At 42.6% G+C, this 58,751-nt stretch overlaps 1 protein-coding gene across 2 annotated transcripts; it reads right to left on the reverse strand.

The window, feature by feature from the left end:
- Window positions 2,352-34,774, reverse strand: PLEK (pleckstrin). 2 transcript variants are annotated; one of them, XM_021087425.1, is made up of 11 exons: window positions 34,674-34,701; window positions 32,666-32,788; window positions 30,934-31,278; window positions 20,136-20,291; window positions 19,713-19,894; window positions 18,120-18,211; window positions 14,226-14,410; window positions 12,516-12,620; window positions 6,923-7,006; window positions 5,512-5,581; window positions 2,352-4,082 (listed from the first exon to the last, which is right to left on the reverse strand). In XM_021087425.1, exons 3-11 carry the CDS (start codon window positions 30,973-30,975, stop codon window positions 3,946-3,948), a joined length of 1,053 nt encoding a protein of 350 aa, XP_020943084.1. In that variant the 5' UTR covers window positions 30,976-31,278; window positions 32,666-32,788; window positions 34,674-34,701; the 3' UTR covers window positions 2,352-3,945. The 2 variants fall into 2 exon arrangements, with proteins under 2 accessions (XP_020943084.1, XP_013851548.1); XM_013996094.2 differs by having other exon boundaries at window positions 30,934-32,788; window positions 34,674-34,774.

Genomic DNA, 58,751 nt, shown 5'->3' on the forward strand with positions numbered 1-58,751 from the left:
CCATGCCCATATGTGCCAGGGGACATTATATTCTTTCACTGGGTTCTAATAACTGTCCTATGAAGGCAATGTTGTGATTCTCATTTTAAGGATAAAGAAGCTGATACTCAGATGTGTTGTAAACCCAGTAAGTCATAGTAAGTCATCTGGCTTTCAAACCCAGATCCCAGGCTCCAGGATAATTGCACTTCTCACTGTATCACACAACCTCCTCAGAAATATCCATGTGCATCTTTCCCCGAAATGCAATGCAGCTCAACCAAATCCATCAGCAAATGTGGCGTCTTAAACTCTTTCTTCTCATCCTCATTTCTCTCCTCCAGTGACATCTAAATTGTCCTTGCCTTGAAGCTGAGCCAGAATCACTGAGGGCCATCATTTCAAGTGGAGTTTATTTTCGTAACCAAGCTTCTTCCACCTTTCTGTTTCCTCCACCTGTTCCTCATCCTCTAATCCACCCTGTGTAGTTTTGTTTTGTTCATAGAAGTTTCAGAAGTAGAGCACTATAATTCAACATCTGTAGACATTAGAGTCATCACCACAGTCTAGTTGCCATTCATGACCAGAGCGTTGACCCCCTTCACCCATTTCTCCCATCCCCCATCCCTTCCCCCTCTAGTAACCACTAATCTGCTAATCCGATCCCCGTATATAAGTGTGTTTGTGTTTCATTCTGTTTGTTCGTTTGTGTGTGTGTGTTTTAGATTCCACATATGAATGAAATCATACAGTATTTGTCTATGCATAATTTCAATCAACATAATACCATTAATGTCTATCCATATTGTCATAAATGTCAAAATCTCACTCTTTTTATGATTGAGTAGTATTTCATTGTATATATGTATACTATAACACAGCTTCTTTATCCATTCATCCTTTGACAGGCACTTAGGTTGCTCCCATACCTAGTGTAAATAGGGCTGCAGTGAACATGGGGTTGACACCTGATGCAGTTCTGAAACCCCTGGTTCAGAACAGAACACAAAATGTACCCTGAAATCTTAAATAATTCCTTTACAGTTTTTTTTCACCCTAAGTGTAACATGGGGTGACAGCCGGGGGTGGGGGAGGGTTTGTTCATAGTAGGCTTCGCCTGAAATCCACAGGAAATGATGTGGATGCTCTATTTAGCTTTCTCTAATGTCTATCAACACATACTGGGAAACTCTTCTTTTAAAAGAAGCAAGTTCCTTATTCCGCTTTTGAAAATCATCCCTGTTGGTAGAAGCATAACCACTGTCTGTATGTGTGTCCATGTGTGTCCACAAAAGACACTTAACAGCTTTCCTCAAAGTAGTAGTGTTCTTTCTCCTCCTGTGTGTAAGATTCTCAGCTCACAAGACCCCTTCTGCTTTTTTTCCCCAAAAGAGGGTTAGATTTTTTCAGATTTCATGCTTTTTCTCACTTGCTGTCAATCGTATGATGCAAGAAGCCTTTCCCTCCTTTACATATACATTCCTAATTCTCCCATAAATAATTCTTTCACTGTTTATTTTTTTTCCTCACTCTTAATTGGATCCTGGTAAATGCCAAGTAGCTTCCCCCCCGCCCCCAGCTTCTAATGTTCTTTAAATGGAATTGACCATTTGTACGTTCTTTCATCCACCTCACGGAGGGCCATGTCTGTCACTCAGGGGCCCAGACCCAGGTAGGTTTGCTTATTACTATGCTGAAACCACCGGAGAATGATTTCTAAGCCAAAGAGGTTCAGACATACTATCTATACCTATACTTTAAGACCTGTTTTGGCAAGTGACACCTTTGTTCCACCAGGAAGAATCAATTGCCCCTGTTAGAAGCCACAATGATGCTTTGAATTCTATTCAGACCACAATGTACAAATGTGCAGACTGCGTAATGCAAATCCCAGGGAGTGCTGGTCACCTAGACTATGGTGTGAATAATGCCTCCTGGAGCTGAGCAGTGCACACCCTCCTCAACCATACTTAGCAGCCTTTCAGCGGGAGACTTATTTCCCCCTAATGTAAATCACTTTTTGCATTCTTAAGAGATAATGGCCACTTATGGACTTTTTGCTTGGCTAAACATCATAATCAGGGTCTCATAAATTTAAAAGATACCGTTAAAAGTTTAGGGACTAGGAAGATATGTTGTCCCTATATCTTCCTGTTCCATAAACCTGATCTTTATTTTCCCCAGATTTAATGTTCCAGATTCTTGCTCCCTGGAACACACTGACTTTGGTTTTAAAAAAAAAAAAAAAAAAACCATAAAGTCATTGGAATGACTTGAGAGAAGACAGATGGTGTTATCCTCAGAGAGTGAAAGTGGGAGTAGAGAAGGAGAGTCATGAAGAGCAGGGAAACATCAGAGTCACACACCAAAAAGACATCAACAAGGTAAATATTTATTTCAAAACTTAACAGTGATGCCACATGAATAAATACATTTAACACTGAATGTGGGAAAACTACGGTGCATGTTCTAAGATGATTTACTAAAGAATCAGAGAAAAGGTGGTCTTTTACCCCTTGAACCTCCTGGCCACTGAGAAAAGAATCTGGGGGTAGGAAGAGCCCGAAGGAGGTTGTGTGGAATTTGGGGGGAAAGGGAAGAGAGGAGCCGATACAATCAGGAAGAATTTTCTACTCCCCTTTCCTCACTACGGCCTTAAAATTAAACTTCTGAAGTTGGAAAATATACCTTCACCCACATACCTGGTTTCTTTCTCCATTTTGGTTTCAAATCACTAGTACGTGGGCAGGGATAAACATTGGAAGGTGGTACCTCCTTTGATTTGGTCAGATCCCCCTGGTTGATGATGGGTTTGTGAGGCCCTTCAGAGGTGAAGCAGGAGCTGCAACAGCACATGCTTAAAACTCAGGCTCAACCCCAATATCAGTGACTAAGGTACAGCACAGTGTGTTGGCCACCACCACACATTGTGTAGGTGCAAGTCAAATCCATCTTTGTACAAACCCATCATCCCATCAGCCGGCCTGGGGTCCAGCTCCTCCACCCGCTGGAGCTGGGGGAGGAGGGCATCAGCCAAGGAGTTGCCCAGCCCCCTCACCCACGGAGAGACCCCGTAGAGAAAACCCATCCAGCCACTTTTTTCTATAAACCCTCAAATGAAACAGAATCTTGCAGATTTGGAGTTCCTAGTCATAATTAGGGGGAAAAAAAGAGAAATGATCTGGAAGGGGTCAAACGTAGCCCCTTGCCAGACCAGCCTCCAGTGGGAGCAGGACACACCTGCTCTGGGCAGCTTCTGTGGGTGGAGAGGGCTTGGGCAACTCCTGACTTCCTCAGATGTTTTTCTCAGAACTTTTCAGACTGTAGCCACAAGGCTTCAAGCTAAAAGCCACCACTGGGGAGCTGGCTCTCAGGGAGTTTCTGGGTAGCGCAAGAAAGGAAGACGAGACTTGTCCTTGACACTGATGTGTGATCTCGTGGCCAATATCGAGGGAAGGAAACAGAGGGGAACCACAGAGGTTTGCTCCTTAGCACTCTTAAGACAGAGGGGCAATGGTTTCAAAGGGAAGAGTTGCTTCCAGTTCTGAAGGGCAAGGTCAAAACCTGAGCACCGAGGGACACCGGCTGCACTGCCATGGGTATGAGAATCGAGAGGCTTTGGGGTTTGAAGCAAGGGAGGACCTCAGGGCTCTCCTAGTTCAACGCTTTCATTTTCCAGAGGAGGAACCGGAGACTTGGAGCAGGTAAACAGTGTCCCAGGCCACACAGCTTGTCATGTCTGCCTGGGGGACACAGAGGATGGCAGAGAGGCTTGAGCGAGCCATGTGGTCAGTGCAGGCGAATATCACACACCACAGGGTTAGTTACCTCCAGGACCCCCTGCAGATGACAATGTCCCACCCCTGGGCCCTTTCTCGTGGGATCTGTCACAGAAGTAGCCTGGTCCTGGATTGAGCTTATCCATGTGGTTCCCTGGGAGGCAGGTGCCGAGCTGCAGGCATGTCCTCACTTCCCCGTCCGGGAGGCCACCTGGATGGCTTTGATCCACTCAGTGCGCTCCTTGGGGTTGGCCGCTTGCAAGAAGTAGTGCACTTCATCGGCCGTGATGATCTCAAAGAGGTTCTCTTCCTCACTCCTCCTGCCTGGTGAGAGAGGAAGTGAATGACAGCCCACAAGGGCCCCCGAAAGGACACCCAGCTCACCCTCCTTCTGCAAGCTGTGAAATCCCCATTTCTCAAGTGTTCTAAGAATTAAGTGCAGCATGATTTTCAAGCTTACCATCACTATATGATCATAAACATTCACTGTATGATTATATATATATAGTGCTTATATAAGCAGGTATGTAGCGGGAATGTAAAACCCGAAAGGAGAAAGATTTTTCTTTTATAGTTTATATGGAAACCAAATTTCTCGCTTTTGTACAAATAATGTTGAACAAAAATTCTGTAATAGTGTCTAGTGGGTAACTTTCCCCTGCTCATAAAATAAACCAAGAGCTGACCTTAATATATTAAAAAAAAAAAAGATGCAGGGTTCCCTTGTGGAGCAGTGGGTTAAGGATCTGACATTGTCACCGCTGGCCCGGGAACTTTCACATGCCATGAGCACCACCAAAAATTAAAACAAAACAAAACAAAACAAAACAAAAAACCACGAAGGCACCACCAGTATCTCCAGGACAGCCTGAACTGGTTTTTAGCAAATTAACAAGGGCTAAGTGAGAGTCTCTTTTGAAAGACTGGAAGGTAGCAAACTAGCCAATACTGTGACAAGACTTAAAACATCCATCTCACATCAAAAGGCAGCACACTCCCCATCCCAACACTAAAGAATGACTGTCCAGGGAGAGGGGAATGAGCCGATGCAGGAATAGTAAAAATCCAGGCTTTTACTCCTGCAGTGTTTTCCTGTCAGCCTCTATAACATCACAAACCCCAAATGACAGGAGAAACCAGGGCCTGGATGTCCAAACTGCATCTTCCCGCTGACACAGCTCATCCCTACACCCGAGAAGTCAGTCTACACTGACAGGATTATTCCGTCACCGAGTCTTGGGCTTACAATCAGGACCCAGGGGTCAGTTCCTGTGACTCCGCCATTCTCGAAGAGGAACTAAAACCCAGATTTGTTAGGCAACTCACCCACAGTTGTGCCACTAACTAACAAGCCAGGACCCATCTACAACCCAGGAGCACTTCTGGCACCTCACACTGCCCAGGGCACAAATGTTCCTTTTGTTGTGGGAGATTTCCAGATCTGCCAAGAGTCCTCTTTCAGGAATGCATGGCCATTCTCCCCATCTCAGCCATCTGAGGTGATAGATTTTTCTCAGCCTTGTGCTAGGATTTATTCGAGACTGCCACAAAACCACTCCAACCACCCAGAGCCCAGAAAGCCAGAGAAGCAGGTGGGAGAAAATAGCTCTGGGTCTCTCCAGAGTTTTCAGACAGTAAATTCATCTATGTCTGAGTGAGTGCGTGAGTGGGTGAGGGAGTGCTGTCAGGATGTCCAGATGCGGGAAGGGAGCCTGGGTCGACACAGCTCTTTCCCACAAAAATCCATTCTTACCATCTGTGTTGCTCTCCACTGAGGTCACCACACAGCCTCTCAAGTGAATCGCTCCCAGGGGATCTTCCCCCTAAAAGAGAGAGGAGTCCTTCTTTAAGTTTCCGAAGTACAATGTACAGATAGATCTTATCTCCTTGGTGCAAAAGCCACACAGACTCACTCTGGTGTAGATCAGGGCCCCCCAAGTAGATAAGAGCAGGAGATTAAAGGAACCCTTCTCCTTTTCACCTGCGGGGCAAGGGGGCTAGATGGGGAGACATGAGTCAATCCGAGCTTCTGCACCTCTGGAAGAAAGTGGCAGGAGAGGTGGTGAGGCTGAGCCATCACCCTTTTCTCTTCCATTTCCAGAGCCTTTGGGCTCCAGGCAACTGACACAGGAGAAAAACCTCGCAAGAGGGAATCACAGAGCCCAGCACTACTAGCAGAGGCAAAGGACCCAACTCAGGCAGACCTGGCTCTAATAATCAAGAATCCAAGGGAGTTCCCGTCGTGGCACAGTGGTTAACGAATCCGACTAGGAACCATGAGGTTGAGGGTTCGGTCCCTGACCTTGCTCAGTGGGTTAAGGATCCAGTGTTGCCATGAGCTGTGGTGTAGGTTGCAGACGCGGCTCGGATCCCGTGTTGCTGTGGCTCTGGTGTAGGCCTGTGGCTACAGCTCTGATTCGACCACTAGCCTGGGAACCTCCATATGCCACAGGAACGGCCCAAGAAATAGCAAAAAGACAAAAAAAAAAAGAAAAAAGAAAAAAAAAAAAAAGAACCCAAGAGTTCCCGTTGTGGTGCAGAAGAAACGAATCTGACTATGAGGTTGCGGGTTCGATCCCTGGCCTCGCTCAGTGGGTTAAGGATCTGGCATTGCCATGGCATAGGTAGCTCCACCTGTGTGGCATAGGTAGCTAGAGTTCCAGTTCTCTAGCCTGGGAACCACCATATGCTGCAGGTGCAGCCCTAAAAAGACAAAAAGACAAAAAAGAAAAAGAAAAAAAAGAAAAAAAAAGAAAACCCTCAAGAGCCCAAGTGTCTGGACTTAAACCATTCTCTCATCCAACTTGGCCAAGAAGAGGAATTACCACTTTTTTGTATCTTAAACCAAGAGCAAAGCCTTGGACTGGTTGAGTTCCTCTGAAAACATCAGACTGGAGCAAATTGAAAAAAAAAAATTACAGTGAGTTGACCAAATAAATGATCATAGAGTGGTATTTTCTTCCATTCCCAAGATTCTGCTGGCCTCGAAGCCTAAGCGCTTCGATCTTTGCAATAAGAAGGGGTAGGAAAAGATGGAGGAAGGAGGGAGGAAAAGAAGTGGGAGGGTGACGAGGAAAGGGGCTTCCACAGAGCCGACGGGAAGCCCAGTGCCCACGTGCGGTGAAGGCTTCTAGGGAATGGATCTATCAAGCACAACATCTCACCCCGGCAGGGTCATAGTAGTGCAGATACGCAGGGTCTTCTCTCAGAATGAACTTCCGCACTTTCCAGTTCTTCCTCCTGTGCCCCTGCATCCAGGATCAACAGAGAAAAAAGAAGGATGAGTCCTTAGCATCACTCTGTACACATGGTACCTTCAAGACAAGCCATGTTGAATTGAACAAAAGGAAGAAAGACAGATGAAATACTAACTTTAGGAGAAACCAGGTCATGGCCCAAGTCTTTGTCATAAGGACAGCACTGGAGTCCGTGAACACTTTGGATGCTATTAAATTATGGATTAAATTATTTCTAAAAGGGTGGGGGGGGAAATGTATACATGTAAGGATAACTTGATCCCCTTGCTGTACAGTGGGAAAAAAATAAATTAAAAAAAATAAAAATAAATAAATTATTTCTAAGATTGTCACACAGCTTTAGCATTATTTGAGACAGTTCTATGTACACAACCTATGTTAGCCAATGTGGGGACTATAAAGAGATTTAAGACATGGCCCTGCTCTTCAAAGAGTTTACAACTTTTATAAAAATATAAAATAGCAAATGTCCAAATCAAATAATTTGTATAGTTATGGATTTCAAGTGAGTTTTTTAAAATTTATTGTTTATTATTGGTGGGTTTTTTTTTTTTTTTTTTTTTTGGCTGCACCTGAGGCATGTAGAAGTTCCCAGGCCAGGGATCAAACCCACGCCACAAGGGCAACCTAAGCCACTGCAGTGACAATTCTGGATCCTTAACCTGCTGTGCCTCAGGAGAACTTTTTTGTTGTCGGTTTCGAGGTTTTTAAATTTTATATTGAAATATAGTTGATGTCCAGTGTTAGTTTCAGGTGTACAGCAAAGTGATTCAGTTATAAACATATATATATGCTTTTTAGATTCTTTTCTTTTTTCACTTTTTAAAGTTGTATTGAAGTATAGTTGACTTACAATGTTGTGATAATTTCTGCTGTACAGCAAAGTGATTCACTTATAAGTGTACACGCTTTCTGTTACAGGTTATTACATGATATTGATTATAGTTTCTTGTGTGCTATATAGTAGGTCCTACTTTCAAAGAATTTTTATTTATTGCTTTGTAGGGCCACACTTGAGGCATATGGAGGCTCCCGGGCTAGGGGTCTAATCGAAGCTACAGCTGCCAACCTACGCCAGAGCCACAGCAATGCCAGGTCCAAACCACATCTGCAACCTACACCACAGCTCACGGAAATGCCAGATCCTTAACCCACTGAGCGAGGCCAGGGATCAAACCTGCATCCTCATAGTTCCTAGTAGGATTCGTTTCCTCTGCGCCTAGTAGGATTTAAATGAAGGAGACATAACCAGGTTTGGGATGTCACAGAGAGCCCCATAAGACCTACACTTTTCCACGTGGGACACACAGAGTGAGCAAGAGGTGGGTGGGAAGACCAATGACAACCAAAGAGCAGTAGTGGGAGTGTCCAAGGCATTTTCAGACACTGCCTGAGTAAGACCAGTCTGGCTAGAAGGCAGGGTTCATGAGGAAGAGCAGAAGTAAGCTTGGAAAAGTGGAAGGAGACAGTAAAAACACAACATGGAGGTTGTGTGAGTTCCATTGCAGCTCAGCAGAAATGAATTTGACTAGTATCCATTAGGATGTGGGGTCGATTCCTGGCCTTGCTTAGTGGGTTAAGGATCCGGCGTCACCATGAGCTGTGGTGTAGGTCACAGACGTGGCTCGGATCCTGCATTGCTGTGGCTGTGGTGTAGGCTGGCAGCTGTAGCTCAGATTGGACCCTTAGCCTGGGAATTTCCCTATGCTGTGAGTGTGGCCCTAAAAAGAAAAAAACAAAAAAAACAAAAAAAACCATGGAGGTCGTTGTCACTGATGGCTTTTGAATCAGAGGCGAAAAGATTACAATGACATTTTAGGAAGGTTACTATGGTGAGAACATACAGGGTGGACCAGCTGGTTAGGTTAAAGATAAACCAGGGGAAAGACAATAAACTAAAAAGAAGGTCATTAAGAAATGATTGCAATAATCCCAGCATACAATGATTAGGGACCAGCAAGAAAGAGCAACTTTGGAAATAGAAAGCAACAGTTGCTGTGATTGACATGGTGAGAAAGAATGGGTCTTTCCCGATAGCATGAAACATTGACGTTGTCTAGACTGTTGGTCTTGAGGCAAGATTTGAGTCTTTTTCGTTTTTGTTACTCTGCTGCCCAACACACTTTATATCTGTTTGGAATTGCCTTGAATTACTCAGTTATTTCAATTAGCTTACAATAGTTGTTTAAATAGTTATGTTAAACCTGATTCTCTGATTTCCCACAGTAAATTCAACTCTGGAACCCCCCAAAAAATTATTTTAGAAAATATATAATTTCTAGCTTGCCAACATGAAGAATATTATTTATTTCTGAAGCTCCACATATTAAGAGGCACATAAACAAATTTTCCAAAAGTTTTCACCGTGCTTGTATAGAAAGAATGAAACGTTGTGATTTTAGCAAACAGGGCCTCCATTATAATGCCAGATCAGAGGAGTTTAGTGACAGCTTTCAAGAATGTGTCTAAGATATTTGGAAGGGCACTTGGTCAAAGCTCTCATCTCCAAGAACCTTTTCCTTGTCAGAAGGATGGAGCCAGGAACACTGTAGAGTCATATGGAAGAACAGAGGGTATTTCTATTTATAATACCCTATACAGAATAGCTTTTGTAAAGTATCAACTTCTAAAATCCTCATTATGAGTTCCTGCTCTTTGCCTTAGCTGATGTTGCCCAGAGGCTGAGGATGCTAAAGTTTTTGTCCCACACTATTTCCTCCTGATCTACAGATACACAAGTCACGTTCTCTTAACAATCACTGTATGACTGTCAAGGACTCTTGAGCCAATGGGAGAGGAAGGTACAGGAGGATGTGAAATCAGCCAACTCTGGCCAACCACATTATCCTTAAGCCCTCATTGGCATCACAGTGTAACACAAAGAAGAGTTATCTTCCACTGCATGAGCATTTTCCTGAGGCATTTTAAGGAATGCACGCATGCTTGGGGTTTCCAAGAACTCTTGCTGTTCTGTCAATGTCATCTATGCAATACGCCATTTTATAAAGGGAACTTGAGCATCTACAGATTTTGGTATCCATGGCGGGTCCTGGAATCAGTCCTCTGTGGATACTGAGGAACGGGTACACCTTATATTCAATTTAATTCACTGTAAAATTTATATTGCCTATTACAGATGAACAACTCTGCAGCAGATATGAGAAACACACATAACATGGCCCTCTTCATCAAATAATCTACATGTGGTTGAGAAACCCAGTCTTTTATTCATGGTTGAAACAGAACAAATTATATAAAAAAGATTATATTGAATAGAATCCAATGTCATTCATCCTCAAACTTGCTACAACCCTCAAGTAGAATTATTTCCTCAGGGATGAGGGTAGGAGGGAGGATTGGGGCTGGAGGAGACTGACCTCCAGTTGGATACAGCTACTTCTCACCTGTGAGGGGTGGAGCACAGGTGTCCTTTTTCAAGATAAGCCTCCTGTGCAGGTTAAGCTTGGCCAACTCCCAACAGTAGACACGGGGGGGGGGTAGTTTTATGGTATTTAAAGAGGAGATTTTTAAAAAATTTCTCAGATGATTCTGATATGAACCAGGATGATAAATCACTGACATAAGAGATTGGAAACATTAAAAGGGGCTGTCAATTCAAGTAGAAGAGGTTTTTAAAAAGTGAGAAGGGAAACTATTGAAAAAAGAACACAATTCTAGAATGAACAAAGATTTCGTGTCTTCTTAATGTTAAAAGGAGGTTTATAGGACTAGACAGTGTTAAATTAATTTTTAAGAAAATGGTTAGCTCTGTGACTCTTAACATTGACCACATATCAGAATCTCTTGGGGACCTGTAAAATCCAGGGACTCTGATTTGATTGGCCTGGGGAACAAATTTAACAGATCTGTGGCAAACTAAAACATGCACTTACTAGGTGATCTAAAGCTAAACTGTACCTATCAAAGGTCACATAAAGGAAGGGGAAGGAAAACTGGGAAGCAAGCCTACTTCTCGTTCCCATAATCTTCAACACATCCTCATGCCCATCCAGCCCACTCCACTGGGCCCTTTGCCCAGACATGACTCCAGTCCAGCCCAGACTTTGTCTACCCCTTTTCCACCTTCAGGTTCCATGTTCTCAAGATTCCACTCTAAACTAAGGCTTGTCAGATCAACTAACTCAAAAACTAAGTCATTCATGGCTGATAATTACGTAGAATGACAGAAGAGATAAACAAAATAAGAAAATAATGAAATTCCCTCCCAAGCTACTCCTGTCTTAACAGCCACCTTTCAGCACCTGGAATCAAAGAGTCAGGAATATGGGAATGTTTGTCCGAACCCATGAGGAAGGTAGTGATGGGTGAACTCTGCCTACAGGCCACTGACAGAGCCTTCCTTATGTAAGGCTGGCCCTGCTCCTATGCTTATTCTTTTATCTAGTCAGTGAGCAGCCTGTCATAAAAGTTATTAGAATAGTTTGTGAATTCTTTCTAAATCGTGGCTGTATTATTTCTTAGGACAGTGTTCTCTCAAAACCTGATGTTAAGGTAAGTTTTCCATACTGATGCCCCCACTCCCCTTAGTGAAACTCAAAATCCCTATCTATATTGAATCTCAGCCAGCCCAAAGTCCTCCTTTTGAAGTTTAAATATATGCTCAAATTTCATTCTTCCTTCTTCACTCTGGAAGGTCAGGTTCCTATTACGAGATTAGTCAAATCTCTCAGTCCCATGGCAACAGAAATATCCTTACAGCAACCAGATTCTCTCTGATATATACTGAGCAGTGCCTTTAAGACAGCTCACAGAATAGCCTCAAGGGCAAGACCTTGGCCTTATAATGCAGCTTTGGCTTCTATGACAACATATGCTAGTATCAGTTGTTTCACCCTGAATATGCCCATGTTTTCTTGTTACTTCTTCCACTACTAGGTGCTGGCTCTGGCTTCTTCACTCAGCCCCAGCCCTTGTGTTCTCTTATGTCTTGGCACCCTGTGCGTGGGCACCTGATAACTAACTAGACCTCTTCAGCTCACCCCAGCCCCTCTTCCCAGACTGACAGTGGCCGGTACCTGGTACACCTAATAATGACTGAGCCTATACCTTCTGACTGGATTTGACCTTTGTCTGCTGTTGCTCCTGCACAGTTGACCTGGGTATGGCCTTTTCCTATTTCCTGACTATTTTTCAGGGAAGAGGAATAGGCCAAAAAATGGAAGGACTTTCACTAGGAAGCATCTGGGTCTTTTGCATGGCATCTCTCAGCTGATCAATATCTTCCAGCCAATGAAAAGATCAACATTTTTCCTGAAACACTGATAAAAGAGGAATTCCCCTATTTCCAGGTGCATCTTCTGCCCCTCCTGCCTCTGTCCTCTCAGCCTCATGCCACTTTGATCAACTACCTAGATATTTGTCTATCTTTCACTCAGTCCATTTAATTTTCTAATTGCCTATTGGCCATACAAACAAAGTACCACTTGGTAATTCAGATATAAAGTACCTGGTAAGGGGGGCAAGAGTCATGGCCACTTACCTGCTTCAGCAAACATCCCTGCTTGATAATGACCCCTCTGAATTCTTCTTTCAGAATCACATCGTCATCACTGGAATTATCTTCACAGAAGAACCCACTGTCCGGCTATTGGGAGACCAAAGAGCAGGTGTCTTTTCCCCGTCTTAGGCAAATTGCTACTTATACCATATCCATCTCCCCCCACCCAGCCACTGGGGTAGGCACCTTCTCCTTCCCCTTATGGTTCATGTCCTAACCTGAACTTTAAAGGTTGTCCTTGATTAGCTCATTCCCCCTCCCACTATTCTTGTTTCTAGATGCTTATTTCTTCTTGCTAGATGCTCTCTTGTCTCCACTCAGGTACGATCTTGTCAATATCCTTCCATTTTCTTGAGTTCCCCAAGCTATATTCAAAGTCTAGCTCAGCACATTTCTTCATTCAAAGGCTTCCTTCTCTTGGGACCTCATGGTCACACCTCTGAAAGCAGAGTTGGCTCATTTATAAGACACTGTGCATGCAGCACAGTCTCTGTGATGACCTTGCCCTCAGTTCCTCTACTTTGAGAAGACCCAGAGCACATGTCCGGCACATCCTCTGAGGTCAGGAAGGAACAGGGACTTGCTCAGCTATAAGAGGGCGATGAATCACACAGAGGAAGAGAAGCCACTGTGCTGGGTATTTTTAGATCCTACATTTAAATGGCTATAAACAACCAGATCAAAATTCTGAAAAAAAATTCTAATGGGGGAACTTCCCCCAAAGTGAAATGAAACTCTCTCTGGGAAATTCACTTCATTTTTATAAGTGGCTTCCTTACTTTTTGCTCTGACCCTAAATAGAACCAAAACTGCCAAAATCCCCCCAGAAATCCACTATTTCCCGATTCCTCACATAACCCAAAGTCCATATTGTGTCATAGAGCATTTCCCAATCTGCGGTTAGCACCGGCCTCCGAGTACACAAGAGGCCTGAGGGAGGGAACGTGGATGAACGCATTTTATACTGAGTCACATATTTGAACGTATTTTTGGAAAAAAATACAACTTGCACATTGTGCTTTCACACATCTCCCTCGAGAAAGGGAGCTTCCAGAGGGCCATAATTTTTGCCTGTTATTTTTTTTCCACTACTGTATCTCCTTTGTCTAGGTGACTGCCTGGCATGTACTGAGGCCTAATAAGTTTTTTTGTTTTTTGGTGTTTTTTTTTTTTTTTTTTTGGTTCTTTTTACAGCCACACCTGAGGCACATGGGAGTTCCCAGGCTAGGTGTCAAATCAGAGCTGCCGGCATAGGCCTCGGCCACAGCAACATCAGATCAGAGCAGAATCTGTGACCTATGCTGCAGTTTGCAGCAACATCAGATCCTTAACCCACTGAGCAAGACCAGGGCTCAAACCCGCCTCCTCAGGGATACTAGTCAGGTTCTTAACCCATTGAGCCACCATGGGAACTCCTTATAAATGAATTATTGCTTAGAATCAGAATAGACATAGCATAGCTTTAGAAGTTGGTAAAGAAAACTATCCGCATAGACAGGATTTTCCTTTAAACAAACTCACTGGATATGACGAGCATTGTGGAGGGGCCAGCTGTCAAGCCAGGGACATGGAACAACTCTGCAGGGTGGGCCTCTTCCTCCCAGGTATGCAGGTATAAACTGAAATCAACCTAGAACCCACCCAAGGCAGCCCCCACTCCAAGGAGAGGGGAAAGGTAGCATCCTCACTCACAAAGTAGTAGAAGGCATCGGCGTTGTCCAGGAAAGGGTTCTCAGCAGTTCCGTCCACCGCGCTCTTGGAGAGGTCTCCAGCAGGCTGCAGGTACCCTTCGTTGAGCAGGGAGGAGGCGATCATGATGCCCTCCTGGCGATTCCGAACAGAATTGTTGGAAAGCAGCCAGTCGATGACACAGTTGCCTGGATGGGACCATCAGAGGGAAGGTTAACTCTCTTTACCAAAGAACTCGCTGCTGCCAGTTGCCCCTGGAGAACTGCAGCACACCCAAGGGTCAGATATGTCTCATCTTCCCTGCTATTCCAAGAAGGAAAAGTGAAATCAGTGGGATAGATACCTGAAAACAAAAGGAACCATGTCAAAGGTTTTTGGGTTTTGTTTAAAATAACTACCTGCTGCTTAAGGAGCAATGCACGCATAAAGAAATAGATTTTACTCACCCGTTCATTTATCCCATTAACCACCAAGCATTTACTGACTATCTGCTAGATGCTGAGTACCATGATGGGTAGTGGGGAGGCTCCCCCAGGGAATAGAAAAGGTGGATCTGGGGGGAAAGTAAGTGGTGTAACAAGTGCTTTGCCGTGGGTCAATACAGTGGAGCTGCTGGGTCGAATCTTCAGGAAGATGTGGGGGCAGCAGGGAGGGGTACTGTGTGTACACCATTGGGAAAAGATTCACAGAGGAAGTGACACTGAGTAGAAGTTTGCCAAGCATCTACTCAGGTGGGGACTGAGAGGAACCAGCAGAGGCTGAGGGAGCAGCAGCTTGAACAGACACACACAGGCATGAAGCCGACCTGCTGAAGTGTGGGGGGTGGGGGGAGTCGGTAGAAAGAAGGAAAGAGGAGAGAAAGGAAAGCCCCAGGTGAGTGGGGAGAGCTTTGCTGGCATATTAAGAAATCAGGCAATTGGAGTTCCGGTCATGGTGCAGCGGTTAACGAATCCGACTAGGAACCGTGAGGTTGCGGGTTCGGTCCCTGCCCTTGCTCAGTGGGTTAACGATCTGGCGTTGCCGAGAGCTGTGGTGTAGGTCACAGACGCAGCTCGGATCCCACATTGCTGTGGCTCTGGCATAGGCCGGTGGCTACGGCTCCGATTGGACCCCTAGCCTGGGAACCTCCATATGCCGCGGGAGCGGCCCAAAGAAATAGCAAAAAGACAAAAAAAAAAAAAAAAAAAAAGAAATCAGGCAATGAAAAACCAGTGCAAGTTTTTGAGCAGAAAACCTGATCAGACATGTATGTCTTAAATTAGAATTTGATGATGTCCCTTGCACTAACTGTCATGGCTTTGCATGGTCTTACAGGAACCTTGAGAAGCCATTCAATCGAGGTTGGGTCTCAAGGGAGGATTGCAAAGAGAAAAAAGTGAAGCTGACCCACCAACTGGATTATTAGCAGGCTACAAGGAAGCTGTGTATTAAAAATAGTCTGTACAAGTGTAGCCAACCAGGGAGGCAACACAACAGATCCCGGGTCATCAAAGCAAGGGCAGTAAGTTGTGCCATCCTTGAAATAAGGCTGAAAGCCATTGATTAGTGCAGCATCCATGATTTTCATATGTAAAGGCTTTGCCCACTTTTCTTTCTCTAGAAGGATACACTAATACTGCATTTCTGCTTTTAATCTTTGCTGTGACCCTCTAAGCAGTAGGGCAGTAATTACAGATCTCTTCTTTTCTTTCTTCTTCTTCTTCTTCTTCTTCTTCTTTTTTTTTTTTTTTTTTTTTTTTTTTTTTTTTGTCTTTTTAGGGCCACACCTGAGGCATGTGAAAGTTCCCAGGCTAGGGGGTCAAATCGAAGCTACAGCCACTGGCCTACACCACCGCCACAGCAACACAAGACCTGAGCCATGTCTGCAACCTACAGCACAGCTCACGGCAACGCCAGATCCTTAAGCCACTGGGTGAGGCCGGGGATTGAACCTGCATCCTCACGGATGCTAATCAAATTCATTTCCACTGAGTCACAATGGGAACTCACAAATTTCTTTTAAGAATGAAAAAATTATGCCATGGGTGTGGCCCTAAAAAAGAAAAAAAGAAGAAGAATGAGAAAATTAAGACTCAAGTGACCTTAGGCCTGAGTTACACCTGCAGTGGGGCTTCACTTAAGTGTCCTCATCCTAGATTCCACATGTGCTCACTCGAGATGCTGACACTTGAAAAACAAGTTCAGTCTCATCTCCTTGACACCTGACATTCAAGGTCCTCCATCACATGTCAGTAGTGCCTGAGTCCCAATCTCTTGTCTCTCTGCTGAGGCCACCTGACTCCCACATGAAAGTTCAACTCACCTGCATTTCTAGAACCTGCTCTGATCTTCAATGGAGAGAACTTAAGAAGTTCAAGCTCAATACTCTGGGACTCAGTAATACAAACATAAGCCTGGCCTGGACCTCATGCCCAGAACTATACCAGAACCTCCCCCTCATTTCCTTTTCCAGAGGTTCTGTCTTGGTGAGGATTAATTCCCCTGGCATACTACCCTGTTACTCTGGGGCATCCCCTTTATCCCTCTGCCTTCCTGACCTTAACCTCGACCATTTTCTTGAATTATTTGTTGGATGGACAAATCCCTTAGATTCTTCTTTCTTTTTTCTTTCTTTTTTTTGGCTCTTTGTCATTTCTAGGGCCACACCCGCAACATATGGAGGTTCCCAGGCTGGGGGTCGAATCAGAGCTGTAGCCGCTGGCCTACGCCAGAGCCACAGCAATGCGGGATCCAAGCTGCATCTTCGACCTACACCACAGCTCAAACACTGGATCCTTAACCCACTGAGTGAGGCCAGGGATTGAACCTACAACCTCATGGTTCCTAGTCAGATTCATTAACCACTGAGCCATGACGGGAACTCCTCCCTTAGATTCTGCATCTGTTGCATCTTCTCTGACTTTTCTTCTGTTGACCTCTCCTATCACCATAAGTCAGCCACATCTGATATCTGACAACCTAGTCCCAAACGGCATGTCCCATTTTCCACCCTGATGACCCATCAGCCCTACCAAGCTGGTTATTTTCTTTCCCTGATGAATATTCTGGAAATCTCAGCCCCATAACTTTGTCCTCACCATTCTCTGCTCAGCCTCCTCATCAGATTCCTTCCCACAAACACTTCATGACATTCCACTCATCTTTCAGGGAAGAATTTAGGCACCACCTCTACTCATCCCAACTACCCCTGAGTTCTTTCTCTTTTCTGAACTCACGGAATTGATTGTCTCTGTGGACATATGACTTCTTCGTCATGATAACCACATTAAGAGCTTGCATCATACAGTACTCAGCGTGTTCTAAAAGCATTACAGTTACAGCAAGTCTTAAAATCAGTGCACTATGACTATCCCTCATTGACAAACAAGGAAAGTGAAGCACAGAGAATCTAAGTTACTGGCCTAAGGTTTTACAGCTAGTGAGCTGCAGAGCCAGGATTTGAACCAAGGCAGTCTGGCGCCAAAGAACATGTTTTTAACCCCTGCGCCACCTACCTAAACTCATAACACGTAATGCCTGACCCTGTGAAGCCTCAGACATCCCTAATATTGTCACTTAAATCTGATGTTGTATATCTTGATTCCTGTTTATCATCTTATTCATCTCTCTCTATTTCAACACCCACTACATATTGGGGGAAAAAATGACTCTTTGATGGATATAGGTGGAACTTCTGAAATTTTATCTTGAATAACAAAGTTCTGTTCTATCCTTATTTCTCTCTCTACGCTGGCGAAGAAGTTCAATGATCACGTCCACCAGTCTGCGTTCCATGACCCCATCCCCCCACCATGCTCCACATCCCCACCCCCCACACACAAGGCTGAGCGAGGCCTCCAGACCACCTGCCCGCCACCCAACCCACCCACCCCACTTCAGACTCGCAAGGCCTTTTACCTGTGAAGCAGTGATTAAAAACCTTCTTGTCCTTCTCTAGGTTTAGTTCTTTTATTCCTTTTTCAGTGTCTTTCATGGACAAATACAAGGCACTGCACAGAGGAAAACACACGGATCAGTGGGAGCCTTTCAAAATGGCAAGTCCTCTCAGGGACTCGCCACCTTGGGGAGGCTGGTTGTGAGCCCAAGCTTCCCCCTCCCCAGGCGAACCCTGAGCCTAATCTCTCCACTAGATCATAAGTGGTTAAAGGGCAGAGTTCATACTTGCACAACTCTGTGGCCTGCACAGCATTCAGTAACATGTACTAGGATGGCACTTAATATCTCTTCACTTCATTAAATTCTGTTGATTTAACTCCTAGAATCTGAGATGGAGAATTGCCCCAAGTAGCTGCCACAAATTAAAGGTCCTCACGCCTCAATCCTCTAGGTCTCTGTCCTTTAAGTGTCCCTCAAGAGATCATCTAGGGTGGACAATTGTGTCCAAGAAAGTCAATGTGTGACTATACTTGTCTCTTACTCTACAAATTATGAGATAAAGCAAAAGAGAAGTTCTCATTTTTGCCCTTGAGATGATGCACATAAAATAGCTTTAATCGGAGAAATTGCAAGCAACAGAACAGAAGTCCACTTTCACGTATTATGTAGCTCTATCCAGTACCAGCATCCTTCCCACTTAGCTCTCATGGCTGTGGCCAGAAATGTGGTCCCCTGACCACCCCACCCAGCAGCTACAGTGAGACTTAACACGTTCTCTCAGGTCTTTACCAAAACATTTCCTTGGTGAGAGGAAGTGCCCCTTCTCTCCAAGCTTAACATGCATACTTTATCAAACTCCTGTGACCTGCCAAGTGCTGCATGAGGCATGCAGAAGGCTTTCTCAGTCCCCTCCTAGGATTCCTCCTCATTTGGTAAACAGAATCCTGGAGGGACGCTTTAAGCGGCCAACATGGAATTCTCCCTAGCAGGGCTCCTGTTTCAGGGTACGTTCCACATAGAAGCAAAAAACCAGCCAAAAGCAAAGAGACTCCTAGAGAAAGGAGCTCATGTGATAACCTTTCGGTAACAACTATCACCTGCAATTCCAGGCTCGTCAACATCAGAGGCCATTAAACTAGGTCAGGGCACAAATGGCTGCCACCCAGGAGGGGGGAACTTGAACTCGAAACCTTACCTACTTGGACACATATCCCTGCCTGGTTTTTTGTTTATTTGTTTACCTATCTATAGATCCTAAAGCTCTCTTTTAAGATTAACTTATTATGGCCACTCCATAAATGCAATGATGCATTCCCTCTTTCTCTCTCTTTCCCTAGCTGTCTCCTTCCCTCTCTTTCTCTCTCGGTCTCTCTCTCTTTTCCAAGATTCCCCAAAATGAGGGAGTTTAAACTCCAGTAGCCTCCTCTCCTCAGCCGCTAGGCCCCCAGGTAAACATCTTAGTACATCAAGTGGCACGACTAAAGACCTGGAAGGGTAGCTAAAGCCTTCAGAGGTGGACAAAGGAAGCCTTGGAGCAGGATCTGTTGTGAGTTTTCCTCAAGGGGTGCAGTGGGAGAAGCAGAGAGTGAAGGAAAGCAAACATAGACAATTCACCCTAAATCAATGGTCTCTGGCAGTCGAATGGACCTCCTGGTGGATTTCCTTGCAAACTTCTGGCCTCCTTCAATGCATTTAATAGCCTTCTTGATGTCCCGAACCCAGCCATCTCTCTCCTCCAGGAAGGCTGCCTGGAAGAAGTGGTCCTGCTGCTTGGTGGTTGTGATCTTAAACACAAACTGTAATTAAAACACAGCCCATTAGGAATGACTCCTTTCGAGGACCTGACATCCCCCGTAAGCACAGCAGTTGAGTCAACCCCACTCTAGAAGCGCCTGGCCACAAAAGGCCCAAATGCCCAGGGTGGAGAGTGGGTGGTGGTGAGAGGCACTGGCCCAAGGAGTTCCATTCACATTGTAGGCTCTGCAGGGACTCAAAGGTCAGTGCCTGACAAGGCATTCATCACGGTTAATGACTCACCATCCTTTTGCCAAAGTCCTGGCAAGGACTGGTCAGAGTGCTTCCTTTCAGAGGAATCATCCCTTTGGGACTGTTGTCACTTTTCTTCTTATAGAATTCAATTCCATCTTCTAACAATATAACCCACATGGGTTTCCAGGTGTTGAACATGCTCCCCTGTAATGACAACAAAAAGAGCTGGGCTTTAATGTTTTCTAAAGCTCTTTGATCAGTGGCACAAGATTTGGGTAATAGACTAGCTTTGGCCAGTGTGAATGCAGGTGAACCACATTTGCGTGCCCAAGCCGCTAGGAAAGCAGCCTTTAGGGGTAAAGGGGAATGGCATTCTGCTGGAACTTTTTTAAAAAGTTTTAAGATAAAATGTATACACATCTATAATTAGCCCATAAGTCTCTCCTGGGCTGTTGCCAAGGGAATATGGTAGAGATCCCAATTCTCCTTCTTAGGTACTTCAGACGACCTTTCTGTGGCTTGTTTTCTGCTCTCAACACTGCCCAGTGTTCGGTTCAACTTAGGGATGGCAAACAGATTCTACTTCAAGGACCAGCTTAGACTGAATGGTAGCTGAAGCCTGAAGCTGGACTTGCTGGAAAAGTGCCACCATCACCCGCTGTGTCAATGATGGGCGTGGAAGCCACACACAGTGGCGTGCTAGCTGCAGTTACCTCCATCCTTTGTCTAAGCAGATTGTCTCTGAATGGGAATGTCAAGAAGAAACTCAGGATACAGCCCTGTGCACAGGCGTGGCTAAGAGGTATGACAATCACTTGCAGAATGGTCTCTAAGGCCAGTGTGATGCTGTCACATCAATGGGGCCTCCAGGAAAGTTTTCGGTTTGGGTTAATGTCAACTGCCCCTTGAGCAATAGAAAACCATTCCGACGACATCAAGAAAGTCTCTCTTTCTTGTCTACAATCTGGGACAGCTTTGGAAAGGGAAGAGAATAGGGTTCTTCGCCTCTCATCTTTGAACCCACGATGTCACCCTGTCATGACTACCACAAAATGGAATTATCGTCCAGTTCCCAGAAGATCCTGCTGCTTATCTTAAAATACCAAGAGCTTCTATATAAAGGTCCAGCTGCCCAAAAGGAAAGCTATTTATTACAAAGAAGATAAATACTCGTGGACGATAATTTTGCTTGTCCCAGTGTTCCCTTTGTTTTAGCTAGTGAGCAAAAAAATTAATTAAAACACAGTATCTCTTTTCTGTACAAGCAGAATAGCTATTCATGCTAACACTGGATTATTTCTCTTTTTAAAAAGTGGGCATCAGACACTACGCCAATACATGAAATAATTTCAATCAAATGCCTTTCTGTTTTATATCTACCAGAAAGAAACTCAGAATATAAAGAGCTCCTGCAAATCAATAAGAAAAAATACAATCTATTTTTTAAATGAGCAAAAGGCTGGAAGAGGTATTTCATTAACAAGGATATCCAAAAAGACTCTGAAAAGTGTTCAACATCACTATCCATCAGAGAAACACAAATTAAAACCACAGTGAAATGCCTCTGCACGCACACTAGAGTATCCAAAAATTTTAAAAGATTGAGAAGAGCAAGACTTGGCAAGGATGGTAACTGGAACTCCTCATGTGGCTGGCAGGAGTGGAAAATGGTATATACAGTTTGGAAAAATGTGGAGAATGTTCTAATAATTAGAAAATATATATCAACGTATCTAGGCATGAGAGTACATGATGTCTGAAACTTATTCTCAAATATCTCAGCATGAGAATATGTGCGTATACACACACACACACACACACACACACACGAAGGAGTTCCCATCATGGTGCAGTGGAAACGAATCCAACTAGGAACCATGAGGTTGCAGGTTCAATCCCTGGCCTCGCTCAGTGGGTTAAGGATCCAGCATTGCTGTGAGCTGTGGTGTAGGTCACAGAAGCAGATTGGATCTGGTGTTGCTGTGGTATAGGCCGGCAGCTGTAGCTTTCCGATTCGACCCCTAGCCTGAGAACCTCCACATGCTGCTGGTGGGGCCCTAAAAAGACAAAAGACAAAAAAAAAAAAAAAAGAATATGTGCGTATACTTACATAGAAATAAAAGATAGGGAGACATAAGACAAAAGTAGACATGTGATAAATCTAGAGAAAGAATATGTAGGTAGTCATACTATTTTTTTTTCACTTCTCTATGGGTTTGAAATTTTTCAAAAAATTGCGAAAATTAATAAACAAATGAACAACACTTCTGCACATTAAACTTGGGAATGTGTTTTAGGGAAGACTGGTCTTTGAAAGTTTCAATAACTGAAAATAATAAAAGATATTCACAGAGCTAGGAGTAGGAAGTTGCACCAGATGACTCCTAAAATGCCTTTCAAGACTCAAATTTTATACTCTACTTCAGACTTATCAAAGATTTATAATTGCCAGAGTCACTCAGGGCTTTTGACCTTGGAAGAGGGATAGATTGGGAGAGGTCAGCCAGCACTGCATTCCTTCTGTCGACAATTAAAACTACCCTGGAGCCAACTGTTCAAAATGAGTTTGTGCTTTCCAAATTCAAGTGGAGCCTCGGGGGTTGTCAGCTCACTTGAAGAAGGATGTGTCATTTGGGATTCAGGGTCACTGTGTCCCCTGAGGAGGCGGAACTCGGTAAAACAAAAGAGGGGAGTTCCCGTAGTGGCTCGGTGGTTAACGAATCTGACCAGGAACCATGAGGTTGCGGGTTCGGTCCCTGGCCTTGCTCAGTGGGTTAAGGATCCGGCATTGCCGTGAGCTGTGGTGTAGGTCACAGGGCAGATCGGATCCCGTGTTGCTGTGGCTCTGGCATAGGCTGGCGGCTACAGCTCTGATTTGACCCCTAGCCTGGGAATCTCCACATGCCGCAGAAGTGGCCATAGAAAAGGCAAAAAGACAAAACAAAAAAAAAAAAAAAAAAAAAAGAGGAAGACAGCTTACAAAGGGGGAGTTTCTTCCAGACTTGGTAGTGGTTAGTTAGGCTCAGATGGTGGGATTGTGGGTCATCTCCCTCCTCTCAGCCATTACTGCACCTGCCAGCTCCTCACAAGAGTCACCAGGCAGCACCTTCCCTCCACTACCCCTGTCTTTGCCCCTCTCCGTCCTTAACCCTCTTGATGCTCACCCAAGAGCAAAACCGGAAGTGTGGTCCCGGAATGCCCAGGCTAGAAAGGCACTTAGGATCAACTACCAACACCCTCCCCATACAGGTAAGAAAGGGTTAAGGGGCTGCACCTAGTATACCTGACCAGTTAATGTGGAACTATGGTTAGAATCCAGGTTTACTCGTTCCCAATTAGATGTTCTTTTCACTTCCTCTTAGATGCCATCTTCATTTTGGTTCTCACAAAACTTTGAGTCATTCTAGAATCTAAATCAATCTTTAGCCCACTTGGCTATCTATTTAAGTAACCTCATAAATATGTGTGTATATAAAATCATAAGACAGGAGTTCCCATTTTGGCTCAGCAGAAACAAACCCAACTGGAATCCATAAGAGTGCAGGTTCGACCCCTACTCTTGCTCAGTGGGTTAAGGATCTGGTGTTGTCACAAGCTGTGGTGTAGAGGTCACAGAGGCAGCTCGGATCCTGCGTTGCTGTGGCTGTGGTGTAGGCCGGCAGCCACAGCTCTGTTTCGACTCCTAGCCTGAGAACTTCCATATGCCATGGGTATGGCCCTAAAAAAAAAAAGGATTAAAATCATAAAGCACATCTAAATCATAAATCACACCATAATATTATTATATATAATAGATAGGTTTTATGATATTATGTAAGGTTTATATATAAGTATAAATTTACACACACACACACACATATATACACAGCATATGTCTGCTTTCTTCCATTATAGGCCAAAACCAATACAATTACATGTCAAAAAGAGCAGGTTTTAGATGTTGAGTCAGATTTAAAGTTTCCAGGTGAGTCACTACACGTCATCACGGAAATAGTTTAGTGCATAAGAATCTGACATTGCATGATACCAAAAGAAGAAATCTTAAAGGTCAAGATACTTGACCATATAAAAGAACTGATTTTCTATAGAGTAAAAGAAAGAAAGAAAGAAAAAACAACAACAGAAACCTCCTAAACAACCGAAAAGCAAATAAAATGTTGTGGATATTTAATATATTATCATATCATTAAAGGTTAATATCCTTAACATATTTTTTAAACTCTTTAGAATCAATAAGAAATAGACAAATCCTCCCAATTTTTTAAAAAATGGGCAAACAATAGAAACAGGCAATTCTCAAAAGAAGAGGTGTTTGGGTCCAATAAACGTAAAAATTTACTGTGTCGACAACATTCAAATGAATGCAAATTAAATACGATAAAATCTTATTCTTGAATACTCTTTTTTAAAGATTTATAAAATGAATTGGCCAAGATTTGGGGAATTGGGCATGTGAGGAAAAAAGGCTCTGGAAGTCAGTATTTGGTGCAGGCTGTCAAAAAACCTACCAAGTCATTTGTAAGCTTTATAAATAGAAGCATAGGCTCTAAAGTGAGGAAAGTAATATTCTAACCTTAAATGGAGCATAACCAGTAAGTGACCATGGGCTCTGAAGCTGAACGGCCCAGGCTCAAATCCCAGCTCTGCCACATTCTAACAATGTGACCTTGAGGAAGTTTTTGTTTGTTCTTTTTTGTTGTTTTTCCTTTTTCTGCTGCACCCGAGGCATAGGGAAGTTCTAGGGCCAGGGATCAAATCGGAGCCACATTTGCATCTTACACCCCAGCTACAGCAACACCAGATCCTTTAACCCACTATGCCAGGCTGGGGATCAAACCAACAATATCACAGAAACAAGGCAGATCATTAACCCATCACGCCACTGTGGGAATTTTGAGGAAGTTTTTAACCTCATTTTTAACATCTGACAAACGGGGACAATACTACTATTTCTTAGGGTGACTGGGAGAGTAAATAAAATAATCCATGTAAATTGCTTAGGGCAAGCTCCAGAACACAGTGAACACCCAATAAACACTCCCTAGTCCCTGTAATTCTGTGCTTACAGGTGCACCTGGATAATAACCTTGAGTTCGGGAAACCTCAAAGCTACAGAGAGAGGAGCTGGTTCAAAAGAGAGTGACCGGATGGCATCTCTCTTAGGGAAGTATTGAAGGAACTGTTAGGTTTTAGCCCCAAAGGGACAGGATGTTTTAAGCTCCCAAAGAGACAAGCAGAATAGATGCTGATTGTCTTCAAAGGTGTGAAACACTGGATTGTTTTGGAGTCCTATTCGGGGAAAGTTTCAGGGAAAAAAAACAAAAATCTTTTGCTGAATAACTTAAGGGAGAAAGCTAAACGACTGAGTTCCCCAGCATGCTTGAGATCATCAGATTAGTAAAAGAAATGCAGGCCACAAATGAGACGTTCAAATAAATACTTCTCCAAATACTTAAGATTCCAGTCCACCCTCAGATTCTACACATGTCTCCCCAAAACCCATGGTCCCTCTGGTCCCTTCAGGTTTCCAATTCCAGGTGCCCTGCCCTAATTTGAACCCTTGGGCCTCAACTGCAAGTCAAAACAAAAACGAAAAACCAAGTCAAATAAACAAAACCAAAACCCTTAAGAATATATTTAACATGAATATCTAAATATGGGGGGAAAAGGGGAAAAAAGATTTATTTAGGTTACTAAAATATGAACTTCCAATCCTTTGGTTTCTCTGAGCCTCTTTGAGATGAGTTTCTTTCTTTAAGACATTCAACAAATAAGGAAAAATGAAGCAGCTCCCGTGCATCAGACACTGGCCTGGGTGTGGGGGGATAAGAATGAACAGGAAGCCATCTTTGCTTTCAAAAGGTTCACGCACAGCCGAACAGGGGAGAAAGTGACCTTGACTCCAGGTCAGTGTGATAAACAGACTCATTGGGACAGGCCTTCCTGTGCATGTGTAGCTTCACAGAAAGAAGCCATCATGACTCGTTGCTGAGGGTGGAGGCAGCGTGACTGACACCTCCAACCAAGTGAAGACACCTCCCTTCACTTCTCCTTTTCCTCCAACTTCTCTTTTCCTATGACATAGAGCTAGAATTCAAAGGAAAACTACATGACAGTCAAAACTACGCATCTAATTAAAGCAGAACTGTGAGTAGCATCTATTCTCCCACACTCATGGGACATGTTATTTTAAGTTGGCATTGCATTCAATGAAGCCCTTATTTCTCCTGCATCATAACCTGCATCATCTAGTTTTTCAACCTGATTCATGACATCCCTGGTATAACATCCCAGATCAAATGCCTGTTTAAATACTTTGAAGGCAAGGGAACTCATCTGTTCAGTAGTACACTTTTTACATAAATAAATGCTTCCGGGTTGGACAATTTCTCCATAAAAACATATTAGGAAATGAATAGAGAAATTGCACCAATTGTTTAACAGCACGATGTCTGGAGTCTTAGGGATTTGGGTTCAAATCTCAACTTTGCCTCCTCCAGGCTGTGTGGCCTTAATGCAAGTTACTTAATTTTTCCAAACCTTAGTCTCCTCACTTTTAAAATGAAAAAAATATAGTGCCCATTTCCCATTGCTGTAAAGATTAAATGAGATCATATGCTCAAAGGGCTTATCCGGTGCCTAGCTTGTAGTAGGTATTCAATAATTAGTAACCATCAAATTCCCTGGTGGCCTAGAAGTTAAGGATCTGGCATTGTTACTGCTATGGCTCAGGTCACTGCTGTGGCACAGGTTCGATCCCTGGCCCAGGAACTTCCACATGCCGCAAGCAAAGCCCCCCCCCCCGCCAAAGGCAACCATATAGACAGTTAAGATAACACAGTTTTCTAGACAGTACTATGAAGTCATTCCAGCATAAGGTGTTCCCAGGTACCACTCATCACAACAACTGTGCTTTGGAAAAGAAAAGCACTGCAATCTGAGCCCATGAGGGCCATGTGTAACATGGGTTAAGCATGGCTCTTGGTAGCCCTGGGGCCATAATTTCAGGTTCCAGTCCAGCTCTGCCACTTTAGAGCTTAGGCAAGACTCTTTGCCTCTTTGTACCTTACTCCCTTTGTCTGTAAGTTAAGGATAACAGTTGTACCCACTTTATAGGGTTGTCATAAAATCTATGGATTAACTGCTTAGATCTGTCCCTAATGCAGGGAAAGTGCCACAGATATTAGTTACTATGATGATGATGAATCAATGGGTGCAAATCAAAGGGCTTATTTCATGGTGTCCCAAAGACAAGGGAACCATATGAAAGAATGGCTGGGCCAAGGTCTCTGAGTCTTGCTCTCTGTTTTGCACCAGGCTTTCCTCCTTTTCCAAGCCCCTTGTCCTCTTTCTCACCACCCCAATTCCTGTGCTTTCCCCCAGCCTCACAGGCCACCTAAATCCCTAATCCACTCCTTGGCTCAGTCCTACCACTCAACGTGCTTGCTGGATTTGTTGCCATAGAAACAACAGTCAGCTCCATCATCCTCTAGGAATGAGGTTAGTTTGGGATGTACTTGGTAGGGTCCAGGTTATTGGTTGCATGTAACCTACTCCTCTCTCTTGTTTTAAGCTATGATTATAAACAAATCCAAATCATCAGTATGTTTTCAAGAACCTCCAAAATATGTTTATGTTTATTGGCTGGATGTAACCCCCTAATCAGAGCGAAAGGGAGTTGAGGTCACTACACTCAATCTTGTCCACAGTACCATCTGTCCAGGCTCCACTCTGGCTCTGCAAAGTTCATACACCCCCCTTGGGCTGGTTTTGGAAGCTTGCCTTTCAGAATGCTACCTGGGATCAATGAGATGGTAAGCTTTGCGGTTAAGCAAACCTGGGTTCGAATCCCAGATGATCCTCTTACCAGTGGTTGGACTGTGGGCAAGTCACTTATTCTCTCTGAGCCTCAGTTTTCTCATCTGTAAGATGGGGATAAGGGTACTATCACACAGGGTGGTTAAGATTGAATGAGATGGGGGTCATGGACTGGCTAGCTGCCAGCTGGCAGGCTCTAAGTGCTCTTTTTTTTTTTTTTTTTTTTTTTTTTTAAGTCAAAGCGACAAGACTTTGGGGCAAGGAAATTCTTTGGAATGAAAAAGCTGCAAAATGACAGAACCCTGTCTTTCCCCTCCTGCTCTTACCCATCAGTTCTATTTAAAGATCTTAGGTGGGAGACAAAGGAGGAAACCTGAAGTGTGAAATGTGGATGGTTATCTTGCACAGAAGAAAAGCAGAAACTGTTGAGAGTTGATGCCACTGACTACTGACCCCAAGATTTCTGACTTGACAAAATCCTTGCATCAGTATATTCTAATGTATTTTTTCCACCCAAAGCATCTTAATCTCCAATAAAATTCCTTGGAGTTCCTGCTGTGGATCAGTGGGTTAAGAATCTGACTGCAGCAGCTCAGGTCACTGCAGAGGTGTAGGTTCAATCACTAGCCTGACCCGATGCATTAAGGCTCTGGCATTGCTGCAGCTATGACGTAGGTCATGGCTGTGGCTTGGATTCAGTCCCTGGCTCCAGAACTTCCATATGCCATGGGTACAGCCATTACAAATTTTAAAAAATTCATAAAACAAGAATAAGGAGAAAGCTATTCTTTCTTACCACCTGGGGAACTTAAACTGCAAAAGAAAAAAAGGTAACTGGAGGGAGAGTTATATATTACTGCCTGTAATGCTTAAACATTAATAAACTTAGTCATCTCATAGTTTGTCAGAGAAAGATCTTCATAGGCCTTTCCTCACTATTAATTTGGAATCCAACCCAGGAGGCAGGGCAGATGCCTAACAGCATCTAGGAAGGACTCCCTATCTATTGAAAAGCATAGCATTACTGATACTAATAGTCATTGTCACTTATGTGGCAGAGATCTACTGTACGCTAGTTTCCTGACACAGAATTTTGAACCCATGTACATGGAGTATCTGAAAAGAACATAACCTCTAAAGAAGTTAAGAACCTTAGCACCTTACTGGGAAATTCTGACTTCAGTTTAGCAGCTGACAAAGGGAATCGAGCATTTCTTTGTAATAACTAAGTAGAGAATCTTAATACATTATGACAAAGAATGTTCCAGAGGTCCCAGAGAAAAATACAAAAATTATAATTGTAATTTAATTGTAAACATGAAAATTAGGGAAGATAGAAATTGTAGAAAAATCAGTATGAAATTTCGTTGCTCTTTTCTAGGTGCATTTTCAAGACTGACTTTGACAGGCCATGATCTGAGGAAATGACCATTACTGACTAAAAATTCATTATTAATTTAAGACCATATGCTTGACAACCCTAACTCTTTCATCCTCATGCTCTAGTAGGGTCACTTATTAGAGATTTAGTCTTTTATTTCTTTGTAATTTATAGAGTTTAAAACATAGGTATACAAACTTAATAACAGCAATTTTCACCACAAAAATACTTAAATATTTTTTTAAATGAAATAAAAAAACCTTTGCAGAAAATATTTCTATTCACCTGCTCTTCTCAGGATACTAGCCTAAGCAATCAGGCAAGAAATGTCAACTAATTGGTGTTAATTATTATTGGTTCTCAGAGTATTAGCACTTTTTGCAAAGAATCGATATACTTCTCTGTATATATATGTGTGTGTTTTTTTCCAACAGATGTTTCAAAACATGGACAGCTAGAGAGAATATCAACTGAAGGCTCATTTATTCTCTGGCATCTACTTGTAACTCCCACAACCACAGACATCCTACAAACCTTCACTTAGACTGAATTTGCTTTCAGACAGAGCTCAGGGCTAAGGGCCAGGGACTGGGTTTCTGATCCCAACTCTGTTACCACCATGTGACCTTGAGTAGTCACCTGGCTTCTGGGATTCAGCTTACTCTTCTGGAGAGGAGGGAACGAGGTCAGATGGTCTAAAGTCCCCTCCAGCATGAAATCAAAACTGAATCAGGCAGCAATGTATGCAGTTTAAGCCCCTCTTAGTAGAACATTTCCAACTGAAATGTTCAACCATACAAGGCCTGAACAGAGTCCATTATGTACTTATTAAATTAAAAAGCTGGGCTTCCGAAGGAAAGTACTGAATTCAGTTGCCTTCTAACACCCTGAGCTAACTTGGGTCAGAATGAGTTACATGTTCAAATAGGTGTTGCCCACAGGAGCCAACAAGCCCTGTGTGTGAACTCACCCTGTGTGTGTCACAGTGCATACACCCACTCTCAGAAGAAAAACTTCAAGTGAAAACAAAGTTTAGTTTCCTACACCACATCAGTGAGACAAAGCATTTTTGAGTACTCTCATGTTTCTATTTTCTAATCTTTAAACTGGGGCACCTGCCTACCAGCTTAATAGCACATTATACAAATTCACCAAGAACTGTGAACAAAGAGATTTCAGTCCAATCAAAAAAAAAAAAAAAGATAAATAAGCTACAATTACTGCATCATGCTATCAGGTCATCTTTAATCATTCTCTTCTTCCTCCTTCAAAAAAAAAGGGAAGGAGAATTTAAATAACAAATGAATAGTCTCCCCCAGGAACCTCTATAGCAGAAGAGTTCGAGTCTTCTAGTATAACACACTTGCATGACTCGGGAAGGATTTTGCTCAGGCCCTTATCGTCCAGACCCCGCCATCTGAAATTCTCAGTCCCTCCAAGTCAAGCTATGCTGACACCCGAGCTGAATTAGTTCACCTTTAAGAACGAGAAGGCAGTGGAACACTCCCCAATATGCCAACCTTCTACATACCGTGATGCTGTCCTGTTTCAGCCCAATAGGTTCAGACGGTGGAGAATGCAAAGCTGGACTCCAGTTCCCTCCAGCCCTATCTCCAGGGACACCCCTGTAGGTGGCATTTTGCTTACCTTCTTCACAAGGTAGCCCTCCCTGATCCGCTTTGGCTCCATGTCAGATGGGCACACAGATGGCCTGGTCCCCTCTCAGCCAAGTCGTCTCAGAAGCTCACCGTCCTCTGAAAGCTGGGGCCGTTGTGGGCTGCTTTTCTAGAGCGAGGTCCCTTTCACAATTTCCCGTCTGCTGGGGATCTTGTGATCACGCCCTCTTCCCCTCACCGGGGTGGAAGATGAGAATAAGGAACTGCAGCATGAAATGGCCCATTCTTTGCTAATGTTGGAGATGTATCAGAAATACAGTTGGGTTTCACATTTTAGCCAAGGTAGCTGCTAATTACCGTAAAGAAAATCATTCATCTAAAGAAAAACAAAATGGTAAAAGAAAGAGGAAAATGAACAAGAAAACCCTACCAGTGGAAACTGTCCTAGCTTAGGAATTATTCCTGAGAGCCTTGATAAAAATACCAAGAAATTCACAGCTGTCTGCTTAGCATAACAAAGACAACCACTATTAAGTGAAGGGCTACTTCTGCCCCAGGTTTTGGCCTATGTGTGTTTCAGCCTAATTCTTCTAACACGGTTCTTAGGAGGAACCCATAGGGGAAAGTATATTGTTGTCTCTGTCTTAGAGGAGGAAACCCCTGCTCAGAGATGAAGGCAGTTGTCCCAAAGAGACATAGCAGGTAAGAGGCAGAAGCAGAGGGACAGGGAACTAGGGAGTGGGGTGCTGCTGCTTCCCACAGAGCCTGAGATCTGTGTGTCACACAGAACACCGATTCCACTGTGAAAAGAAGTCCATAGTCAAACATGTGGGAGAGACCGCATATTCCAGGCCCAGTTTGGTGGCTCCCCTTTAGATGAACAAATTAAAGACCCTCTCAAAGTACTACTGCCAAAAAACCCTACAGAAATGTGTTTTCCAAATGTATTTGACCCCAGAATTCTTTTTTGAGCAATTTCTGTTAACCTCCTTGTTATGAATTGAATGGGTTTCTTCTGTCCCCCCAAAAAATAACTCCTGACACCCAGCACCTTAGAACGCGACCTTATTCAGCATCAGTGTTATTGCAGATGCAATTCATGAAGATAAGGTCATCCTGGAGTAGGTGGGCCCTTAATCCAATATAACTAGTGTTCTTAGAAGGAAAGGAGTGACACACAGAGAAGGCAGTCATGTGACAGCAGAGGCAGAGATCAGAGGGATATCTCTATGTGGCAAGGACTGCCAAGGATTGCCTAGAACAGCAGTCAGAGAGAGCAGGGCCCTGCCAGCACCTTAATTTCAGACTTCCAACCAGAACTATGAGACAATACATTTCTGTCGTCACCCTCTTTGTGATCCTTGTCTTTGTTTTGTTTTGCTTTGTTTTTGCCTTTTTAGGGCTGAACCTGCTGCATATGGAAGGGGGAGGAGCGGAAGAATCAACATTTGATGGCACCTGAGCAAAATAGAAGCAAATAAAAGGATGACTTGCCATGTGGGCACTGAAACAAGTATTTTGCTACACTGATGTTTGTACAGCCAACAGCAACCATTCACAGACTTACCAAGTCTAACTTCATAGCTAAACGTATCCCTTTTTGTTTAATTAATCTAGTGACTTCTAATGTATGTTTGCTTCCTTTGTCCTAATATGGCCAGAAGTCTTAACGAATCCTTATTCTGAAATTATCATATCTCTTTGATGCCTACAGTGTAAAAAGCATCCCCTGCGCTTTCAAGAAACATGTATTGAATGCTTACCATGTGCCAGGCCCTGGACTGGGTAAAAACGTCTTCCGAAATTTGTTAATCAGCTGGACGTTACCGTAGATGGATTAGACGCTGCGGCTCCTGACGGCGGTCATCATGCCTGCTTAGCGACCCCTAGTGGTAAGCAAAGGGAACTGTCTGAAGCAAGGACATGAGGACTTCCTTTTCTTTACCAGAGTCTGAGCAAATGCTTTTCGGCTCTGGTAGATTGTTTGTATTCCTACATCAGATCATTAGAGTCTCTTCCAATATCTTTTTTATGTCTACGTGTCTAAGCTTACTTTAAAAAAATCTCTTTCTGTCCTCCTTTTAATTCCCTCCCACTGGATCAATACCTTGGAAACATTTTTATATAGTAGATTTTATTGGTGTAAAGAAAATTCAAGACTTTGGAATAAGCAAAAAAGATTACTGTGTTTCTCCAGTGGAAAATGAGCCATAATTTATGGCACACCTTTCAAAGTTATCTGTCTCTATGGAGTTTGTGCTTTTCCTTGTATTTGAACTATTTTACCAGTATCTAAATTGTGGATAACTGATAGCAATGCAAATAATTCTTGTCTATGAACATGCAAATAAATCCTGTCTGATGGAGCTTCAAAAGACTCCACGCCATTCCATGACCCCACCACACCACCACCACCAAGGAAAAAGCCAGGCTTTTGTCCATTTGTAAATTGATTTTAACATTCTTTTACTCCATATGAATTTATCTTTGACTTCTCCTTTGAACCACTTGTGACATCTGGCTGATTCCCTCTTTAATTTGTGAGCTTTAGCTCATATTGTTTATATGTGATATAATATATTGTTATATGTGAATCATGATTTTCTTTTGAAACTATTTTATTTATTTATTTATTTATCTTTTTAGGCCTGCATCCATGGCATCTGGAAGTTCCCAGGCTAGGGATCAAATCAGAGCTACAGGTGCCAGCCTACCCCACAGCCACAGCAAAACTGGATCCAAACCACATCTGTGATCTACACAGCAGCTTGAAGCAACTCCAGATTAACCCACAGAGTGATGCCAGGGATCGAACCCACATCCTCATGGAGACTATGGCAGGTTCTTAACCTGCTGGGCCACAATGGGTACTCCTGTTTCTAGTCTTTTAACACAAAACAATGGTGAATCAAAATTTTTCTCTACTTCCTTGGAGTTCCCTGGTGGCTCAGGGGTTAAGGATCCAGGGTTGTCACTGCTATGGCATGGGCTGGATCCCTACCCTGGGAGAGACAGAGAGTCACTCGCTTGAGATAAAATTTTCTCTATTTCCTTGAAATGGGCTTGAAAGATATAAACAGGAACAGTACATATCTGAACCGTAACACTGAAATAGATTGATCCTTCTCTTAAAGGACAATAAGCAAACAAAAAAATCAGTGCCTGTGAAGATGTGTTGGCTCCAACCCTAGCATGTTCCTAAAGGAGGTAAACCCAGTAAGGTACAATCACAGGCACCTGTTCTTTTTCTCAATCCTCCCCTCTGACAATTAGTTCCGTCTGGGCCCCTTGGATGGAATCTCAGGCAGATTCCACATATTTCCCAAGAATTCTTAGCTTTAAAAACGAACAATCCCAGAGTTCCCGTTGTGACACAGACTACGAACCATGAGGTTGAGGGTTTGATCCCTGGCCTTGCTCAGTGGGTTAAGGATCCAGCGTTGCTGTGAGCTGTGGCGTAGGTCGCAAATGCGGCTCGGATCCCGAGTTGCTGTGGCTGTGGTGTGGGCCAGCGGCTATAGCTCTGATTGGACCCCTAACCTGGGAACTTCCATATGCCACGGGTGCAGCCCTAAAAAAAAAAGACAAAAATAAATAAATAAATAAATAAATAAAATTAGGTTGTGGTGATGGTTATACAACTGTATATATAATATAATTCAATGAATTAAAAAAAAGAACAATCCAAATTGGTCTAATAATCATACTAACTGTAGTCCAGTGCGATATACAACACTCTAAATATTTTTGTTTAGCTTAGTGTTTCCTCACCTCTAATTTAAAGCCTGGAGTGAAGAGGGGAAGGTCTGATCCGCTTCTTCACTGTGTCCTAGCTCCTTCTCCAACCCTATTTGCTAGATCAGGTGTTCTGGACTCTCTGGGATTTAAGGGGGAGGTAGATACAGTGAAAGATACATCATCAGGCCTGTTGCTGGGTCAAACATCTGGAACAGCTGCACATGCTCCTGTGCTTAGGGGAAAGGGAGAGTCTATTAGGCGCTGTGCCTTAATTCCTCATTTTTGTACATCATTGAAATTCAATTTGAAAAATTCTGCTTTTCATGATAACCCTTAGGTTTCATGAAAGATACCCTACAGTGCAGACTCCTTTCAAATAGACTCATCATGAGTAGCCCCAGTCATTCAGAGGCCCGGAGCCCATTGAGGTCAGCCCTGGACTGGGTTCTGGCCAACTGGCACAGCCGCCAACTGGCACTGGAGCCCCTGCTTAGCAGACACACTATGCTTATTACACTTACTCATCCCAGAAAGGACCATTGATCATTCGAAGAAAAGCATCCAGGAATTCCCACTGTGGCAGAGTGAGTTAAGGATCTCTGCAGTGGCTCAGGTTCAGTCCCCAGCTCTGTGCAGTGGATTAAGGATCCAACATTGGTATAGGTCACAGCTGCAGCTGGGATTCCATCCTTGGCCTGGGAACTTCCATATACCATGAATTCGACCATAAAAAGAAAAAAAAAATACAACTCCTTTGTCTCAGCAATCGAGATTTCCACCCCCCCCCCAAGGAAATATATTTGTTACGGGGAAATATAGCCATGAATATGTTCTTTGCAGGATGGCTCATAATAGAGTTGGTCCTCCATATTCACAGGTTCCAAATCTAAGAATTGAACCAATAGCAGATAGAAAATATCCAGAAAAAAATTCCAAAAATTCCCAAAAGTAAAACTTGAATTTGTTGAGCATTGGCAAGTATTTGCATAACATTTGCATTGTATTAGGTATTATAATACCTAATTATAATAATTATCTAGTGACGATTTAAAGTATACAGGCAAATCTGCACAGGTTACATGCAAATACTACATCACTTTATATAGGGGACTTGAACTTCTGCCACTTTTGGCATCTGAGCAGGGTTCTGGAAACGATTCTCTATGGCTACCAAGGAAAAACTGTAGTGAGAAGTTGGGGGAACTCTAAATATGCAAGAATAAAAAGTTGGTTAAAAGAATTTTGAAGCATTGGAGTTCCCATCGTGGTGCAGCGGAATGAATCAACCAGGAACCATGAGGTTGCAGGTTCGAACACTGGCCTCGCTCAGTGGGTTAAGGATCTGGCGTTGCCGTGAGCTGTGGTGCAGGTCACAAATGTGGCTTGGATCTCTCATTGCTGTGGCTGTGGCTGTGGCATAAGCCAGCAGCTGTAGCTCCAATTAGACCCCCTAGCCTGGGACTCTCCATATGCCACACCATGGGTGTGGCCCTAAAAAGACCAAAAAAAAAAAGAATTTTGAAGCATGTATAGACTGGAAAAAGGCATTCAATTGAAATAAACAGAAAAAATCAGGACATGAACCAGTTTGAAATTTTTGTGCGAATTTTTGCACATCAAACTTGGAACTTTTATTAGGCTGAAAGGGTGTTGAGTCCTGTGATGATGTAGGCGCCGTGGAGTCACCTGCCAAGTGTTTGATAAGGGCATGTTTAATCACTCCATAAAATTTCAATAGTAACAGGTACAGCGTGCAGGAGATTTTAGGTTATAGCTTTGATGTCCAATTCACAGATAAATAGCATTAGCAAAGGCTAAAATGTAGCTGAAGCTACACCAAAGGGTCCAGAAGACTAAGCACAGCTTTCCTGGCACTCTGACCCACCAGCATTTCTGCTAGCAGCAGCACCCTCTGCAAGTGGGCTCTGCAGGTGAGGGATGTGTTCTCTGCAGACCTCAGCATCCTGGGCATCAGGCATCCACAGGCTGGATGCGGCAGGCCTCAGCAGGCAATGCCTGCTGATTCAAGGTCAGCATATGCAGTGGGAAAGAAAGGCAAGAAGAGCCAAAGGGGAAAACCCAGGATGACTGACAGCGCTGTTCATGAGCCCATGTGAATCATCTCCTGAAGAATTTCCAAAATACACAGGAGGCCAGCAAAGGGAGCTAGAGCTCCCAGCGCAGAAGGTATGTGCAGAGTCTGAGAAATACCATGTGCAACTGTTGTTGTGGTAGCTAGGTTTTCCCCAGACTCCCAGGGCTGGCACTACACAAGTTCTATATCCGCATCATGGTCACTGAGGGTGTCTTCGATCTTCGACTTGTTCAGGCAAGTTCTTTCCTAAAATGGGCTTCTGTAGATACAGCTTCTTGGAGTTCCAGTTGTCATCCATCCTTCTTACATTTCCTGCCCACGTCCAGATGAGCTGAGTGGCATTAAGTGTAGCTGAGGTCACTGAGGAGGTTTTTAAATCAGCTATTTTAAAAGTTACTGACATCATCAGCTCAGAGCTCTTATTCCAATGTCTTGCTGATGACCGCCTGACCGTGCGGGTCAACGGTGGGAACCAGAGCTGAATGGGTGCCGGGATCAGGGTGCGCTCTCATGCCCTCTAGCAGTGAACCTCCGACAGAAGATGGAGGAAACCATTTCTCAAAAGAATTTAAAGCAAATGAAATATCAGATCGTGATTCAGTTCTGCAAAAATTTGACACTTCAGAAATAACAAGTATATAGTTCATTCTGATTGAAACGGACTTCCCATTTCTTTAAAAGATACCTTATTTTCATTTACAGGGAAAAAGTTAGAATTGGGTTTATTTAAATATGTAACAAATAACTCTGGGAAGGGAAATTGGACCAGATAGCATCTAAATTCCTTTCCAAACACCTAGATTCTGTGATTCTATGAAAGGAATAGGATTCACTCACATCTGCTCTGTTTGTTGACAGTTTGCTTTTTCAAGCCCCCAGTTTCTAGGATGTTAAGACCAAGAACAAAAGAGAAGTAGTTCACCTCTTCTTCGGAAGAACAGATGTCAGTGCATCTAAGGCTTATGTTAATCTTCCAGATACTCTCAGCCATTTTTAAAATGACAAGCTTCTTAGCACTTGGATCAACATGACTCCATAATAATAATGATGATAATGATATAATGAGCTAAGATGAACTGAGGGCTTACTATGTTTTGGCGTTGCGCTAAAGCCTTCATTTATTTTAAAGTTATTTAATCTCCCCAGACTAACAAGGCAGCTCTCATTATCCCTGACTTAACAGTCAAAGCAGCAGGCACAGGAAGAGAAATGACTTGCCCAAGAGTCTAGAGAAGATTATACTTAGTGAAGTAAGTGAGACAGAGAAAGACACATATCATGATATTGCTTATTGTGGAATCTAAAAAAAAAAAAATACAAATGAATTTATTTACAGAACAGAAATAGACTCACAGACATAGAAAAGAAACATGGTTGCCAGAGGGCAAAGGGCGGGGAGGGATAAATTAGGAGTTTGGGATGAACAGATACGTACTACTATATATAAGATAGATAAACAACAAGGACCTACTTATAATCAGGGAAATATAGTCAATATCTAGTAATAACCTATGATGGAAAATAATTTGAAAAAGAATATATGTGCATATATAATTGAATCACTTTGCTGTACACTGAAACAGAGTAAATCAACTATACTTCAATAAAAAAAATATTTGAAGGACAAACTTTCATCAAAATAAATGAGAACACTGAGAAAATAAATAAATAAGGAGTTCCTGTTGTGGTTCTGTGGGTTAAGAATCCGGCATTGCTGCAAGCCGCAGTGTAAATCACAGATGCAGCTTGGATTTGGCATTGCTGTGGCTGTGCTGTAGGCTGGCAGCTGCAGCTCTGATTCAGCCCCTAGCCTGGGAACTTCCAAATGCTGCAGGTGCAGCCTTAAAAAGAAAAAAAAAAAAACTCTCAGCAAATCTGAAGTAAGGAAATAAACACTCACCTTCAAAAAGGTGTTAAAACAAAAGCAGTTATATATAAAACTCTTATTCCAGAAATAAAACTTGAAAAGGTACATGCACACATATATAAAATCTCAAATGAATATCCATCCATTAAATAATCTTCCATTTAAGTCATCTTTCATCACAGTGCTTAAGATAAAAGTCGAGCAGTAAAAATTTGAGCTTATAGTCTGTGGCAAAGGCCTAAAGTATGTATGTACTAGGTGGCCAGTTAAGAGCAGATATAGACTCTCTGAAAGAATAGCAAATTGTTATTCAATAAATCGAAGTGGTTATAGCCATACAGAAAAAAATTAGATATATTTAGATTCTAATCTCACACCTCATATCAAAATAAATGAAAAATAGGAGTTCCCGGTGTTGTGCAAAGGGATCATCAGCATCTTGGGAACACAGGTTCGATCCCCAGCCCAGCACAGTAGGTTAAGGATCTGGCATTGCTACAGCTGTGACTTAGGTTGAAACTGTGGCTCTGATCAGATCCCTGGCCCAGGAACTCCATTCACCAAGGGGCGGCCAAAAAGAAAAAATAAATAAATTTAATGTTTAAAGTGATATCAGGAAAGTCCTGTCAGAAAACTGAGATAAGAGTTCCTGCTGTAGCCCAAAGTGATCGTGGGCATCTCGGGAGCCCCGGGGTGCAGGTTCGTTCCCCAGCCTGGCACACTGGGTTTAAGGATCTGGCGTTGCCAAAGCTGCGGCTTAGGCGTTTGGTTCACAACTAAGGCTCATATTTGATCCTTGGCCTAAGAACTCCATATGCCTCAGGGCAGCCAAAAAAGAAAAGGGGAAAAAAAAAAAAGAAAACTGAGATAAAACTATTCTTCTAATCCCAAAGTGGTCATGCCATAAGAGATTGATAGATTAAATTACATACAAGCTAAAAAAATATTATTTGGGAGAAAATACCACAAAGCAAAAAGACAAATGTCAAATTTTAAAAAGGCAAAAGATATTTCCTTGATGTACTAAAAATTCACAGAAAGAAATAAGGTCAAGACAATAGAACATGGGTGGAGAACATGAACAGGTCACAGGAAAAGGAGCTCAAATAATTCTTAAACTTATGAAGAATGTGTGAACCCATTCATAATAAAACAAATCACACACACACACACACACACGCACACACACACACCAGGATGAGGTGTGATTCTTTACATATCAGATGGCTCAGATTCAACTTAGATGGCCTCCTGTGTTGATGAAGGTGTAGGAAAATCAGCACATGACTGGTAGGACTGTAAAGAAGAGAAAACTTGGAAGTTCCCAGCTCGGCGGAAATGAAACTGACTAGCAAGCGTAAGGATGCAGTTTCGATCCCTGGCCTCGCTCAGTGGGTTAAGGATCCGGCGTTGCCATGAGCTGTGGTGTAGGTCACAGACACATCTCGGATCCGGCGTTGCTGTGGCTCTGGCGTAGGCCAGTGGCTGCAGCTCTGATTTGACCCCTAGCCTGGGAACCTCCATATGCTGCGGGTGTGACCCTAGAAAAGACAAAAAAGAAGGAGGAGGAAAAGGAGAAGAAGAAGAAGAAGGGCTAACTCCACAGAAGGAATTCGGTGATATTTATCAAAATTCCAAAAAGCACATATTCTTTGACCCAGCAAATCTGCTTCTGAGCAAAAATCCTATGGATGCACTTACCTGGGTGCAAATAACAAATCGGCAAGAATGCCTCTTGTAAAATGTAAAGTACCTTCCATTGCCCTCTAGTTCTCTCTTCTAATTGGTCATCAGGGCACTTAGCAATACCGTCCTTATGATGTACCAGTTTGTTTTGTCGCTCTCCCCCTCCAGACCGTGTGTGTGAGTAAAGGGTAAACAGCAGGTTGCTTGGGGAGCTGATCCTCGGTTTGCATTCTCTCAGGGCCACTTCCCTGCGTAAACATGGACTCTAACCTACTCTGTTTTTGTTATCTGTTTTGTTTACCCAGAGGGCAGCCGATGGGCACACAAGCCTTGGGCTGACATAACTGGAATCACATAAAGGGAACGAGGGCCCTAAAGTCTCTGTTCCAAGATGAATCATATACACATCCTGACCTTGTTCATGGAAACTATGTTTGCACTCCCTGCATGGGGTTGCTGGATCACTGATGATCCCAAAGATGCTTTGCACGCTGCTCTCCATGACCTGTTTCCAACTACAGAGTCAACTTAGCACTAGTCTCAGTCCCATTGAGTCCTGCCAGGTGGATGGCCAGTCTGAACCTGGAGCTGCTGCTAGTGGCAGGACAAAGTACCAAAAGGCAGGCTGCATGCCCAGCATCTAGGACAGGACCTGGCACATATTAAGAACTCTATAAATAATATTTGAATGATAAATGAATGGATGAATGAGTGTATTGCTAAGTGAAAAAGAGCAGGGTACACAGTGGTGACTTCGTTACATTACCATTTTGCCTAAAAAGTTAATATATTGCTTCCATCTGCACAGGCTAACTCTGGTCAAATACACAAGTAATTCACAACTTACAGATGAATATACCACTTCTGCATTTGGTAGTTACAAGATTTATTTGTGCCAAGAAGAAGATTCTTCTTGGAAAACAGTTGTTGGGCTGCTCTACCGTATATATAAATATGCAAATGATTAATCAAGGTGGCAGACCATGGGCAATAATGATTTTAAACTAGAAACTTATCAAAGCAGACACTGCTGGGAGAGTTCTGTTATCTGTTTCCAGAAGTATAATGTCCCAGATGTTCTGAGGGACACAGGCATGCCACACTGAGGGGAAAAAAAAGGCCCTAAACAGAGCTGGGAGTGCTATGCAGCAGATAAGAAGATATTAAGCAACATAGAAACATACCTGATCCCATCAGGATAGGTTGGAAAGTAATAAGTAATACACCTCAAGTCAAGTCTTCCCTGTGAAGTTGTGGGATTCCAATCAGTACGTTTGGAGGTGGGATGGTGAGACAAATAATGGATTTTTTAGGAGTTCCTGCTATGGCACAATGGGATCAGTGGCATCTCTGGAGAGCTGGGACACAGGTTGAATCCATGAATCCCTGGCCCAGCACAGTGCATTAAGGATCTGGCACAGGTGCAGCTGCAGCATAGGTCAGAACTGCAGCTGGTATCTGATCCCTGGCCAAGAACTCCATATGCTTCAGGGCAGCAAAAAAAGAAAAAAAGGGCGGGGGGGGGGGCGAGTAAGGAATTTGTATCAAGCTTTCTGATCATAATTAGATAACAACAAACATTTCTATGTCATAACAACTAAAAATATATATATTGAAACAGGGAAGAATCATTTTTTTCTATTTCTTATATAACAAATGAGTCAGATGAGGAGAAGCTTTCAGCTGATCGAAGAATTATTTTAAAAATCATCAAGAAATAAACTTAAGAGATAGGGTTACAGCCTTGCCTATCTACACCACTCAGAATTATGTGATTTACTAGGAGACTGTTCCTGCTAACTGAGTATCCCGGGTAGGTTCTCTATCAGGGGTCTACATTGAAAAATACTTATCTACATATAGTTGTCTATAGATTTTGGCCCATGAACTGTTGTTTCTTCAAAGTCGGAAGGTGAATGCCAACAAATGAGCTGCTGATATTATAAGATCTTTCCACTCTGGCTGGTAGCAATGCAAACCATTCCCAGTCCTATGTGAGCTCCAGGAACTACTCAACCTTCTTTCTGGAGGTTCTTTCCTGGGCTCATGGAATTTCACTCCACACATGCGCATACCAGTAGTCAGCCAAAGATTGTCAGGGACTGCCCTGCAAACATCTAGAGCATTCTCATTGTCTCTCCACACCTGCCCCTGTCTTCAATCTTCTCCTCATTGATATTCTGCCCTGCAAATTCTAGCCAGTCTCTACTAAATATGATCTCTTTCCTCGATTCCGCAAGTCCACTAGCATCTGTTTCCATGCTCCTACCTGCTCCAAGCCCACAACAATAGAGCTCACCTTGTGTGTTTCCCTCTGCTCAGATTTCTCAGTCCTATGCTGCCTGCTGTCCACTGTCTGGAAATAATTTTAATTAAATTTCAAGTTGTTTGTTACAGGGGGCAAATATTTGTTGTAGTTAAACCTTCATGGGAAGAAGTCCAAGTCAATAATTTCATTCTTCATAATGTATTCGAGTGATAAAGAGTATCTCCAAGGTCAATTTATATGGCATGATGGTCATGTTTTACACATACACACACACTGATTCTTATATTTTAGGGGTTCTATGAGATATTAATGAAGCAATTTCTGGGGTTTGGTTCAAAAATATGGCTGAAGGTGAAATTGCAATAAGATAAACATTGGCCATATTATTGGAGTTGGCTGATGAGTACTGTCTACTTTTTAATGTTTGAAATTTTCCATAAGAAAAAGTTTTCTGAAACCAATTATAAGAACTTCTATGTTTGGAGTTCCCTTGTGGCTCACTTGGTTAAGGATCTGGCATTTTCCCTGCTGTGTTCTGATTCAGTTCCTGGCCCAGGAACTTCTGTATGCCATGGGTGCAGCAAAAAAAAACAAAACAAAAAAAAAAAAAAAAAAAAACTTCTATGTTTAATGCCCACTACACAACTTCTACTTTATCAGCTGAGTAAGAACAAATGATCTGAGAGCAAGTCTTTGATGGCAGAAAGGGCAGACAATGAAGGCATGTGTGTAAAAAAGGAAACTGGAGGAAAGGAAACAAAAGCAAACATCAGTTTTCAACTGCTATATGTTATCAGTTCAGAAGACAGCCCATCCTGATCAAAACTACAATGAAATATCACCTCCCCACCAGTCAGAATAGCCATCTTCAAAATTTCTACAAACAATAAATGCCAGAGAGGGCGCAAGAAAAGGGACCCTCCTACACTGCTGGTAGGAAGGTAAATTGGTGCAACACTATGGGAAATAGTAGGGAGCTTCCTCAGAAAACTAAAAAGAGCATTACCATATGTCCCAGCAGCCCTACTCCTGGGTATATATATATGGAGAAAACCACAACTGGAAAAGATACATGCACCCCAGTGCTCATTGCAGCACTATTGACGATAGCCAAGACATAAAAGCAACCTAAATATCCATCAACAGAGGAATGGATAAAGAAGACGTGGTACATACACACAATGGAATATTACAGCCATAAAAATAGAATGAAATAATCCCATTTGCAGCAATATGGGTACACCTAGAAATTATCACGCTAATAATTGCGTGAAGTAAGTCAGGGACAAAGACAAATATCATATGAGATCACTAATTTGTGGAATCTAATTTTAAAAATATACAAAACAACTTATTAACAAAACAGAAACAGACTCGAAAATTTGAAACCACATTTATGGTTACCAAAGGGGAAACGCTGGGGAGAGGGACAAATTAGATGATGGGGACTAATATAGACATGCTACTAGATATAAAATAGGTAAGTAACAGGACCTACTCTATAGCACAGGGAAATCTACTCAATATTGTGGAGTAACCTATATGAGAAAAAATCTGGAAAAGAACATATATGTACATAACTGATTCACTTTGCTCTATACCTGAAACTGACACAACATTATAAGTCAACTATACTCCACTTTAAAAAAAAAAAAAAAAAAACAGATATACAGGACCTGGCACCAAGCCCTGCTGACAGTAGCTTCTCCCCTGACTGCGTGACAGGGAGGTAACAGAAGCTCTACCAACACCACGATGTTACTGCTGCCGTCACTGCCTGGTCCTTATTTTAGAGAGTGAGATTTCACAAATTGCAAAACCAATCTGTCCTGTCACAAACTCTGGCTAAATAGAACCTGGATCACCATGGTAACAGCAAAGGCAGGCAGGGGAGGAGAGGCGCCACTTTACCACGGAGAAAAAAAGGCTAGTGAAAAGCCCGAGAAAGCATCCCACCCATCTCTTAGGATCCAGCTGGGAATTCTGCCTCCTCTCAAGCCCATGGCCTCCTCTATGTAACTAGGTTTATAAAGTATTCCGTCTCTGCATCCAGGAAACGTATCATTATCTCCATTTTGCAGAAAGGAAAACTGAGGTTCAGAGAGACGAGGAAACTCTCTAAAGTCTAATAAGAGCCAAAGCTGGTATTGACACTCAGATCAATCTAGTGCCAAGGCCCATGTTCTCCCATCTCTGATCCTGTAGCATTTAGCATCTGAAAATCCTCATTTAGAAATGATCTGTGTAGTCTCCTAAGTCATCACTTATAGGAGTACCCATTGTGGCTCAGTGGAAGCAAATCTGACTAGGATCCATGAGGATGCATGTTCAATCCCTGGCCTTGCCCAGTGGGTTAAGGATCTGGCATTGCCATGAGCTGTGGTGTACGTTGAAGACACGGCTCAGATTATGCTGCTGTGGCTGTGGTGTAGGCCAATTTGTGGTGTAGCTCCAATTTGACCCCTATCCTGGGAAACACCATATGCCTTGAGTGGGGCCCTAAAAAGATAAAAAAAAAAAAAAAGTCATCACTTGTAAAATAAACACAATGAACAACATGGAAAAGGCAAAGGGAGACATAAAAATAATGTTTAAGCATTTAAGGGTCCAGAGCGTTTTGAGAACTCCTATTTCATTTCCCTCCTCTCCCAAATTTCAACCAAATAAGAACAAAATGTTAGAATAAAATAAGAGGGAAATCTCTTTCTATCATGGAAACCTAAGAAGAGACACACATACAAAGAATGGCCTTACGGGGTAGGCCAAACAGTAATATTTTAAGGTATTAATTGGTATATTTAAATATAATTGGGATAAATGCAAATTATACGCTTCAGGACTCACAGACATAGGACCAGACTTGTGGTTGCCAAGGAGGAGAGGGGAGGGAGTGCGATGGACTGAGTTTGGGGTTAGTAGATGCAAAGTATTCCCTTTAGAATGGATAAGCAATGAAGTCCTGCTGTAAAGCACAGGGCACTATACCCAGTCTCTTGGGAGGGACCATGATGGAAGATAATATAAGAAAGGGAAGGGGTACATACATATGTATGTATGACTGGGTCACTCTGCTGTACAGCAGAAATTGGTACAACGTTGCAAACTATATTTTAATAAAAAAAGTTTTTTAATTATACTGTTCAGTTTAGCTCTCCTCATAACTCGTCAAAGAGTACAATGTAAATTAGTTTTACTCTTCTTCAGTGTCCAGAATAAATTATTTAAACATTTTAAAATGTGGTAGAGGAAAGGCTATTTATCATTACAAACTGATTTATAAGGAAGGTGTTTTTGTTTGTGCTTGATGTTATTTAGGGACACTGTTTAGGGATTTTTTTGTGTATTATATTATACACAAGCACAATTTTTTATCTTCGCTATAGTTGCCTTATCATAACTGAAGAAATCAAGGTGTTCTGGATGGAATGCTATGGCCACAGGCTACTGCTAGTGGAATATCCAGCCTAACCACCACAGCAGCTGATGAATTCTCATGCTATTTTAGCCTTTGCACCATTCATTCAATATTTAAATCTTGAAAGATCTTAAAAGGACTTAAAAGATCTGTGCCTCACACTGTATGCAAAAATCAACTCAAAATCAATAATGGCTCTAAATGTAAAGCCTAAAACTAAAAAACTTGCAGAAGGAGTTCCTGTGGTGGCTCAGTGGTTAGCAAATCTAACTAGGAACCATGAGGTTGTGGGTTCAATCCTTGGCCTCGCTCAGTGAGTTGGAGATCTGGTGTTGCCGTGAGCTGTGGTGTAGGCCGGTAGCTATAGTTCCAATTAGACCCCTAGCCTGGGAACCTCCATATGCCTCAGGTGTCGCCCTAGAAAAGACCGAAAAATTTTTTTAATTTAAAAAATTAAAAAATTTAAAAAAAAACTTGCAGAAGAAAAGGAAGGGGAAAAAATTGTTGAGCTCATAGATTAGGTAAAGATTTCTTAGATGAGACAGCAAATCGTGACTCATTAGAAAAACGAGTTGGAATTCTTCAAAATTAACAACTCTGCTCCTCAAAAGGCACTGCTAGGAAAAGGAAAAGAAAAGGCACGTATTGGGAGAAAATATTTTCATTTCTGTGTTTAATGTAGAACATATGAAGAACTCTCAAACTTAATTTTTAAAAAAATACAAAAATTGGCGTAAATAAATAACACTCTGCAGTAGGCTGAACAATGGTCCCCCAGAGATGCCCACATTCTAATTTCTGGAATTTGTGACTATGATACAGTTACCTTGCATGGCAAGAGAAACCCTGCAAGTGTGATTAAATCAAGGAGTTTGAGATGGGGGATTATCCTGGCTGATTCAGTTGGATCCACTGTAGTCTTTATAAAAGAGAGGCAGGAGGGTCAGAATCAAGAAAAGGTCATGTGATGACAGAAGCAGAGACTGGAAGGTGCTGGGCTGCTGGTTTTGAAGATGGACATTGGAGCTGCACTGGGAAGCAGGTGGTCTCTGGAAATAGAAAAGGCAGAGAAAGGGATCGCCCAGAACCATCAGAAGAAATATGTCCTGCCAACACCTTATTTTGGACTTTTGATCTCTGAAATGTAAGATCATAAATTTGCACTGGTTTTGTTAAATTTTTATTTATTTATTTATTTATATATGTATTTATTTATTTATCTTGTTTTAGGGCCACACCCACAGCATATGGAATTTCCCAGACTAGGGGTCGAATCAGAGCTGTAGCTGTCCGCCTACACCACAGCCACAGCAATGCCAGATCCAAGTCACGTCTGTGACCTACACCACAGCTCACGGCAATGTCGAATCCTTAACCCACTGAGTGAGGCCAGGGATCAGACCCACAATCTCACGGGTACTAGTCGGGTTCGTTACTGCTGAGCCACAATTGGGAAGTCCCAAATTTGCAACGTTTTAAGCCACTAAATTCGTTGTAATTTGTTACAGCAGGAGCAAGAAATAAACACATATGTATACATAGATCTGTATATACATATGCATATGTCCATGCATATACATATATACACGCATATTCATTTCGTAACTTTTCTTTAAACTGTTTATATGTTTTAGACACTACTCTGTGTATGTATATATATATACTTATATATGTATATATGTATACACACATTTTAAAGAAAAACATTAAAACTTTTATATATGAATAAAACATATAAACAATTTAAAGAAAAATTACGAAGCGAATATGTGTGTAACCACCACCTTTCAGCTGCCTAGAAACCATATATGCCCCGGGCCATCACATGCATCTCTCTCCTTTCAGATCAGCATTATCTGGCCTGCATGATAATCATTTTCTCATTTTCCTTTGCAGTTGACATGAACATATAAATGCACATGTAGAAGTATATCTCTAACCAGTATAGTAACTTTGCCTTCTAAATTTTTTAATTGTAGTAAAGTAGATTTAATATAAAATTTTCCATCTTAACCATTTTTAAGTGTACAGGTCAGTGGTATTCAGTACATTCATATCGGTGGGTAACAGAGCTTCAGAACTTCTCATCTTGCAAAACTGAAACTTTGTATCCATTAAATAACAACTCTCATGTCCCCTCCCCTGGCCCTTGGTAACCACCATACTTTGTTTCTATGATTTTTGACTACTTTAAAAACCTTATCTAAGTGAAATGATACAGTATTTGTCTTTTTGTAACTAGCCTGTTTCTCATACCATAATGTCCTCAAAGTTCATCCCTGTTGTAGAATATGTCAGAATGTTATACCTTTTTAAGGCCAAACAATATTCCACTTATATTCTCCACATTTCTCTTATCTAATTATCTGTCAGTGGGCATTTGGGTTGCTTTCAGTTTGGGCTACCATGAATAACGCTGCTACGAACATGATTGTACAATTATCTCTTCCAGACTCTTCAAGATCCCACCCCCATTTCTTTTGTTGTCCATGCCTATGGCATGTGGAAGTTACTGGGCCAGGGATCAAACCTACACTGCAGAAGCCACCTGAACCGCTGCAGTGACAATACCAGATCCTTAACCTGCTAAACCACAAGGGAACTCTAGAAGTTTTGTTTTATTTTATTTTATTTTATTTATTTATTTATTTTGTCCTTTTGCCTTTTCTAGGGCCACTCCCACAGCACATGGAGGTTCTCAGGCTAGGGGTCTAATTGGAGCTGTAGCCGCTGGCCTAGGCCAGGGCTACAGCAACACGGGATCCCAGCCACGTCTGTGACCCACACCACAGCTCACGGCAATGCCGGATCTTTAACCCACTGAGCAAGGCCAGGGATCGAACCCAAAACCTAATGTTTCCTAGTCGGATTCGTTAACCACTGCGCCACCACGGGATTCCCCCTTTTTCTTTTTTTTTAGAAGTTTTTTATTTTAATGTAGCTTAAATTAATCTATTTATACTTTTATTGCCCTGCTTTTGGTTTTATAGTCAAGAAATCATTGCCAAATCCAATGTCATGGAGATTTCCTCCTATGTTTCATTCTAAGGGTTCTACACTTTTAGGTCTTACATTTAGGTGTTTGATCGATTTTTAGTTAATTTTTTATGATGTTTGTTAAGAGTTCAACTTTATTCTTTTGCATGTAGATATCCAGTTTTCCCAACACCATATATTAAATAGCCTGTTCTTTGCTCTGAAATCATCTGAGCACACATGCAAGAATTTATTCCTGGGCTCTATTCTATTCCATCTGTCTATATGTCTGTCTTTACGGCAGTACCATACAGTTCTGATTACTATAGCTTAATTTTGCTTGTTTTAGAACTAAGTGGAATCCTATTATTTATATTCTTAAGGATCGCGTTTCTTTTGTTTAGCGTTGAGAGATGCATTTCTATTATTGCATGTAGCTCTAGCTTTTATAGAAGTAGAGTATTCTATTGTCCAAAATATATCCACTCTACTGCTGGTGAAGATTTGATTCTTTCCCCCAAATATTTTTTGGAAATGAATTGCTGCTGCTTAGTCTCATTGAGTTTTCTTTTTCCGTAGCCACCCGGGTCTATTTCATAGTCTCTTTTGACCTACTACAGCATTGTAATTTCATCTTTTGTTTTTTGGTGTGTGTGTTGTTTTTTTGTTTTTTGTTGTTTTGTTGTGGGTTTTTTTTTTGTTTTTTTTTTTTTTTGGCTGCCCTGTGGCATATGGAATTCCTGGAGCTGCAGTTGCAGTGGATCCTTTAATTGAATATGTGGGGCCAGTTATCAAACCTGTGTCCTGGCCCTGTAGAGACAATGCTCCTGTGGCACCACAGTGGGAACTCCATTTTTGTTTCTTTAAACATTTCTTCCGTAGCTATTCTACAGTTCCTATCAGATATTCTAATATCTGGAGTTCTTGGTGGTTTAAATTGGTCTCATTGTTTCTGTGGAATCTCATTCTTTTGATCTACATGGCTTGGTGACCTTTGATTGTAGGCTGACATTTGGTTGATATTTCTACTTAAAATCTGTGGCCCAAATTGAAGAAGCTACCTCCAGATAGGATTTTTATTCATGTCTTCTCAGAGCCAGGGACTGCTGCAAATCTGCAACCGCTTTTAACCTACATTTGGAGCATCAGGAATCCTGAGCTCACGCCTCGCTCCCTTCGCCTTCCCCATCTTGCCACTGGCCTTGGTTTCTGGATTGCAAGGCTGGTACTCTCATTTCATGTGCCTTCCATTTGACGAACTTCTCAGCAGCACGAGATTCACTGAGTTTTCATTCTTCCCTTTGGAAAGCTCTCTATTTGCTATGGTGCAAGCAACATAAGAAAAAGTATGTTTTTTGCCAATTCTAGGTGTTTTGTAGAAGATTATCTGACCCACCATAATGTCAAAAAGCAAAGTACTTTCAGACGCCATTTCTTCATAGGTTGGTAAGCCATTAAGGTCTTGCTTGAGAACAAGAAATGGAAGTTATTCCACTAACCAAACTAGGCTTTTGTTTGATTGCAGAAGGACAAGAGCTGTCTTGTCCCTAGCTGAGGGCAAGAGCTAAACCTGGACCACAGAGAGGATGTGTAATAATTTGAGGAAGAGAAAGAAATAAGGGGGTAACTGGAAAAAGAAATAAACTCTACTGGGATGAGTTTAAGCTGTTGCTGTTTCATGAGGAATGTGATCACAAACTGACCACAAATGGTGCCCCTTTTTTTTCTCATGGCCACATCTGAGGCATCGGGAAGTTCGCGGGCAAGGGACTGAATCCAAGCTGCAGCTGTGACCAACACCAGAGCTAAGGCAACACCAGATCCTTTAACCCAATCTGTCAGGTCAGGGACCAAACTTGTGCCTCCGCAGCAGCCCACCCCCGCTGCAGTCAGAGTCTTAACCCACTGTGCCATAGCCAGAACTCCAAATATGTCCATTTTTTAAAGTAATATGAATCTGGATCTACCTCGGAAGAAGAAATGAAATTCTGAACGAGGCCCTGAGGTAGGTGAAAAGGAGAACAAGCATCTGTTACCCACAGTAGATAATATCTGGGGAACAAAATTACCTGGATCTATTACTTTGGTCTCTCACAGCAATGTCTTCACTAAATTAAGGTATAAGTCTCAATTTTTTAAAGCATACTAATGTAAAAATTCATTTGAGGAACATTCTGTCTTTTGCAAAAAAACTCTTTTTCCAATATCTATTGGATTACTCAGTGTGCCTTTGACAAGAACCCACACATTCAAAATTTCTCCTCAATTCAGTGCCAGGAAAAACCTCATCTTTTCAGCAAAATATGTTTGCTTCTTTTTATTGGACTAAACTCATATATTTCCAGTCTCAAGTTTTTCCCTTAACTCCCCCAAAAGTCAGATCTAAACTAAGCTCACTTGTGGTAACTAGTGCATCTCAGGTGCCAGTCCCACCTCAGTCTCTGATCTTGTTTGTAAAAATAGTTTGATTATCCTTTCATACTGCATCATAAAATAATACATGTACATTATCCATCATAGGAAATATAGATACAAAACTAAGAAAAAAAATAGCAACTGTGACTTGTGTGTGTGTGTGTCTTCTTAGGGCCACACCTGGGGCATATGGAGGTTCCCAAGCTAGGGGTCAAATGAGAGCTGCAGCTTCTGGTCTATACCACAACCACAGCAACACAGGCTCTAAGCCTCATCTGCAACCTACACCACAGCTCACAGCAACACCAGATCCTTAACCCCCTGAGCGAGACCAGGGATCAAACCCACACCCTCATGGATAATAGATGGGTTCATTACCACTGAGGCACAATGGGAACTCCAGTGACTGTCACTTTTAAACCTTAGTATGCATTCCCTGGTTATACCATCCTCACTCTCACCCCAACTTTATTATTATGATTTGGTTGCCAGAAAGGAAAACGCTGACTTATGCAGGGGAGGGAATTTTTCTTTGACTTCTACTCATCTTAGGTTCATTGGCTGGGACCTCGCAAATTAGACTGACAGAAGATAGGTTAGTCAACAAGGGAAAAGAAGTTTACTAACAGGTGCATCTCACTGACACTTGGGAGAACCCAGTCAGCTTATATAGCCTCTTAATGGCTATGAACAATAATTTGTAGAGAAGTGACAAGAGAAAAGGAAAAGAATTTTTTGAGTTTCCAGGGGCAGCAAATTATGGGAAGGCAAACATATGGGGAAATGAATGGTAGATAAGGGCTAATTTCAGCAAGGTTCGTTATAAAGATTCCTCTGAAACTTCTGTGGGTTGATAAGGGTCTAGCATAGTCTCTGTAATTAATGTCTGACCTCCTTGATAGAAGGAGGAGTGGGGTACTTCTCTACAAATTTATGTCCTGCTTTTAGGCAAACAGCAGAGGGAAGAGCGCTTTTCTTTTCTTTTCTTTTTTCTGTTTTCTTTTTAGGGTCACATATGCAGCATATAGAAGTTCCCAGGCTAGGAATCAATTGGAGCTGCAGCTGCCAACCTACACCACAGCCACAGCAACGCCGGATCCCAGCTGCATCTGCAACCTATGCCACAGCTTGCAGCAATGCCAGATCCTTAATCCACGAGCGAGGTCGGGATAGAACCTGCATCCTCATGGATACTAGTCAGGTTCTTAACCCGTTGAGCCACAGCGGGAACTCCCCAGAGAGTTTTTCTTGGATTTGCTTTTTCAGTCGCCTTCAGCTCAAGTTCATCATTATGTCAAAGTGATATATTTGGGGTGGCAAATCCTGCTACCCTTCAGTTATTGAAACAATAAAAAGTATTTATTAGAAGGATACTAGGAGTTCCCGTCATGGCGCAGTGGTTAACGAATCCGACTAGGAACCATGAGGTTGCGGGTTCGTCCCTGCCCTTGCTCAGTGGGTTGGCGATCCGGCGTTGCCGTGAGCTGTGGTGTAGGTGCAGACACAGCTCGAATCCCACGTTGCTGTGGCTCTGGCGTAGGCCGGTGGCTACAGCTCCGATTCACCCCTAGCCTGGGAACCTCCATATGCCGCGGGAATGGCCCAAAGAAATAGCAAAAAGAAAAAAAAAAAAAAAAAGAAGGATACTAGTAAGCTCTCCTAATTCAAGTAGAATGCCAGGCTTCAGAATACACGGGAACCTTGGTGGCCCTTAGCCCCCAGCAATGGACATCACAGACAATCTACCTCAGCATCATCTCCAAACTACTCTTTTCCCTGCATGTTGACCAGCTTGGAAAGCTGTATGGGGCAGTCCACTAAGACTGCATGGGGCAAGGTAGGGCCTGAGAGCCAATGCTAACCAGTATAGCAGTGGTGCTGTCCCCATCAAAGCACGGTGGATAAAAACCAGTGTTTCAAACCACAGAGCTGTCTGCTTTTTCTCCCTTCTGTGTGCTCACAGCCAAGCATTCATGAGTTCATGTTGCCCTCATCTATCACCACTGCTGTGAGAAGGAAACCTTGGGCTGACTCTCATCCTGGTGGACTTCCCAGGCAGGTGTCCCTTGCTGAGGACTGTGGCTTTCAGCTGCCCTTGTCCCCCCAAGTATACATGGGGGAGCCAGAAGAGAAAGGAGAGAGACTCCACGCTGGACCAGAGGCCATAACCCCCTAAGTACATTACACATTATTTCAGCAAAATAAATATTGATTCCACTTACTTTAAAAATTATAAGTGGAGTTTCCACTGCAGCTCAGCAGGCTACTAACCTGACTAGTGTCCATGAGGATGCGGGTTTGATCCCTGCCTCGATCAGTGGATTAAGATCCGGTGTTGCTGTGAGCTGTGGTGTAGGCCGGCAGCTGTAGCTCCAATTAGACCCCTAGCCTGGGAACTTCCACATGCCATGGGTGCAGCCCTAAAAAGACAAAAGACAAAATATATATATAAGTGTTCCAGTTGTGACTCATAGGGTTATGGACCTGACATAGTCTCTGTGAGGATGTGGGTTCAATCCCTTGCCTCGCCACAAGGATCTGGCATTGCCGCAAGCTCCAGCATGGGCCACAGATGAAGCTTGGACCTGGCATGGTTATGGCTGTGGTGTAGACTGGCAGCTGCAGCTCCAACTTGAACCCTGGCCTAGGAACTTCCATATGCTGTAGGTGCGGCAGCTATTAAAAAAAATTATTACTCTGAGTTAGGAATCTGGTGGTGTTATCACTGCAGGGGCCTGGGTTGCTGACCTGGTGTGGGTTGGACCCCTGACCTGGGAACTTGCATGGGCTGCAGGCATAGCCAAAAAAAGAAATTATTTGTATATGATGTGAGTCTGTTCTATACCCTTAACCACGAGATGGAAAAGGCAATATCTCAGATGTGTATCTAACTCAGTATTTCTCAATACTTATGGGAACATTCATTTATAGAATACCAGAGCCCTCGATGATATTAATATTAATTTGGGGGAAAGAGTTTTGGCAGTCAAACTACTTTGGGGAAACATTGCATACTATCTTATAGTTTTGAATATGCAAAATGCACTGTATCAAACTAGAAACTCTAGGAAATTCTACAACTTCTTTGCTCACTCTCTCTAATATATAAATATATACACTAAAATATATGATGATTATATTCCATGAGGTAAGTGGAACTTTAGACATTTTTCCTTTGTCCTGCTTTTCCTTATATTCTGCTTTTGATATTATCTTCCAATATAGATATTATCTTCTGATTAGGTATTGTCTATCACTGCTAAATATAATATATAAATATTATATTTCTAAAAATATATATTTAAAAAGTTAGCAGTGTATGCAAAATAGATTATAATTCAGATTAAATATATGTTAAATACAGCAAAGAAAATTCATTCTTGTCAAAGACCAAAATTGTTTGATAATGTCTCCCATTATCTACTTAATTACACCATATGTCCATTAAATATCTGAATTGGACACATGCCAAAGAAACATAGCAATGTCAGAATGTCTATAAGATTGAACATAATAGTCCTGTATCATTAAACAAATATTAACCCCTAAGACATACATTATTATCCATTTTAAAAGTTCTTCAGGATGGATCTGGCATTGTCACTTCAGGGGCTGTGTCACTGCTGAAGTGCAGGTTCAATTCCTGGCCCAGAAATTTTGCATACCGCAGGCACACCAAAAAAAAAAAATCTTCGTGTTCTTTTACCATTATGAGTCAGAATAATATTACCTTAATTGTACCTTTTTTTTTTTTTTCCGTTTCTTTAGGGCCTCATTTGAGGCATATGGAAGTTCCCAGGGTAGGGGTTGAATCAGAACCGCAGCTGCCAGCCTATACCATAGACACAGCAATGCCAGACCAAGCCGTGTCTGTGACCTACACCACAGCTCACAGCAATGCCCGGTCCTTTACCCACTGAGTGAGGCCATGGATCAAACCCACATCCTCATGGACATTAGTCAGGCCCATTACTGCTGAGCCACAATGGGAACTTCCTTAAATTACTTTTAATCCGGGGGTTGATGAGCTTTTTATGTAAAGAGTCAGAGAGTAAAACTTTTAGCATTTGCAAGCCACACAGTCTTGGTCACGACTACTCCAACTCTGCTCTTTCAGTGTGAGAGCAATGGTAGACAATACCTAAACAGATGAGCATGGCTATGCGCCAATAAGTCTATTTATGGGCAGTAAAATTTGAATCATGTCATTTTCACATCATTAAACAGAATAATTCTCACAGTTCCAGTTGTAGATCAGTGGTTAACAAATCTGACTAGGAACTATGAGGTTGCAGGTTTGATCCCTGCCCTTGCTCAGTGGGTTAAGGATCTGGCGTTGCCATGAACTGTGCTGTAGGTTGCAGATGCGGCTCGGATCCCGAGTTGCTGTGGCTGTGGCATAGGCCAGCAGCCACAGCTCCGATTCGATCCCTAGCCTGGGAGCCTCTACATGCCTCAGGAGCAGCCCTAAAAAAGGCAAAAAGACCAAAAAAAAAAAAAAAAGAAAGAAGAAAAAATAGAATAATCTCTTCATTTTTTTCCCAACCATTTAAAAGCGTAAACTTCTTCCCAGCTCATGGGCTAGTACCTGGGTCCTCCCACTTCACAAATAGGATATGGGAGAAGGGATGTTATGTCATTCCTAGGGTAGGTTAGAAACACTGCACCCTCTGTGATGGAGGCATTCTCTCTCTCTCTCTCTCTCTCTCTCTCTCTCTCTCTCTCTCCTCTCTCTCTCTCCCCCCCACTCTCTCAGATCTCTACCATGTTGCATGGTGGGACCCACATGACAAGGAACTGAAGCCTCCAGCCAATAGTCAGAGAGGAAGCTCAGCCTCCTGACAACACTGTGGGAGTCAGCTTGAAAGCAGACCCTCCACGCCCATTCGAGCCTTCAGATGACCTCAGCCTCAGCTAAGAGCTCACCTGTAACCTCATGGGAAATGCTGCAAACATAGTCACCCTCTATTCTCCTAGACGCCTAACCCCAGAGAAACCATAAAACACTCAGTGTGTATGTTTTTAGCTGCTAAGTTTGGGGGTACTTTTTTACACACACACAGGTAATTACTACAGCACCCATGTTAGCCCAAGGCTCCTAACACCAACCACTCACATATTGTACCCTCCAAACTCCTCTGCCCCAACGCAAAACTCAACTCCTAGTGCGGGTGCCAGTCTGGACCCTGCTGGATTCAGACACTCCCTGAAACCGAGACCTAACTCCAGTCTTGGGAATGTCTGTGTGTCACATATGGAACTAGTAAAAGAAGAGGGGGAAATTTTCCCTGCACTTTATTTTCCATAAAACACTGGTCAGATTTCCCAAATCTTACGGCTTAGGAGCATCTTTTCCTCTCAAGAAAAAAAAAATGTTTCTTCACTGTTTCTAATCTGCTCTCCTAATCATCCTTTTCAGTATCTTTCCAGATAGGATGCCTTCAGTGGCAATTTTGTCAGTGAGAATTGTGCTTTGTTTTTCAATCAGTCATCTGATTTTCCTTCCTAACACACAATCTATTCCACTGTTTATTGCTTCAGTATGAAAAGTCCTGTGAGTGTCCAAGATGACATTTTGTAAAACATAAGGCTGGAAAAGCATGAAAATAATAGTCTTTCTGCCAAGCCAATCACATGATCCTCACAGAAGCTTGGACCTAGGCCAGTCATCGTTAGCAGGAAATCATTTCATTGGATTTTGTGATGTTAAGGCATTGGAATTTTTTTTTCTTGTTTCTTTCTTTTTTTCTTTTTCCGTTTTTTTTTTTTTTTTTTTTTTTTTTTTGGTCTTTTTAGGGCCATACCCAAGGCACGTGGAGGTTCCTGGGCTAGGGGTTGAATCAGAGCTGTAGCTGCTGACCTAGTCACAGCCACAGCAATGCCAGATCCAAGTCACATCTGTGACCTACACCACAGCTCACAGCAACGCCCGATCCTTTAACTCACTGAGTGAGGCTGGGGATTATCGAACCTGTGTTCCCATGGATCCTCGTCAGATTTGTTTCTGCTGAGCCATGATGGGAACTCCAAGCATTGGAATTCCTTAATGTTAAAAACACCTTCTAGGAGTTCCCGTCATGTCTCAGTGGTTAACGAATCCAACTAGGAACCATGAGGTTGTGGGTTTGATATCCCTGGCCTCACTCAGTGGGTTAAGGATCCGGCGTTGCTGTGAACTGTGGTGTAGGTCACAGTCGAGGCTCAGATCTGGCATTGCTGTGGCTCAGGCATAGGCCAGCAGCTGCAGCTCCAATTAAACCCCTAGCCTGGGAACCTCCATGTGCCATGGGCGCGGCCCTAGAAAAGACTAACTAACTAACTAAAAACACCTTCTAGGGATTTCCCATTGTGGTGCAGTGGAAATGAATCCAACTAGTATCCATGAGGATGTGGGTTCAATCCCTGGCCTCACTCAGTGGGTTAAGGATCCATATTGCCATGAGCTGCGGTATTGGTCATAGACACGGTTCAGACCCCACATTGCTGTGGTGTAGGCTACAGCTGCAGCTCCAATTCAGCCTCTAGCTGGGAACTTCCATATGGCATGGGTGAAGCCCTAAAAAGCAAAAAACAAAAAACAAAACAAACAAAAAAAACCACCTTCCATACATGCATAGAATGATGGGGACTGTGCTTCTGTCTCCATGGGAAGGGGTTTCAGGCACCTGAGCATGTGAGTATGTGTGCATGAGGAAAAAAGAAGTGGGAGGTGAGAAGTGGAAAATACCCTTATTCATCTTGTTTCTCAATTAATCAGAAATCTAAATGCAAAATAAATTTCAAGAGGTCATTAAAAAATCCCATCAGGTCTTTGAACTCCATAACTATGTCTTTTACAAAGTTAGGGTCAAAGGAGCTGAATTTGACTAACTCACCAAAGGCTAATAGTGATCACGGGGTTGCCATGTGTTGTGCTCCAAGTTCAGGCACTGGACTTGGACCATCTCAGCTGAAATACCCTCCATCATTTATTTTTGTTCTGAATTTTTCTTTTGCCTGCCCAGCATCTTCACTGGTCCTTCTTTGGCAAACAGCATTCTTTATTTTGGGGAAATTATTCTCTCTCTCCAAGCATTTGTTTCTCAGAATTCTAGTTCCAGTAATTCCTGAGGTCCAGCTGAGCCTTTCCTTCTGCTGTGTATTGTTTCATCCACTCTTCCTTTTGTTACCTAATATACCCAGATAGTCTTTCCCCTAAATTGGCTAGAATTGAGTTACTTTACTTGCAACCATTTACAAATGAATCCCAACAAATTCACCTGTGCTGGGTGTTGTGGAGTAAATAAAAGAATAGGAAGGTCCTACTGTCGAGCACAGGGAACTATGCTCAATATCTTGTAATAACCTATAATGGAAAAGAATCTGAAAAAGAATGTATATATGTATAT

The sequence above is a fragment of the Sus scrofa genome, chromosome 3 (genome assembly GCF_000003025.6).
Source record: "Sus scrofa isolate TJ Tabasco breed Duroc chromosome 3, Sscrofa11.1, whole genome shotgun sequence".
In the NCBI taxonomy this organism is placed as follows: Eukaryota; Metazoa; Chordata; class Mammalia; order Artiodactyla; family Suidae; genus Sus; species Sus scrofa.

Excerpts from the sequence above, each read along its gene's own strand:
- PLEK (XM_013996094.2), bottom strand. The coding sequence starts at position 30,975 with ATGGAGCCAAAGCGGATCAGGGAGGGCTACCTTGTGAAGAAG. Across the intron at positions 20,292-30,933 it reads AGGGCTACCTTGTGAAGAAG|GGGAGCATGTTCAACACCTG; the intron begins GTAAGCAAAATG and ends TTGTCATTACAG. Across the intron at positions 7,007-12,515 it reads AGGGATGTTTGCTGAAGCAG|GGGCACAGGAGGAAGAACTG; the intron begins GTAAGTGGCCAT and ends TCCTGGATGCAG.